We start from the raw sequence: 72,089 nt of genomic DNA, 5'->3' as shown, positions 1-72,089 counted from the left end.
CAAGGGAATCCTGAGTTTCATGAAGTCGATCTAAAATTTGATTTGCGAGTTGCTGCCCAATATCAGCAAAGAAGTTATTGCAATAGTTTAAGGATTCTAATGGATTTTCTTTTATTTCACCCAGGTTTTGTGCATTATTTTTGGAGGACTGAGAGTATGCTATTTCTTTGATTGTATTCCATAATTTGTTAGGGTTGTTTTTGTGACGTTCAATTTCATTTTGTTCATGTTGCCTTTTAAGTTTGCGAAGAAGATCCTGATAGAAATTTCGATAGCGCTTGTACACGAGCTGTTTTACAGGGTCATTAGGATTTTTCCGAGCATCCATGTGTAGTTTATCTCTATGAATAGAACATTTTATTAAGCCCGGGGTCATCCAGGGCTTTAAGGTATGCTTTGAGCGACTGATTTGAATGACACGCGAGTGAATGCCAATAGACTCGGAAATTATAGACATGAAAACCCTGGCAGCTTCATTTGGACAAGTTACATTTAAAACGTCAGACCAGGTGGCTTTTTGTAGGTCCTCATTTACGGCTCCATAATCAATACGCACTCGAGACCGAACCGTCGGACTAGACTGGACAGGTCTTCTTGAATTAATTCCTAGAATCAATAAATCATGATCTGTTACTGCGGAGGAGCACACCACAGATTCACAAGCTTCCTTTAGCGTAGTAAAGAAGTGATCCAGACATGATAGATCTTTACGTGTAGGTTTGTCTATAGCTGTTCTATAGCCAAGTTCCGACATCATATTTAGGTATTCTGAACCAATGTCCATTTTTAAAATGTCTATGTTTATATCCCCTGTAATAATATTGCAAGGACTCTTAGTCATACTCCCAACAACAGATTCTAAAGAATTAATAAAGTTAGTAGTGTCACTAAACGACGGCGAACGATAAATACCCAATAGGGTCAAACAATTTGGAATATGAACCTGTACACACATTGCATCCTGTAGATCGGGTTCACTAACAATAGGACTCCAGCAGTTTTTAACATATGCTATATAACATCACGCTGCAACTATAAGGAGTTAAGAAATAATGAATTAAGTGAAAATTATTCATCCTTGACGGCTTCAATGATGCTCAAAATAACTATTCCACGCGGACGAAGTCGCGGGCACAGCTAGTATGAAATATGATGAGAAAAAGAAAGTTATAGCAGTATCTCCTAATTTCCATTAAGCAATCAATTATTTCTAAGCGTTATCAAAACTTTCAGTTATTACAGCATGTTCTTTTGTTAGGTACACTAACTAAGTTTCTCCCATGAATTAGTTATTACATAATTTAAATTTCGATCGAGATTAAATTGTGAAGCTGTGAGTAATTAAAATTGATGAAATAATAAAGCGTTAAATAATTCCATCCGGCTTTATACTTGCTACCGTGTCACGAATTTACTCAGAAAGAATTACTTAGGTTACTAGTTTTATTTTATTCAATTCCACGTTGTTCGTTCGAAATGTCGTGTAAAGCGACTAAGGGATAGATAAAGATTCTAAACTTTGAATTCGTCTTTGATTAGATTGGCTAGCAACCTCACATTATTTAAATCAAAATTCTATCATTACTTCAGTCCTTCAGTACAGTCAGAGCCTTTCAGTCTTTGCAAGACTGTTGGCTCTGTATGCCCCGCAAGGGATATAGTTAGATATGAATAAAACGCCAAGAAGCAAAGAAATTCAAATTTTGAAAATTTGAATAAAGAAGAAAATAGACTGATAGGCCACGTCCAGCTATTAGGCTTAACGATCGAATTGAGATTCAAATAGTGACAGGTGGCTAGCCCATCGCCTAAAAGGAGAATCCCAACTTAATAAGCCTATCCCTTAGTCGCCTTTTACGACATCCATGGAAAAGAGTTGCCAGGTGCCAGGAACCACACGGCACACTGGTGTAAAATTAATATTTTAACTAACATATTCTTCAACTAAAAATTAAAGTAAGTAAGTACTACCCAACGTAATCGATTACTAACAGCTATCTATCTCCCATCCGATTGTCCGCGGAACTAAATCATTTCCGTACGCGTTCGACCGTTAAAATGCGAGAAAGTGTACACTTTTTCTAAGTTTATAAAAGATGTTGTTGATCCCGCCATCTTGATTTGACAAGCGATCGGCACATTGGCGACATTGATCGGTTTGTGAAATGGATAGCCGCATTTTGGTGAGTTTTTAACTGTAGTTACCAACATATACATATATGTATGTACGTAACTTTATTTATCTTTTAGGCGATTTACATAATTTTATTGTAATTTAATTCTTTTTTCATTAATCATCGTGTTTATTGAAGTTGCGTTAAAGGACATCCTTAAATAATAAATAATTCATAAATAATACACCTATTAATGAATTTAACGAAATTACAATGCGCGGTCTTATTTTCTTTTCTTCGTTGTGGCAATCAAAATATGCCACTAAAGCCGTGTGGTTCCCGGTGCCAATAGAAAAAAGAATAGGACCGCTTCATCCCTTTTCCAAGGATGTCGTAAGAGGCGACTAAGGGATAAGCAGATAAATTTGAGATTCCAGCAGTCTTGAAAGACTGATAGGCCACGTTCAGCTGCAAGGCTATATATATATATATATATATATATATATATATATATATATATATATATATATATATACATTTATATATAGTGGCAAGTTGTGTAGCCCATCGCCAAAAAGAAGAATCCCGTGTTTATAAGCCTAAACCTTAGTCGCTTTTTGCAACATCCATGGGAAAAAAATAATAAATAAATATACGAAATAAATTACACTGATTGAGTAAGCCTCGAAGAAAGTTCAACGATACTATATTCAAATAAATAAACATCCAAGACCCAGGCCAATCAGAAAAAGTTCTTTTCTCATCATGCCCTGGCCGGGATTCGAACCCGGGACCTCCGGTGACACAGACAAGCGTACTACCGCTGCGCCACAGAGGCCGTCAAAAGAAATAGATGGAGTGGTCGTATTCTTTTTTTTTTTTGGTGCCGGGAACAACACGGGACACACCTTATGTTATCTCTATTTATTTCCAGTTAATATTCGCATGCGTCATAGCAGCTGGTTCATCATGGTCCATTCCACTCTATCCTGGAGTAAGACCTATCAGGGTTACGAGGTACGCGCCGGCACCGCCACATTACAGGATTCCAGGTAAGATATATTTATTGTATTTATTCAGGAAGATAAGATTAAAATAATTATGGTTCACTCCAACAGCTCTTTATAGCGTGGCAGCGAAATATCGATATTTCAAATTAATGTTAATTAATGAGGACATCCCCAAGTCGTTCTAATTTCAAATCACGGGTATACAGGTTTTAATATACCTACGTTTATTAGGTATAGGTATCTAATTATTTCCTTTTTTATATTTTGTGTAGGTATTAAAATATTTATTTAGTTCTCTGTCAGACCAATTGGTTGACTGGTAGACAATGCTAATAGCATACATACATTATGGTCACGTCTATATCCCTTGCAGGGTAGACAGAGCCAGCAGTCTTGAAAAGACTGAATGGCCACGTTCAGCTTAATGATAGAATTGAGATTCAAATATTGACAGGGTGCTAGCCCAGAAAAAGATGCCAAGTTTGTAAGCCTATCCCTTAGTCGCCTTTTACGACATCCATGGGAAAGAGATGGATTGGTCCTATTCTATTTTGTACTGGTGCCGGGAATTGCACGGCACCAGCATTAAGTCTGTGGATTCCAGTTGCATCTATAATCTATAGCTATAGCATCTATGTGCCGTGTGGTTCCCGGCACTATTACAAAAAAGAATAGGACCACTCCATCTCTTTCCCATGGATGTCGTAAAAGGCGACTAAGGGATAGGCTTATAAGCTTAGGATTCCTCTTTTAGGCGATGGGCTTGCAACCTGTCACTATTTGAATCTCGGTTCTATCATTAAGCCAAATAGCTGAACGTGGCCATTCAGTCTTTTCAAGACTGTTGGCTCTGTCTACCCCGCAAGGGATATAGACGTGATCATATGTATGTATGTATGTATAGCATCTATAGTCCAATGTTCCCGTAACGCTGAAGACCGCAACAAATGGAGGCGCATCGCTGGGGCTCATTATCCAAAAAAGACGCATCGTCATAAAACCACGACCACTCTGTCAAGAGTGAACGACTGAGGAGGAGGATTCCAGTTGATTTTCAGTCATTAACAGATGCAGAAATTATAACCTCTTCAACAAATTTCAGTCCGCCCAGCGCCACCACAGAGCGAAGTACCCCAGTGGGAGCGCCCCAAACGCCAGTACCACGACCATGACGAGGACCCTGACCACCGGAGCAGCAGCGGCGTGACAGGCCCCGTCCACACCTTTGTGAAGACGGACAAGAACGCCAACTATAAGTGGGGCGTCAGACACCACGTGGGGAATAAATTCGCGTCGTAACGCCCAGGCAGTTATGGATTACTGCTACTTAATTTATTTAACTGTTGTTATTAATGTTATTGTCGTTTTAGTTCAGTAAATTTGTTAAGTGTTCGTTTTAATTTACATAATAAAAAAAAATTTACTCGTCGTTTGCGCAATGTTTGTTCGTAGCTCCACCGACATAAATCGTTAGTAACCCCACCATTTCTCTCTCCCGTTATTCTACATACATACATATTCACGTCTATTCCCTTGCGGGGTAGACAGAACCAACAATCTTCAATAGACTGATAGGTAACGGTCAGCTTTTTGGCTTGACGATAGAATTGAGATTCAAATAGTAACAGGTTGCTAGCCCATCGCCTAAAAAAGAATCCCAAATGTATCTTTATCCCTTAGTCGCCTTTTACGACATCCATGGGAAAAAGAAGGTTGTTTTAGTACGATTGTCGTACTAAAACAACCGAAATATTTTGCGGAGGATGCATCGTGGAACACGCAAAGAAGAGAGTGATTCTGTCTTCCCCGTAAGGGATAAATACGTGTAATGCTTAATTAGTAAGAAATAACACATTTAAATCGATACTTTAGAATTCGGAGAAAAGTCATCTTTTAATACTTACTATTAAAATTAAAAACCTCTATCAATGTCGGCTCTCGGGGTCCTTACTTTCTTTTGTTAATTAACTTTAAGGACTTCAAAGAACCGCCAAGATAGTAATCATGATGACACTGATTCTCTTGACATAACAGTTCAATTACATCTCATTATGCATCATGTAACAATTTTATTATTAACTCCAACAGAGGCGGATTTAGGCGGTAAAGATTATAATAAAGTTTTAAAGCTTTTTATCTTTTTTTTTATTTTAATTTAAATAGGCTGTCATTGTGTTATCTTGATAATTGTCAGTCACACTCGGATGTCGCTTGTCAGTCACACTCCGATGTCGCTTTTTGCAATTCAATTACATCTCATTTGAGTTTGGGTCGTGTAACTATTTTATTATTAACTCTAAAATTCTTAGTGTACCATAAGATCACATAAGTAATCTAAGTACACGCTAAATTTTAAACTAGCAGCAAAAGATTGGACCGCGCTTTGTCTGTCAGTCAGTCAATCAAAGGAAGAAGAGAGAAGAGTTTTTTTTATATATTAAGATGGGTGCAGCAAAAACTTCGCAACATGGAACTCATTCTTTATATATATAAAAGAGATTACAATTAAATCAAATTAAAACTAAAACTACTTGCCCAATAAATCAATAAATCAAATCAAATCAATACTACTTATAAAAAGAAAGAAAAGAGATGACTACAAAAAAATTATGAACATATAAATAATAAATTTTGAAAAAATACATAAGTTACATAATATGTATGTTTCTAACTTGACGGTAAATAACAATTCTTATATTATTCGATGAAGCATTTGAAAGTTATCTTTGTTTTTTTTATCATTTGAAGAAAAAAAAAGAATGAAACCTGACTCCCTCCCCCGTCCGCGGGGTGCGGTTACTTGCTCCACTGAACTCGCGCACATTCGACATTGCAACATATTGCAACCTTAGAATAAATATAGCATTTTTCTGTTTTAAGAGTTTGCACCAAAAATAAATGTCATTGTAACAACACTTTGTTTTTTAAATGAAAAAATATGAATGTGTTTACTGAAAGTAACTCAGTATCTTTGAGCTCAGTACAGATAAAAACCATCCTATCATTTGTGTTAGACCATAAAAATACTTGATGAAAATAGGTTCAGTTGTTTCGAACCTAAGTGCGAACCTGTGTTCTGACGGTGGGCAAAAACATCGTGAGGAAACCTGCACAATCAGGTAACTAACCATGATCTGATCCAATATGAGTTAGGATACCCTGCAATTGTTGCTTAGGTCAGACGGGAGTCGCTTCGTGTAAAACCTGACTCATTCAATCCAGGATCCATGGTCAAAGGCTTACCCGGGCTCTTCTCTAGAGTGGTAAGGATGTAACCGGAACTAAAGGCAAGCGGAAGGAGAGGTAGTTCCGAACTTGTAACTACAGAGTAAAAGAGTTGCTAGTAAGAGTAAATATCAAACAAAGACTTTGACGATTTATCAAAGTACCTACCTAGTTTACTTCTAACGGGACTATCAAGATTTATCGTCCTAAAGAAAAACGTCGTGATACAAGTTAGAAATCTACTACTATACCTGAACCTTGACCTGAGTCATTAAACTCCACATTGATCAATATTGTTGAGTACTTGCAAATCGATTTTTTTGCCTACAACCTTGATTAAATCAGAAGAATAATAATAACAAACCTTATTAAAAAAAGGTCCAGTCAACGAAAAAAAATATTAAGGCTTGCCAATAGTTCAATAAATTAGTTTCACTCTGATTTTTTGTGATTCAAATCAATAAATCACAATTCTATTTCATGAAATGGAAAACTACGCATATAAATAATCATGCATATCCCTTTCGAGGCGCCAAAGACAACAGTCTTGAAAAGACTGAAAGACAACGTTCAGCTGCATGGATATATGATGGAATTGAGATTCAAATAGTGACAGATTGCTAGCCCATCGCCTACAAGAGGATTCATAGTTTATAAGCCTATCGCCTTTTACGACATCCATGGAAAGTTAAGGCGTGATTCTTTTCTAAAGTGCCGGTAACCACACGGCACATGGATTTACACACACACACACACACATACACATATCACGGCTTAAACCTTTCAGTTAGAGTCATAAGGAAATATTTGTAATAGATATTAAATAGTTATGGTTTTACCTGGATTCGAATCAAACTATTTTATTTGATATCTAATTAAGTGTATAAATAGGTACTTGATTTTAGAGAAGAACTCATTTGTTTCATTACGAACGAATTATTACGCTGATTTTAGTGTCTTGTGAGACTAAAACGCGCTCTAGACAAAATACTTTCTCTGACAAATGCAACATACAAGCATATCATGTTCATACCACATTCTTACGCTGCACGAGATACAAGTAATGCACTTTTTCACCTTTACTTTTCAGAGCAGTGATAAGGGTCTTAGCACTTAGACCAAAATGATTGATTAATATTATAACTGCCTACATATTTATATTAGTTATGACGGTTGGACGGCCTCTGTGGCGCAGCGGTAGTAGGTACGCTTGTCTGTGACACCGGAGGTCCTGGGTTCGAATCCTGGCCAGGGCATGATGAGTAAAGAACTTTTGCTGATTGGCCTGGGTCTTGAATGTTTATCTATATATGTAAGTATTTTTTATAAAATTTAGTATCGTTGAGTTAGTATCTCGTAACACAAGTCTCGAACTTACTTCGAGGGTAACTCAATCTGTGTAATTTGTTCCGTATATATTTATTAACTATTTATATTATTCTGATATCTGCTACGGAAAACACCCTCGCTCTACACACTCCCTCACTCACTCAGTCAGTCAAATAAGCATTTTCACATAAATAGGGTTATTAAGCACTATGATTCAAGTTTCAGATTCTTTATATTGGATATGTAGCGACATCTTCAAACGTCACACGCCATCAACCAATCACAGCGAAGAAAGCGACGCTATATAAAGTATTTCACGAACTGGAGCATAAATACAACCAGCGAATATACCAAGCCTGGCGGAAGATCTTCCCTTTGTGGCGGTCGAGCCCGAATCATCGTTTGAAATACAGGTACCTAAGGTAACTTTCTTTGATGTCAAACAAAATTAATACTTAATTAAAGTTACTACCGAAGCGTATAAATGTAGGAAAAACTAAAAAGCTCTAAAAGCGGCTTAACAAACTAACTACCTACAGTCATTTTTTTACTTCTATTATACATACCTAAATATATCACCTGCTTTTATCTCTTAAGAAGACAGAGCTAGCCGTACATTGATCAAAATATGAAGTACCTTTATCCTGGCAAAAGGTCAGGTCAAGAGTACCCGAAACCGATGAGCTTGCATGAAAAGTGTTATAAATGTGGATGAAGCGAAGGAAGTATGCAGGGTCATGTAAGTGGAAAGATGTAGCCTCTGCCTACCAATCCGGGAAAAAGGCGTGATTTTATGTATTTTTGCATGTTTTCAGACCGAAGTTATAAGCATTTGTCTTTATTGTCTTTTGCAATGTAAATAAAAATAAACAAATATATACGGGATAAATTACACGAATTGAGTTAGCCTCGAAGTAAGTTCGAGACTTGTGTTACGAGATACTTAATCAACGATACTATATTTTATAATAAATACTTATACAGATAAACATCCAAGACCCAGGCCAATCAAAGAAAGTTTGTTTCTCATCATGCCCTGACCGGGATTCGAACCCAGGACCTTCAGTATCACAGACAAACGCTTCGCCACAGAGGCCGTCTACGTAATAAGTACTAAGTAAACCGTTAGTTAAGTAAACTCTATTATAATTCTCTGTATGAAAGCCTTTTATGAGCAGAGGATTAGCCTACTTATCGGTTTGAAGCTAAACCATGGATGAACTGAAAAATGTCACTGCCAAATCCAACTTTCTTATTATGCGGATTGCATGTGCATTCGTTAGGTTTCGCAAAACTGGAGCAACTGTGTTACAAATTAAAGTTTGTAACAGATGTATCACTTTATAAAATGTTTAACTGTTAATGCACAAAAAATATCTTATGTCGATTTTTTTTTACATTATAAGTACTATTAAGTTATCACTAAAAGTATAAAGTATAATACTTTAAAAAAATAGCTGACAGATATTTTTGCTCTGCTCATGTGCTCTTAAACAAAACAAAGTGAGCAACGCCTAGCGCGCGTTTTTCAAAGGCTATCAAAGTTAACTAACACGTTGTTAACTAACACGCATATATAATATCACATCCTTATGTATCCTTATATACCTTGCGGGATGAAAAACGAAGCTTTAGGTTTCATTTCTTAAAAATTAATAATACGTTGGATGTCAATAAAATTTTTGCCGGCATAGTGAAATTGCTATATTGGAATCACGGTTTTTGAATAACTCGAGCTTCGAGTTCGCAAAAATTTCAAGCCAACCTAATGCCTCGCAGCCTAATGTCATTTGTTCTTCGAGATAAACTCATCTTAATTGTGGCTTTTTGGCTTTTTATTTCGTGAATTACACTCCGTAAACGGACTGCGCGAGGCACGTAAATTGATGAAAGGAACACTAGGTATACATCTGTACTTTATTTAATTATTATTCTTTATGTGTACTGTTATGATACATATATTTATTTTTTTAATATATACGGGACAAATTACACAGATTGATTTAGCCTCGAAGTAAGTTCGAAACTTGTGTTACGAGATACTAACTCAACGATACTATATTTTATAATAAATACTTAGATAGGATAAACATCCAAGACCCAGACCAATCAGAGGATGTTCGTTTCTCATCATGCCCTGGCCGGGATTCGAACCCGGGACCTCCGGTGGCACAGACAAGCGTATTACCGCTGAGCCACAGAGGCCGTCAATTGTTTATTTAATTTAATTTATCTTACAAATATAATTACGAAATTGATGAAAGGAACACTAGGTACACATCTGTACTTTATTTAATTTAAATTTATCTTACAAATATAGTTATGAACACGTGGTCGGCTAGTGAATGACACAAGTGACCGGTTGTAACTCGGCCGCGCCTGGCAACGTGTCGATTGATATCATTCTGCGTTCTTAAATTACTTGGTCCCAAAAAAAAAAACGTTTGTATGAACGTTTATTTTAATTCTTCGACCCGATGGCCGTATGGTCTCCCGGCACCAATAAAAAAAAAATAGGACCACTCCATCTCTTTCCCATGGATGTCGTAAATGGCGACTAAGGGGAAGGATAATAAACTTGGGATTTTTCTTGTAGGCGATGGACCATAAGGCCAATTGCATCTAAAACCCAAGGCTCAGATGGAATTGAAAGTAACTATTTGAATTACAATTGCATCTTAAGCCAAACACCTGAATGTAGCCTTTTAGTCTTTTCAAGACTGTTGACTCTGCCTATCCCGTAAGGGATATAGACATGACTTTATGTATGCAAGTAAGATTTCAATGATATTCTTAAAGCGGGGTATCCATAAATTCTGTATAGAGACACAAAAACAAGTCAAATTGAAAGCAGAATCTAACTTGAAAATCGGTTAAGATAGCCCTATCAATTAAACATCCATGGCTACTAATTTCTCCACGTGAATAATGAAGACCCTATGAGGCAAGACCATTATTTTTGAGTTGATCACCCGAGATAAACTTTTGGACGAAATGCCTTTTATCTGATTGTAATCGGATAACTTATTAAATATGTTTTGAAATAATAAAAAGAAAACAAAGTAATGTTTTTAAGGGATTCTTTGTCCGTTTTGAAGAGCGTTATATTCTGTTCCTTGACGCTAGCCTGAGAAGGGTTAAGTACTTAGGTAGTTTTTATGTTGTAGCTTTTTGACAAACACTAATATATTTATGTAACGTGGCCTTTCAATACTGTTGGCTCTGTCTACTCCGCAAGGGATATATCTACACGTGATTATATGTATGTATGTATTGCCATTTTTGTACTTTCACTTTTGTTTAAAGAATAGAAATTTAAAGAATGGAATAATCATAAGAATCTTCCGATTCTTATGCTTTTCCTTTACTAGCTGAATACCTACCTGTACCACGGTTTAGGTATACCTAATTTTACTTCTAATTATACCGATTTCTATAGGAATACGCTGATGAGAAAAAGAGAAACAGAAGTATGAACTAGACTCAAGTTAATATTATTTAATCTGTCCGATATATTTTTGTATACATTCTTCATTTACAAAATTTTTCTCTATTTCAAGTTTTTGTATACATTCTTCATTCGTAAATGAATGAGGTCCAGTAAAATCCGAATTTTCATCGATTGAAATGTAATCAGTATTACTACATACCTCACATTACTTATATTTTAGTAAGTAAAATTTATGCTTTATCGCACATGTATATATTTTTCTGAATCTTTTAATCAAAATGAAATAAAAAAGTAAAAAAAGGTGAAACAAAAGTCTATTGAATTTTAAATCTCTTTCGTTACAAAGTCGGTTTGAAAAGAAAAAGAAATAAGTATGTCACGTAGTCTGAAGATTTTGAAACTTAGAATCTTTCAAAGATATAATTCTATTAGAAAAATAATTACTTAACTAATTTCAAGAACTAAAATGGTTCTTCGATTAGACGTGAAAAAAAAAAGATTTCTCTGGTTTTATTACGAGACAGACCTGTACCTGTATTTTGAGTAATGTTAATTACACAAAATATTTTGAAATATTGAATCGTAAAAATTCGGTTCACTAAATTTAACGAAAGACGTTAAAATATTTGTATTGCTAAATAGTCAAAAGGGCAATACGAAATCGCAATTACAGTTAGTTATAAAACTATAATAGTCAATATTAGTTATGATTTAATTACAGAAATACATATCAGATTTTTTATTTTGTAAACAGATAAGTATTTAGTATATTTTAAGACAAGAAAACCAAATCATTTACTTATTTTTCATACTTTTTAATGTTATCAAAAGTTTTCTCAAAAGTTATTAACCTGAAACTAAACTTTTTGAGGTTGTAGTAACGAAAAGGATTCTGCAATTTTTCCTCAAAATCAATAAAACATGTTAAGATAACTTGCCAAAATCTGTTAAATATTTTCAACAATCGATTTCCAGCCAGTCCTAATACTAATTCAAAATAAAGGTAACTACACACTCAGGCGCAGATTAACACACACCCACACATTCCCCGCCAACCACCAATCTAGAAGGGGTGCATCTATATATAGCGAGAGAGCACCACACGCACTGCATACGTAATACTGGACGCGAGTGTGTTGTGACCCTTATTTTGTTTTATTTTTTAATTGGTGTTACCATGTTGCGTCAATGTGTAATTTTGGCGGTCTTTGGCAGTGCACTGGCGGGTCCTGTAGCGAGGCCGCAGCATCAATACCAGGCTCAACAGCAGGTCAGTATTTTAATCTAGATTTTTCTTGTACTGAATAAGTGTAAGTAGATCTATTAAAAAAATTAAGAAACCTATTCATGAAATTGGGCACGGCACTTTTATTTTTTTACTTTATGTCAATAAAATCACATTTTTGAATCAATTATTATTATGATTTTTTTTAAATTGAACGATTGCCAAATATTTATCATTAAAAAAATTAAAGATTAGTACATTTAAACTCAATCCCATCTAAGTATGTATCAAATTTTACCTTAATCGGTTCAGTAGTTTCATAGTTTATTCATTACAAATATAGTACCTATGTATATGTTCTCTACATATTATTAGTATGGATAGATTTCAGTTAATCCTCTAAAAATAATAAAAAATAATGTTCTTTTAATAAGTTATATATGTATCTATCAATAATCTAATATTCCCAAGAAAATTACAGTGATGGGGCCTATAATACTATGATATTATAGTGAAATGTACTGTACGTGTAATTGGCGTGACTATGTAGGTAATCGTAATGTCTGATTACAAGTATTACATGCTAGCGTGTCTTGTTATTTATGATTACCGCGAAAACTCAACGTTTCAGCTTACCAACCATATTAATAAATAAGGATAATAACAATAGATTTCAATATAAAAGGATATTTCTTTATAGTGTGGTTCCCGGCACCAATACAAAAACGAATAGGACCAATCCATCTCTTTCCCATGGATGTCGTAAAAGGCGACTAAGGGATAGCCTTACAAACTTGGGATTCTTTTTAGGCGATTGGCTAGCAATCTGTCACCATTTGAATCTCAGTTCAATCATTAAGCCAAATAGCTGAACGTGGTGGCTATTCAGTCTTTTCAAGACTGTTGGATCTGTCTACCCCGCAAACGATATAGACGTGACCATATGTATGTATGTATTCTTTATAGGCGATGAGTTGGCAAACTTTCACTTTTAGAATCTCAATTCTACCTACGAATTACTTAAACTCACGATTTACACTGATAGGGAATCGGTTACAATATCCATATTTAGTTCTCGTAGGAATTTTCAGAAATTCAGCCAAATTCTATGGACTAGTCGGTTTGTGGCAATTATCGTAACGATCGTTCTTGTATTTTTCATAGTTTAAAACTAAATACAAAAAAAAACACTTAATTATATTAGTATGGACTTATATTTGTAATTAACATGTTTCCCTTAGAAAAGTCAGATACTTGCTACGATCAAAACTTTCGCCTACTTCCTCTAAACATTTTCATCATATATCTACTTTTGTATGTACAAGAATACAAATAATTTTCCTTTGTACAATAGTAAAGATTACAAATGTGAAATGAAATGATAGTCGGTTTAAGTAAAATGGACCTTTCTCCAAAAAAATAAGTGTTAACTAGCTTCTAAAGTAACTATAAAACTAATATTTATGCATGCTATGATGATGTGCTTATTCTAAGTAAACACATTGGAACCGGAACAATGAATTTAAAATGGCTCTTTTTGTTTGAAGAAAATGACTGAGGTATAATTATAATTTTTCCGGCACAAAAACAAACTGTAATTACATTCAAATACGCTGTTCTTTCGTGCGAATTATGGTCACTTTGTTACACATTAAGTAAATGACATTTCCTATTTCATATAAACAGTATGTAAGAAGTTATGTAAATTCAATTTTATTGTTTAATGTAAATAGATACATAGTGCCGTGTGGTTCCCGGCACCAATAGAAAAGAATAGGACCGCTCCATCTCTCAACCATGGATGTCGTAAAAGGCGACTGAGGGGTAGGCTTATAAACTTGGGATTCTTATTTTAGGCGATGGGCTAGCAACCTGTCACTATTTGAATCTCAATTCTATCTTAAAGCCAAATAGCTGAACGTGACCTATCAGTCTTTTCAAGACTGTTGGCTCTGTCTACCCCGCATGAGATATAGACGTGATTATATGTATGTATGTAGATACAAAATCAAGACGATTTTAAGCGATATCTCTTCCAGCAAATGTTACTTTTATTAACGGAGGCAATAAGCAAATCCACTTAAAATACACAAAATAATTTCGGCTTCTTCATCCTCCTGGCTTAAGTCCCGGTTGCATCCTCACCTCTCTGGAGAGGAGCCTGGGGTATGCCTTTGACCATGGATTCTAGATTGGGTGAGTCAGGTTTTTGCATGAAGCGACTGCCATCTGACCTCCGCAACCTTAGCAGGTAAACCTTACCCGTATTAGATCCATGGCTACACATTCAGTTGCATCTGTTTATATTCTTTTGTCTTTTTCTAAGTATTTTTCATTTTGGTGCAATAAAGTAGTTTTACATACGAGTACCTAGTGCCGTGTGGTTCCCGACACCAATAGAAAACAGAATAGGACCACTCCATCTCATTGCCAGTGGATGTCGTAAAAGGCGACTAAGGGATAGGCTTATCAACTTGCGGTTCTTCTTTTAGGCGATAGGCTAGCAACCTATTTTTGAATTTCTTCTATCACTAAGCCAAACAGCTGAACGTGGCCTATCAGTCTTTTTAAGACTGTTGGCTCTGTCTACCCTGCAAGGGATATAGACGTGAATATATGTATGTATGTATGTTTCATACCTAGAAAGTACACCAGGCCCTATTAGAGAGTAAACGCAAGAGCATCTTACTCCTCCCATGATACTACTCGTATAACCTGAAGGTTGGGTAGAGCTATGGGTGGTGGTGGGTATAACACCAGTCAGGACATTCATAAAATTTGACAATGCTTAAATTCTGTCTCTCGTTTTCTTATAGGTTAATCTTAGCAAAAGACACAACAAATACAAACTCCTTTGTGTTCTTTACAAAGTTTTATATTTCTTTACTAGCCGTGCCCGCGACTTCGCCCGCGTGGAATAGTTATTTTGGACATCATTGAAAAAACGGGGAAAATTATTAATTCTTGATCTCTCAAGGATTAATAATTTTTCCCGTTTTTTTTCACATTTTCCATTATTTCTTCGCTCCTCATAGTTGCAGCGTGATGTTATATAGCCTAAAGCCATCCTCGATAAATGGTCTATTCAACAAAAAAAAATTTCAATTTGAACCAGTGGTTCCTGATATTAGCGCGTTCAAACAAACAAACTCATCAGCTTTATAATATTAGTATAGATAATGTATTTTTAGCCTAATCTGTTGGGGGAAAATTGAACAATACCATAAGAATTATTTTGAACCTAATATTTTACGAATCTCACAATATCTAACATTAATTTGGGTATTGTATTACCTTTGCCTTATTCCATTACCTTTAGATACCCGAGGTCTATAGAAACAAATATATTTTTGCGAGCTGCCAGTATGAGATAAAATGATTCAAGGCAAAAGAACAATTACATAAGATATAATTCATCTGAACTACCGTTACAGACAATCGTGACTCCTCTGAATTGTTTATAGAATGTCAGAACATTCAGACTAGCTCACAAGGCTGTAGATATTATCTGAAATGTCAGGCCAGTGTATTTTGAACTACACAGGTTCTAATGTTACAATCCAGACTTTCTAGACTGATGTTATATCTAGAGAAAACAGATTTGGACATTGAAATAATAGGAACAGAATTTCTTAAAAAAATATTAAATTATTCGGTGCCGTGTGGTTCCCGGTACTTAGAAAAAAAAAGGATAGGACCACTCCATCTCGTGCACATGGGTGTCGTAAAAGGCGATTAAGGGAAAGGCTTATAAAGTTGAGAGACATCTTTTAGGCGATGGGCTAGCAACCTGTCACTGTTTGAATCTCAATTCGTATCATCAAGCCAAACAGCTGAACGTGGCACATCAGTCTATTGAAGACCGATGGCTCTGTCTACCCCGCAAGGGATATAGACGTGATTATATGTATGTAATCTAAATAGATATTTCCCATGGAAGTTGCAAGATGTGATTAAGTGACCACTACTCAGTTTCCGAGAAGTTCTTACGATGTAACTCACTTAATTTTACCAACAGATTTATAGACTAACAATTTTAAAAGGGACATTTTTGCCAACGCACGTATTTACGTACAGGTACCTATTATGGAACTTTTTAATAGCCTACATATTCGGATCATAATGCAACATCTTCAATTTCATAGCATACCTAACTGTGTTAACGACCATAAATTATTCGAATTAAATAGAAATAGACCGGAAAATTATCGCACAAAGATATTTGCATAATGTCTTATACACACGCTCCCAAAATGTGTGGTAAATCAGTCGCGACGCAACCTGTCTTCAGTTGTTTCACAATTAAGGCTGATTACACACTCACTTCTTTATACGCCCTCTGTGGCGTAGCGGTAATACGCTTGTCTGTGTCACCGGAGGTCCCGGATTCGAATCCCGGTCAAGGCATGATGAGAAACGAACTTTCTCTGATTGGTCTGGGTCTTGGATGTTTATAATATCTAAGTATTTATTATAAAATATAGTATCGTTGAGTTAGTATCTCGTAACACAAGTTTCGAACTTACTTCGAGGCTAACTCAATCTGTGTAATTTGTCCCGTATATATTTATATTCTTTATGGCATTATCTTCCAATAAGTTCACTTCAATATCATAAGACAGTAACGCAAAAGTAAACTACAATATCATTAATAGGATTGGAACATGCTAAAAACTTTATCCATGAACTTACAGTCGACAACATTGCACAATAATAATTTTAGTTATTATAGAGAAATCCGGGCAATACAGATATATTGATACAAAAATCCCTTTAGGAAGAATTGTATGAAATCCCCATGCCACATTATATCTAGCTAAAAAGTTCTTTCGAGTCGTAATATCTAAATCATTTAAATTTTTATAAAATCCATGCACAGATTTAAGTCATGTTCTGCATACTTTAATTTAGGTAAGCATTAAAATTTATGAGATCCAATTTTAACATACATACATATAATCAATCGTCTATAGGTGTATTGTGGGGTAGACAGTGCCAGAGGCTTTAAGATAGAATTGAGACTCAAATAGTGATAGGTTGTTAACCAATATTAACCTCGTGTAAAATAACTTTGCCTTCCAAACCAGAAATTTCCGTAGGTGTACACTTAGCCTTATTCGTTAATTTGAGCTGGTTACCTTAACTGGATCACTGATGTAACTTACAATGTGAGCTTGATTAGACACTGGCGGTACCGTAAGAACAAGCGACCCCATAGTGGGTAATTACTAATTACCTACTGTTTGCCGGTTGTTTAATTATAAGTTACGAGTATATATAATTAAAGACAGTATTGTAATGTTATGTTGAGGTTGAGAACCTCCGTCGAAATACCATACAGTGCGGATTAGTAGTTAAAGTATTCGATTTATTAAACGAAATGTAGTGTATATTCTTAAAGCAGAAATAAAGTAATGGTTAAGTTTACTTACCGAAAGATTACGAAGAATAATTGTGACATAAAATAAGAAGACAAAAAAGATTGTGTTTTAATAACCTGAACTGAAAACTGAAAATTTTAAAAATATAAGTGAAAATTTGACGTCATCTCATAACTGACGGTTTTGACACCCATAACTTTAACATCATATTTCTTCGACAGATTTATAACTGATTGCGGTATTATATAACGAAACAGACATTCGACGTAGTTTTAAATACAGAGTGGCATTTCTATTAATTTATATTTTTTCGATTTCTACGATAAATATGTAATTCAATTTGAAATTGTTTAGTTATTTTTCTAATGCCTGCCTTTCTACGTAATGCTGAATGCCTTTCTAAACGCGTTCAAGCTTAGTATTACCTGTACAGGCGAAACAAATGGATGGACTTATTTAGGTTTTTTAGTCCGTTCACTACAATACTGTATAAAATACTTTATGTAATTCAATTTTGCAACTGTAGATTCAAATTTGGTTGAAACTGTTAATGGTACGAATACTTTGGCTATAAAATAAAGACCTATGCAAGACTCGAATATTTAACAAAATTAATTACGATATAAAAAAATTTGAAAAAAAAACATACATTTTGTGAATAATTATTTAAGAAAAAATTGTATACTTACTGAACACCACGGCTGTGCTATGCTTACACGCATATTTCTCGATTCTAACTTTAATTAGTGATAGTATTTTTCAAAAAACCACATTTTGTGTGTCATTCACTTCCTCAGGCTACCCGAGAGACATATTTCAGTACTGACCAATTAAAGGTATCACATACATACATATCACGTCTATATCCCTTGCGGGGTAGACAGAGCCGACAGTCTTAACTGAATGACTTTCAGCTATTCGGCTTAATGATAGAATTGAGGATTAAAGATATTGTTTATCAGTAATTTCCATCACATAAGACCCATCATTCATCAACCCTATACTTTCTTCATCAGGTCGAGGGCATCCCACCGCATCTTCTACGACAATACATCGGGCAGCAGGCGCAGGCAGTACAGGCACCCACACAAGTCATTGCCAGGCCGGTCGCTGCGGCTCCCGCTCGTCTTGTAAGAATAGAATAGAATGGAATAGTAGTATACAGGGTGACATTTAAAACAACTGCATCCTTTTAAACATAGGCTTTACCCATGCTTCTGAGCCGTTTGAGCCTATTTTTATTAAAATAAAACGTCATCATTTTCACATTTAAAAAACCCTCAAAAACTACGTCACACGCTTAATTAAAGACCAATACTACAAAAAGAAATTAAAACTAAACATGTGAATTGACCTCTAAATCGTGCGAGTCGCTTTTCCGCCTGCCGGGGTGATATGACGTATTTAGGATCGTGGATTTGGATACTTTTATTTTTTTTCGAACTTTCTGATATGAACCGATATTTTTCTTTTAACGTTTTTCATAACTCATCTAAATATCCTTTAGATGAGTACAATTAACAGTTAAATTTATGCAGTTGAATTAAAAGTCAGCCTGTATAGTGCCGTGTGGTTCCCGGTTCCAAATCAAAAAAGAATAGGACCACTCCATCTCTTTCCCATGTCGATGTCGTAAAAGGCGGCTAAGGGATAGGCTTATAAAATTGCGATCCTTTTTTTAGGCGATGGGCTAGCAACCTGTCACTATTTGGATCTCAATTCCATCATTAAGCCGAGCAACTGAACGTGGCCATTCGGTAGTCTTTTCTGGACTATTGGCTCTGTCTACCCCGTAAGGGATATAAACGTGACTATATGTATGTATGTATGTATGTAGAATGAAATAGAATAGATTTATTTTCAAAATGGGACACAATGTATCACTTATTGACGTCACATCACTTAAATCTAATTATAACTAAGTACTATCGCTTCCAAAGCGCATGTGTAGAAGAAGCGGCGGAATAAACGCAACTGCAGCATTTTCACCGGACGTCAATTTACAAATATATATAGAATGTTAAATATAAATCGTGGACGAATGCATATTGTCTGCATTAAAAAATATGAATGAATTTAAAGCTATTTAAATAAATTACTGACTATATTTTTATTTCTAACTCATCATCTTCTTAATAACATATCTAGTAAATTAATTATCCAACAACTCTTGCAGCCCTACTCAGCACAGAGTGAGGACTACCAGCCGCAATACCAACAGCAGTACCAACAACCACAGCAGCAATACAGACCGCAATACCAGCCTCAGAGGCAGCAACCCGTCCAGGAGCCACAGGAAGATTATGACGTGAGTACGAACATACACACATACATACAACACTAATGTATACCATAGATAACGGGTGAATGCTCCGTCCAACGACTATAGCTGTCAGAGCCAGATTTTGACGTTTAGAGGATAAAGTTTAAAATATTAAAGGAATAGGCTTATAATTTTGGGATTATTCGTTTAAGCGACGGGCTAGTACACACATACATACATTAAATCACGCCTCTTTCCCGGAGCGGTAGGCAGAGACTACCTCTTTCCACTTGCCACGATCTCTGCATACTTCCTTCGCTTCATCCACATTCATAACTCTCTTCATGCAAGCTCGAGCTCTTCATGCAAAGATGTAGACTCTGCCTACCCCTACGGGAAAGAGGCGTGATTTTATGTATGTATTTATATACTAGCCCGTCGCCTAAAAGAAGAATCCCAAGTTATAAGCCTATTCCTTTAATAATTTTAAGCTTTATCCTCTAAACGTCAAAATCTAGCCCTGATTGCGATAGCCGTTGGACGGGGCATTCACCCGTTATCTATGGTATACATTAGTGTTGTAACCGTATGACTAATGTTAGTACCAGACAATCTAGCATTGACATTTTAGAAGGATTTGAACGTGGAAATTTGAATAACAATGACTAGAGACCGAAGCCGATGTATTCAATTAGATCTTGTGTAATCTAAACCTAAATGTGAACTTTCTGACGGTTTCAGCGGTTTGTTTTTTTTATCCTGTTGTACTTAGTCGTGGGAAGGAAATGGTATGAGGGAATGTTCTACTAATTATAAGATGGCTGGAACTTTGGAAATTAATATTTGAAGCACACACTGTTAATTAGTTTGTTTAGTTTTAGACAAAGGATAAAATGCTAATGCATTGTCTACCAGTGCGCCTTCCAAATAAGTATAATAATGTGTAACTCTCATTTGTAACAATGGAAAGCGAATGGAATTTTTCAACTAGCCAATCAACACACACACAATCACGTCTCATCATATCCCTTGCGGGGTAGACAGAGCCAACAGTCTTAAAGACTGATAGGCCACGTTCAGCTGTTTGGCTTAATGAAAGAATTGAGATTCAAATAGTGACAGGTTGCTAGCCTGTCGCCTAAAAGAAGAATCCCAAGTTTATAAGCCTATCCCTTAGTCGCCTTTTACGACATCGATGGAGTGGTCCTATACTTTTTTCTAATGGTGCCGGGAACCACAAGCCAATCAACTTTGGTCGAAAATACATTTTTTGTATGTAGTAAGTATAATCTATGAAAGTACATATGTTTGAAACACGATAATTTTCGAATCGTTGGTCTGATTTCGATGTCAATAAGACATCAAAATTTGTTACGCCGTTTATGAGACATGCACAATTTTGTAAAAAATCAAAGAGTACGCGAGTTCTAAGTTCATGGAGAACGACTATTTACTTACTAAAAGTCCACTTTATAACACCGCAGGTTTATAAACGCAATATGTTACTTATTCGCTAGAGAAAGTACTAACATTTACCGTTATATGGAACGTGCTAGACTTGTAACTTGCAAACTGGTATCGAGGTTTATTACGGCGGTAGTCTTATATTTTCCTATAGGGTTCAGGCATAGCTGTGAAACTTATATGTATACCTAATCGCATGGGTGCAAAATTGTTGTATGAACAGTTGTTTTGATACATACATATTATCACGTCTTTATCCTTTATTGGGTAGACAAAGCCGAAAGACTCAAAAAGACTGAAAGGTCACGTTCAGCTAAACAGCGTATTAATGGAAATGAGATTTAATTAGCGTCAGATTGCTAGCCCATCGCCTACAAGTGGAATCCCAATATTTAAGCCTATCGCTTAGTCGTTACGATGCCGTGTGGTTACCGGCACCATTACAAAAAAAGAACAGGACCACTCCATCTCTTTCCCATGGATGTCGTAAAAGGCGACTAAGGGATAGGCTTATAAACTTGGAATTCTTTTTTTAGGCGACGGGCTAGCATCCTGTCAATATTTGAATCTCAATTCTATCATTAGCCAAATAGCTGAACATGGCCATTCAGTCTTTTCAAGACTATCCTTAAGCCAAATAGCTCATTGTGGCCTAAGTATAAGTCTTTTCAAGACGGTCGGCTCTGTCTACCCCGCAAGGGATATAGACGTAATTATGTGTATATATATATGTATGTTGCATATTTTTATAGAGCAGTGGATCGCGTAATACGGATGGAACAAAAGTCTTGCAACTTTCACTCGAAACTTGTTGTATGTCTGTATATTATCATGTTACGTTTGTAGGGCATGTTGCGTTTTTTAAGGCCTTGCATTATTGTTCTAGATATTGTATGTTGCGTTCTAAATATGGCAGAAACTTGATGTATGTTTTACAGTTTATATTGTCGCAATTATGCCCTCAAATTAATTTATTGACTTCGGTCAATAAAGGGATGTTTTCGACATGTATAAACATCACTCAGTTAGCACATAGATATATAGATACATACGTACTTAACGCCTATTGGGGAAGACAGAAATAAAGATTCGAAAAGAATTGAAAATTACGTTCAGCGTAAAGGTTTAATGATGTGATTGTGATTCAAATACATAGTACTCGCAAAAGGTTGTTAGCCCATCTCCTGAAAAAGAATAATCCCAATTTCATAAGCCTATCACTCAGTCACCTTTTACGACATCAATAGGAAAGATATTAAGTAGTTCTATTCTAAAGTGCCGAGAACCACACGGTACTAGATTATAATTATGAGTAAACTTACAGCATTGTATGGCATATTTCATTACATTTTGTTATCTTATTTCCCCAGCCTCATCCATCTTACCAGTTCGGTTTCGACGTGAACGATGACCAGTACACCAACTACCAGAACCGCAAGGAACAAAGGGATGGTGACGTCATCAAAGGATCCTACTCAGTGGTCGACAGTGACGGCTTCGTCAGAACTGTCACATACACCGCCGACCCTAAGGAGGGGTTCAAGGCTGAGGTATACTTACTTACATACATAAGCTGTCCTGTAAAATGTTGTTTTGCATTTTGTGGGTAAGAAAAATAGATGTTGGCGGATTCTCAGACCTATTCAATATGCTCACATTTATTTAATTCCTTATTTCAATATCCCCCTTCCCTCCTATCCCTTCTTAATTCAATATTTGAGGTAAATATTGAATTAAGAAAGGGGATTGACAATATGAAGGGGTCAGTCCATTGTCGATTACAAGTTTCACGGTTAGAATATACATGATACCTACTCTCTAATACTCTTCTTAGTGTTTTTCCAATGGCATTCTCGATTGTCTGTCTACATACAACTTCGGCCCGCCTTAACCGGTCACCCCAGGTTGGGTTAGTCGGTTAATTCGGTACGACTTCCGTGACCATGGTTTTCTTCAGTCTGGCTTGTTCCAACTTATCTTGGGTATAAAATATTTTATTAAAATGCACATTCCAGGTATCGCGACAACCCACCGACATTGTAGTGAAAATTCCGACGCCTAAGCCCCAATTGCTGCAGCACCAGCAGCCCCAGCAGCATCAGGTCGCCCACGTGCCCAGGCCGCAGCCACAACCCCAACACCAGCAACAGGCACCACCTCAGTATTACCGTTACGAACAGTAAAACAACAAAGTACCTACTAAGTAGTCGTGGTACAATGCGAAGTCTATCTATGCCTAAAATAAATAAGTCTATGGTTCTGCCTGGTTAGAAAAAAATGAGGTCGTTAATTATTCGAAATTTAAAAGTTGTGGAAAATACTTTGTTTCTGAAGTTGGTAATTAAAAAAAATTGATTTGTTATTTAAAGAAAACCGTAGCGACCTCATGAGGCAATTCTCTGAATATGGCAGAATCTTGTTGTACTATGACAATTTAAATAATAAAAAAATGCCATTTAAATTTGGAATATGGGAGGTCAAAATTGTAAATTTCACATTTTTTATAGAACTTTTAAAAAGATTTTTATGTTTAAGTAGATTAAAAAAATTAATTCTTTTCATTTCGGTTATGTACCTATAATATCACGAATAATAATATCAATTGCTAAAGGTTAGCACCAATCTATAGCAAAATTCCAACTAAAGATCTCCTCCTATTGAATAGAGATAAATAGACACCTATGTTTAAAAGTATTTTGTGAACTTCGTCATTTATTATAATATCATTTACATCATAGACTGTTTAAGTTTAGTCTGTGGTCATCATATTTTAATTCGTTCCTAAACATTATCTATAGGTTTATCTAGCTTATGAATACGAAATGTAAGTAAATATTTTGACGATGTTTAACCAGGTTTCTGAAATATTACAACAGAAATGATTTTTTTTTGACGAAATGAGAAAAATAAATAGGTAGGCAGATAATACGAATATAAGTGAATTTATGTAATATAGTTGTTATTTTTACGGTTATAAAAATGTGATTGTAAATAGATAAATGAAAAGATTTTGATACTTTATACAATAAAAAACAAAACTGAATTTGGTTTTATTTATTGTTGAAAATAATAACTAATATTAAGTTTAAATTTTATTTGTCTTTAATACATTCGATGTTTTAAAATAATTAAAAAAAAATCATTAAAAAAATACAATAAATAATTTTTTGAAAAATTCTTTCATAACACAAGTATTTGATTCGTTAAAATCTTGTAAATAAATACAACAGCTCGTGTAAGAATAAATATCTAATAAAATAAATTAACAAAAAAATTCAGTCTATAACGTTAAAAACCACAAAATGGCCGACAAATTCGTATGAATAAACCAATTTTCCGGCGATTTTACAGAAACCGAAAATAAAAAATATTTGGACCCTTAGATTTAGACCAATAGATTCCTTTACCATTTATATATAGTTTTTCTTGCTTTTTTGCCCATAAATACTGATTTTTAATACGTATTTATATTAATACATTCATCACTTTTCTAGTACATATATAAGTACCATCTTAATATATTTTGAGCTTGCATGGCCAGAATATTTTTTTAATAAGTATTAAAAATAAATGGCCAAACACTTCGTTACATTTTTAACATCTAGATAGTTCTATTAAAATTAAAAATAAATGCATTACGTTTTGTATACAAAACATTTCGATCGTTTTGAAAATTCGACTAAATCACATGCTGTCTTATTCACAAAAATAAATCTCATCTATTGATTCCATAGTTTTAGTAATTATTTCAACATTTATAATTTTTTTCATTTATTTTTTTAATTAAAGTTATTCTTTATTAATAAAACCAGCCATAATTAGCTGTTTTATAATAATTATTTATCATCATACGCACCTACGTCTATATCACTTGCGGTGTAGGCAGAGCCACCAGTCTTGAAGACACTGATAGCTGTTTCAGTCAGTTGTTGGGCTTTATGATAGAATTGCACTAACTACTAACGCACTGAGATATTAATAGAGACATTTAAAAAATTACGAGTCCCAATTATTCAAACAAGAACTGTCATTATCTTAATACCATAGACAAAAAAAATTAAAAAACTGACACTTGGAATGCAAATAATTAGATAATATTTTTTTTTTGAACACGACAGCGAATGCGACCTCTGAATAGGATATACAATAAACAATTTTCCTAACACATTACCTAGCCTATGGCATGGGGTCTGGTCGGCAGACGCATCCTGACTCCACGAGAACGTAGTCCTGCCCTGTGAGGGTCACGGGCCCTAGAGGGAGAACCAGGAAGAGATAAGGCACGTACGTTTGGGTACACGACCCACGGACTAAAGAGCATTCGCTTGATCTGAAAGGTAAAAAAAAAATACATAATAGAATATAAGATTTAAAATTTAAAAAAATAAATTTGCCAAGTTCGAGTCGGAATCGGGAAACGAAGGTTTCGGACTTTCGGACGGATCACTTTTGTTACTTTATAAATGCACTAGAAACCCGCCCCTGCTTCGCACGATAATATTTATCGATAGTACTTATTAATGAGAAAACACTAAGCACATTTCAAACAGGAATAAACCGTCCACAACTTTACGAGATTCGCGCATAAAGACAAAGAAAAAAAATACTTTTTAATAAGTAGTAATAGTGATGTTTTAAGAATAAAAAAGACATCTAGGTAACTGGATGTGTAGCCTTGATTGATCCAATACGGGATAGATTCTCCTGCAAAGGTTGCGGAGGTCAGATGGGAATCGCTTCGTAATAAATGTTACTTACTCGCAAACTTCAAAGACGACCTGCTGTAACAAATCAGGAAACTTCTGGACTATCGTGACAGGCTGTCCAGACGTTAGAGACACCCCGTACATAGGCGCCGTGGTGTTGTACCGGGTTCTACATAGCCTGGACCCGCTGCAGGAGTTCGTTGAAGCTGATAGGCCTGGGAGTGTCGAGGCACGACCTGTAAATAATTTTTAATTTATTAATACATTTTAGAAGAATAACAATGTTTCTAAATTACAACTTAATTGTGTCCTAATTAACAGCTATACTTACCATACATAGTTTCGTTAATAATTATTACCTATTAAGAGGAAAATTTAATTTTTATTTATAACTAATTAGCTCTGAAACAAGAATCGGCTTTAATGAAATCTGACCTAAATAGACAAGGCCTGCATTAGTCTAATCTTCGTCTTGACTTTAGTCGTCTTTGCATCCTCATCACTCTGAAGAAGAGCCAGGGGTATGCCTTTGACCATGGATCCTGGATTGGGTGAGTCAGGTTTTTACACGAAGCGACTACCATCTTATCTCCGTAACCTTTGCAGGTAAACCTAACCCGTATTGGATCATGGTAACACATCCAGATGATCAACGGCGCAGTATCAGATCATTAACATACATTCACCATTACTCATAAAAATTAAAATTAAAATAAAAAAAAAAAAATTAAATTTAAAAATTAACTCACCTGTTCTATTGCCACTTTGAGCCCTGGCCTTTGCTTCGGAATACCCTTCATGGGCGTCCAGTAATGCTCTCCTCATCAGCGTCGGGTCCAGGGTCTTCATGCCGCGACCCTGCCGCACGCTAGAACCCCAAGGACCGGTCTTCAGGGCTCGATTTACTAGATGTCTGGAAAATGATAATAAATACAGCTGTTAATTAAATAAATTTTATTAAAACAAAACCGCCTCAAATCTATATCCACCTTTTTTGAAGTCTTCTTCTAAGAGAAACAAACACTTTCCTGAAAACCGCATCAAAATCGGTTCAGCGAAACGCGAGACAATTGCGGACAAACATACATATCCATGACATGCAGGTCCAACTGAGAACCACCTACTTATTTGAAAGCGGTTAAAAAGCAACACACTTAAGTATAATCACACATTTCTTTCCGATTTTTCATCATAATGTAACATACATAATATAACACGTCTTTATCACTGACGGGGTAGATAGAACCTAAAGTCTCGAAAAGACTATACACCCACGCTGAGCTGGATAGCTTACTGATGGAATTTAATTAATGACCATCATCATTAATAAAATTCCATCAGTATTATGATGGAATCGAATTACAGTTCAGCCCCGTATTATGGCACGGTCGAGGCCGTTTTTATCGCGCGAAAACTATCGCTGTTTTTATTTTCACGTGAAACGGGACAGCGATAGTTTGTCGCGCGATGAAAACGGCGTCGCACGTGCCTTACTACGGGGGCAGATTACATAGCAACAGGTTGCTTCTTCATATCACTAAAAAGAGAATTCAACGTCTATAAGCCTTTTTCTTTGTAAATCGTATCCGACTATATACCAAGTAGGTAATCCTAGTCTCCACTGTTTAGTTTAGACACGATACACTTACTCATTATTCAATAAACACTTAAGTCTTTATCCCTTACAGGGAACAGAGAGAGAACAAGTCTCGATAAGACTGAAATGCCTCATGTTGGAATTAATATTTACATAGGTAGTACCGTGTGGTTCCCGGCACCAATAGATACAAAAAAGAATACGACCACTCCATCTCTTTCCCATGGATGTCGTAAAAGGCGACTAAGGGATAGACTTACAAACTTAGGATTCTGGGCTAGTAACCTATCACTATTTGAATCTCAATTCTATCATTAAGCCAAATAGTTGAACGTGGCCATTCAGATTTTTCAAGCTGGCTTGGCTCTGTCTACCAAGCAAGGGATATAGACGTGACCATATGTATGTATGTATGTAGGTAGTGCATTATGGCACTAGGAAACTTTTGTTAGCCTTTCCCTTTCCCTTTTGCAATATGCATAGAAAAAGAAGTAGTAAAGAAGTACCTAATAATTTTACTTCGCTACTTTACTACTCGCTAAGTCACCTTTTACGATATTCATGGGACAGAGAAATGCCGGTTCTTACTCCCATAGCATTTTATTGAAACACACTTTTATACCATAGGTTTAGTTCTAAGCATAAAGTTGAAACGGCAAAAAGTAGTTAAGTACTTATTTCGAAATAATTTGCCTTGGCTTTGATTCTCTGTATCCGGCGCAGATTATCACGATATTTCACAATAATTATGATTGTAACATTGTGTGAAAACAAAATTGCTTGGATGCCATCAATAAATGCCTGCGGTTTGGTGGGAAAATTCACATGAAATGATCATCAAAGGAAATGGGTTGCAATGAGTGAGTCTTGAATGAATACAGATAACGGTACATGATTGGTTATTATGTTGCTATTGGTAAGTAGCTAAAAGGCTAAAGAGGATTTGGAATAATGTGAGATTAAAACATGTACATGAATTTGTAAAAAGACAAAAAATAATTTATTATATTAACTGCGAATGTGATGTCGTTTCGTTACTAATAATTCTGACAACATTATTTTTATTCCAACCAGGCCCAAATTAAGTTGAGGAACCACAATATTAAAAATTCTTTGGGAACCACTGGGCACTGAACTGACGGCTGATAGTGACAGATAGAACGGAACAGAGATTTCTACGTCTGTCCAGAGTAAGAGGAAGAACTTAACGGGATGGGACATTTTGCTACTTCATCCGATTACCGATTCGATTATTCATCCGATAGTTAGTGATTGATTACCGAAATGTACGATCGTCCTTTGATTGTTAAATACTTATTAATTCTTTATTATAAAAGAAACGTACATAAAAAGTACTCTTTGTTTAAAAATAAACACTAAAATTCCTTTAGGCTTAGCGTAGTTGTGTTATGTTAGAAAATTATTTATTGGATATATTCAATTATTAATTAATTTTTTTCTGAAAATCCCTAAGGGCGCTAGGAAAAAACAAATTTTGATATTATATTTTGTTATATACTATCTGTATACTTTTTTCTAAATATTGACGGGCAGAGAATGCTATTAGGATTAATCCTCATTCACTTCAGGGCCCAATAAAAGTTTTATACAAATATTGTTTCAAAATTTTTTTTCAATAACTTGAATGTCAGATAGTGATTCCACTTAAATTATGGGTCGAAAGTGAAATAAATAATGAAATAAAAGTATTAGTCATTAGAAAAATAATAGTTCTCACGAGAATCACGATGACCCCAAATAGAGCTACGCCGGGAAAATAGTTACATTGTATGGTAAACTATTCGTGATAATGACACTGAATAGGAACACGGGCGTTACTTTGACACGACAAAGTACGAAAAGGAACAACCAAAGTTGGTTAACGTGTAATAAAAATTATTTCCCGTAAATATTGTAAAAGGAAAAAGCTTATAAAACGGGAAACTGTTTGTGGTTTCTGGCATTTTAGAATAAAATCACTCCATATTTTTATGATGACGTAAAAAGCGTCTAAGGGATAAATTTAGAGACTTGGGAGCGACCTGTCACGATTTAAATCTCAATTCCATCTTCCATCATAAAGCCTTACAGCTGAGCATGGCCTGTCAGACTTTCAAGCAAGCTGGCTCTGTCTACCCGGTAAGGGATATAGACGTGACTATATGAATGTATGTATTTTACTTTTGGTGTTGGGCTAGCAACCTCTTAAATTTAATCTTGCAAATTCAATTCCGTCGGCGTCGTGTGTCAATATGCTCTCTGACTTTCCAGTGTGTGATTTAAAGTGTGTGAAATCTTCGTGTCAATGATGATGAGGAAAAAAAAGATTCCACTTCCACTTCATCTCTTTTAAAAGACGACTAAGGGAATGGCTTATAAACTTGTTATTCTGCTTAAAGGCGATGTGCTAGCATCCTGTCACTATTTAAATCTTAATTCTATCATTATGCCGTGAATATGGCCTGTCAGTCTTTCAAGACTGCTGGCTCTGTCTCACCCGCAAGGGTATTAGACATGATTATATGAATGAACGAATAAGAAAACATACTGATTGCAAAAATATATTATTTTCTATACTTCTTATAGTGCTCACCTCAGTTTTGAGGGTTATTTAATCATTAAAGTGAAAACTAAAAGCAGTTTTGACAGTTTGGCTCTGAATTCGAATCCCGGCCAGAACTTTATGATTGTTAAATACCTAGGATAAGGAGTTCCATCGGGGCCTGGACAGTCTGTGCCTTGAAGCGCGTCGCCCCAAGCATATTTCAGCCGCGGACCGCAATCTGCAACGCAGCATGCTATCCATACCTGAAATTTATATAAATAATACAACATTATTTAAAAATGTAGGTGAGCGGACCTCAGCAGCAGACCAAAGCACTATGGTAGATGGTGAAACTATGAATGCACAAATGGGAGAGAGAGATTATAAAAATGTAATTCGTAAATTAAATTTATATCTTATTTAACAAATGAACACTTTCATTTATTTCCGGCAAATACAGCATAATATAGTGTTAAGTTGTTAGTTATTCAAAGCACTATGGTAGATGGTGAAACTATGAATGCACAAATGGGAAAGAGAGAGACTATAAAAATGTAACTCGTAAATTATTATTATTTCTTAAATAACAAATGAACACTTTCATTTATTTCCAGCCAAAATAGCATAATAGAGTGTTAAGTTGTTAGTTGATCTAAATGAAAAAAATATTGAATATTTGTTTCATCTTCATAGATATAAAAACTTGACATATTAACAGGGGGAGCTACATATATATGTTAAAGTCTATATAGAATTAAATTCTTATTATAATAATTAATTAAGTAGGTACCAAAACAAGGAAGGCTGTTTTTTCTTGTGGAATTCTATCTAAGTGAGGTATATAGATAATGATTCCACATCCAAGGTGTACTCAAAATGAACGTCAAAAGATAAATGTCACATAGGTAATACGATTTAATAAAACTTTACGGCTGGACATACGCGTTTTTATTATAATCAATAAATTAAGTACTATTCTTTTATTTCATTAAATTTACGATGGCGCATGACTAGCGACGCAGGCGGTATGTGTGCCGTGGCCGAATGACACAGTTCTCGTAATCACTAACTCGGCCCATCTTTGACAACAAGAACCCGTCCTGTTTGGTGTCCAAATAATAATATTATCTGTTCACTAAACTTGAATAGATCTTTCATACAACGTGATTTTTGTAGAATACTATTAAAAAAATACGCGTCGCCTTCATGTTGAATAGAATTTAAAAATAGTAAAATATTGATAAAGGTTTGTACTTATTTTCTTTTTATTTTATTTAATATTTATTTATATTATTATAAGTGTCACGTTATCCCTTAAAAAATAAAATTTAAAAAGTCATAAAGTGACAGTAGGTTCAATTTATCATTGAATACAAGCACCTTCATAGATTTTATGATTTATTAAAAGGTCATTTGAAATAAAATAAAAAAATAAGTACTCAAAAATTGTGAGATAAGATAACTCACACTTTTTTTAAGTATTATGTTTTCTTATTATCTACTTAATGGAAAGACGACATTATTACATTCATGATACACTCATATCCTTAACTTATATGACCGGAAGCAATAGGGCAAGCAACACTATAGATGTGTTGCGAATTGATATGACCCTCAAGAAGAAAGTGCCTGTTGATTTCTGGGTCATTGTATGTATATATGCCATTGAACTGACTCAGTTCAGTGTCAGGTGTATGTTGACTTGTTAGTAAGTGTAGTGAACAAAGTAATTTTATTGTCAATAAATATTTAAGGGTACTAGTTAGTTACTAACTAGCAAGTTTTCTTTTAGTAAATGTGTTATAACATCTGAAGTTTCCAAAAAGTTGAATTTTGTTTTATTTGATAAAAAAAATACCTCAATTCTTTGAAAATATAAGATTCTAGAGATACCTCTCTCTCTTTCTCTCAAATTAAGACTAAATGTTACTCAATATTAATTAACATAAGTTAATAATTTCGTTTCCGTATTTGTATCCTGCCTATGCAATAGTTATTGCACTCTTAACCACTAGGGACATTTCGTTTATTATTATGACTACTATTGAGAGTCTCTGTGGACACAAGTAATAAATACAAAAGTGAAATTTACATAAAGAAAAAGCAGCGAAAGTGCTTAGCGGACTCTTGAGACTATTGTATGAGGAGCACGTTCTTGAACGACATTTACTTGATTTCCGCGTAGATCTTTAATCGATAATTATTCAAAGTAGCATGTAGCGAAAGCTTAAATTACTTAATTTTACTTGTTTCACTATTTCCCTGTCTCTGACTCATTGGTAAGCTACATATCCACTTACTTCAACTTTCTAGACATTTTAAACATCATTCGATGGCTAGGTACAGTAAAAAAATTATATGTGCAAGCATATTAAAAGTTTTAAACTTCAATTATGCAAATACTTTTAAACATACCATAGCTTATATAGTAATAAACATTACATACATACACACATGAAAATCATATTTATTTGTTATTAAAACAACAGTTACAAACCGGTTTTTATTTATTGGTTCACGTAGTTTCCGTCTAAGTGCGAAATGATGATGGCATTCCAATTCAGTATTTTATTATTTCTAGATATCTATTTTTAAAATAATGATAATAGCAACAATTCTTGACCAAGTTCATTATCGTTATATTTTTTGAAATCTTATTCTACTTCGTATCGTTTGTTTCTATTTAATTCGTCCTGTTAATTGACATCTCTCTAAACACTTCTCACACTAGTTTTGAACTCCTTTACAAATAATTGTTTTTTGATGTCCTATTTCTTCTATCGATTTCAAGGCCCTATAAAATGTAACAGTGGATTCGGTTAGTCCGTGCCACTTCCTCAAAGGTATGTCGCGTGAATATGGAGCAAGTTGGCGGTCAGCAACCTTAAACTAATGACACGTTAATGCGTTTAGAGCGAATGGGTGCCGGACTGCCGGCACTAACAGTAAAGTGGAAGATAAACTTCACCCACTGTTTCATGCCTTTTTTACCTATCTGTTTCAACGGTCTACTCGTTCTGAATGCATAGGCAATGAGTCAGTCAAGCATGCATTAAAAACTAAGAATAACGTGCGGGTTATAAAGGATATTTACTATTAATTCTTAGTTGAGGAATAAAGAAACAAAGTGACAAGGTACTTTATAAGAGTAACTAATCGCTAATATACATTAAGGTAGGTACCTACTTAACATTGAAAAGTTAATTCAATTACAGTATTTATTTTGGGATAAAGTAGGGATAATTTAGGTATTAACTTAAACCAACTTCATTTCAAAATAGGTACATTGAAGGAAGAAAAAAAGTTAGTTTGGGATAAAAAAAATACAACAATTATGTATACCTATAATGTCTACCTACTTACAATTAGTAAAATATGATGCGGTGCTTATTATTCGGTAATTATATTTAAAATAATTATATTAATATTATTGAGTTATTATAACAAAAAAGTCACTAAATAGGTACATAATTATGTAGGTACAAAGCTGGCTTATTTTTAGCTCAATTCAAAAATAATAGTACGATATAATTATCTGAATGTAGGTAACTATCTACTTGAACTCTTATAAAATAGGTTCCTAATTTTATTTCTAAAAGACAAAGACTAAAATTTATACTTAAATTCTGAGTTTGTAGTAGTTTAATTTTTTCTACTGTAATAAATATATACTTTTGTATCACACTTTTATTTCATGGTATTTCTGAATCAAACTGATATAAGTAAAATAACTTTTATGAAGCTGGTACATTATATTCCTACCTATATAATTTTGACCAATAGGTAGGTATAAAGAATAAAAATTCCTTGTATACATTTAACTGTTTACCCGTAATATTAAGTTGTATGCTGCAAATAAAATCACCATAACTTACCAAGCAAATGTATAATGACAAACTCCATGGAAGCATTTTGTATGAACTGTTTAAAACTGATATAAACAAAACTTATTTTGTGGCACAGATTTATATGCGAAATTTCGACCGAACGTGAAGATGACACATTCGCGTGAATGGAAGGGCGTGCGGTCGACGCACTGCCCGCGCAGACAACAAGTGGTGTTCATTATAACGGGAGTTGAGCCGGGAGTCCTCACTGCGGGCGCCTACTTACCTCTCCACAATCACGAATTCATGCACGACATTCTTTAGGCACTTATTTAAATTTGGCGCCATCTACCGGGCCAATGAGAAGATGCTATCTTTCTCATGTCTCCGTTAAAATTACCGATTTTTGGTTTACCGATTACGAGTTTCATCACTATCACAAAAACAAATATGGCCGCATGGAAATTTGACAGCGGCCTCTAACCTGAAAGTTTTGAAACGATTAAACAAAATAAAAACATGGTGTTAGTGTAAAAATTGTAGTGAATTTTCTCATATGAAGTTTTAAATTTTGTTACATAATAAATAGTTACGCATAATTTAACTCAAATCAAGACTATACCCGTCTACAATCAAAAAAATAAGCGACGTCGTAAAATAAAGAAAACCATCTACTTTCAAGCTCTTTTCGGGGTTCGTATATTTATTTACTATAATTTACTTCAATTTCTGGTTTTCAATTGTAATTAAAACATGGAATAATGTAAAATCACCACAGTTTTTTGTAGCGTACGAATTATTCAATCAGCTGTTTGTCAATATATGTCTGTCTCGCTCGCACTAAGGTAAATTTATACAGCTGTCCTTATCATGGAGTTTCATATTTGGGCATTCTATTTTGGTACATTACCATCATGATGCGTTACAAATATCCTAATTTTGTGTTCTGTAAGGAATACGCAAGAGTGGCAGGAGGTAACTGATACTTTAAATAATTGTTACTTCATAATAACAGCCCATATTTTACACTCTGTACTGCAGTGTCACATACAAAATGGCAAAGGTATTTGCTCACATGTTTTTGCAACATTTCGCCCACATATTCCACAGTATGTAGTGTAGATCTCTTTAAGTCGTATTAACTTCGAGATACAATAGGTTAGGTTTCAATATCATGGATATAATTTGTTTGAATGACTGCACGGAATTGTTATGATTTTGTTTATTTTGAATATTATTCCATACTGTTTGGTGATCTCTGGTCTATTAATTTGTACTAATTTAACATCTTTTTGAATAACTTGTTTTTTGTAGTATATACAATACATATTGTCAAATAATGGACAATTTATTTTGTTAACAACAATTTCATAATGGACTAACAAGACTAAAACAGAACAAAGAGCCAAAGGAAATTTATGATTCTATAAACTCAATGCATATGAGACTATCATGGAGCTGATAGTAAAAAGAAAAAGACTTATTTAAAGGATTTATTTACATAGGTGACATTATTTATATATGGAGATTTTAAATATTTTTTAATTATATGTTTCAGTCACAATGACCAACAAGCAGGCATGTCAAATTATACTTTTGACGGAGTTACCATGGATGCCACTAAAAGGAAGCCGGACGACAACAACGCTCGGTACAAATGCGAATATGAGGGGTGTGACAGGACGTACAGTACTGTGGGAAATTTACGGACACACATGAAGACACATAAAGGTGAATAAATATATTGTACAAGTTCGCATGAAAAGATTGATGAATGTGGATGAAGCAATGGAGTATGAAACAAGTGGAAGGATATAATCTCATCTCTGCCTTTGTAGAGTGGTGTGACTCTGTTTTTATTGCGCGAAAAAACTATTTCTATCCCTTTCAGTTTCATGTCAAAATAAAAAGCAAACATCTTACATTCCCATTACTCTAACATTACACTCTATTTTTAATAGGAAGGTTCAAATTTTGTCTTCTTACTCCTGGCTTTAGTCCCGGTTGCATCTTCATCTCTTGACCATCCTGGATTGGGTGCGTCAAATTTTTTAACACAAAGGGACTCTGGCCTACGCAACCTTTGCAGGTAAACCTAACCCATATTGGTTCCATGGTTACTCATCCGTTGCTTGAATGTGCAGGTTTCCTCACAATGTTTTCCCTCACCGTAAAAGCATCGGTTAGTATTCAAACTAAACTTTGAAAATAGTCATTATATACATGGCTGAATTGAGATTTGAACCTGTGCCTTTCTATGGCATCACACATTTTAACCTTACCAATTCGACCACTGATGCTCATTATATGTTGTTTATTAAAATTTTGTCTTTGTTATTCTCTACAATGTGTTCCATTTCAGGTGAATACAGATTCAAATGCAACATACAGACTTGTAACAAGGCCTTTCTCACATCGTACAGCCTGAAGATCCACCTCCGTGCTCACACCAAAGCGAAACCCTTTGTGTGTACTATTGGCAACTGCAAGAAAGCTTTTAATACATTATACAGGTTAGTTTCATATCATTTCTACATATACTTCTACATTTGTCGTAAAAGACGACTAAGGGATATATATATAGATAGAGGGCTTGTATACTTTGGATTCCTCTTTTAAACGGTGGGCTAGCAACCTGTCACTATTTGAATCTCAATTCTATCATTAAGCCAAACAGCTGAACATAGTCTATCAGTCTTTTCAAGACTGTTGGTTCTGTCTCCCCCCACAAGGGATATAGACGTGACCATATGTATGTATGTAAGTTTTTGTGTCACTGCTCGCGTCTGTAACGTCGGGTAAACAAACTTTGAAACATTTCATTATTCTACGTTATATATTTACAGATTTCTAACAGAGTCCCGTCTCGTGACTGTAAAAGTTAGTGAGATATCTGGAACAACGCCAAATACTAATTTATATTTTTCCAAACGATAATGTCACTCAAATTCGTTTGTTTTGTTACAACGTGGTTGAGTAGAATAAGACCACTCTATACAATTGTATGGAAAAACTAACATATTGTAGATTCCGAAACGGCTATCATAAATTTTCTGACGTTAGGTCTGACCTCCCTGGATGGGAGATTCATAGAGATTAAGGTGGACGTGAGGAATGTTTCTGAAAGACTTAAAAAAAAAACTTCCGTATGATTTTACATATGTGTCTATGGCGATTAAGTCTCAAGTTTAGAATAGAATAGGATTTATTTTCAAATTTAAATACAAGGTATCACTTATTGAAATCACATCAATTAAATCTAATTATACTCTTAACTACTACCGCTTCCAAAGGAAAAGCTTTCTGTATTAACACTTCTCATTTATAGTCGGGGGTAAATTTCTTTTTGTTAATTATAGTGGCAGTTTTTGGCCACCACCAGGGATCACCTGTTGCTATGATATGACATTTTATTGTATAGCTAAAATAATGTGGATGTGTTTGGCAAGCTCTGTCGCGATAACTGTTGTATAATTATAGCGATCCCTTTGATGAATGTGCATGAGTACAAAAATAGCAGTAACCAAGTGTCGTGCTGCAGTGTAGTTTGTTCCGCCGCTTCTTCTACACATATTCTTTGGAAGCGGTAGTAGTTATAGTTAGATTTAAATGATGTGACGTCAATAAGTGATACGTAGTATCAAATTTTGAAAATAAATCTATTCTATTCTTTAGTGATAGAATTAAATCCAATTAGTGGCAGGTTTCAAGTCCATCGCCCCAAAGGTGGATGGGACAATTATTAGCAAAAACATATTCATATGTTTCAAAAACAACATAAATTTGATACGTAGGTAGATTTGATCAAATCGGAGATGTTCTAGCAAGAGGTATGCTCAAGAGTACCCAAAACCGACGAGCTTGCATGAAGAGAGTAACGAATGTGGATGAAGCGAAAGAAGTATGCAGAGTGGAAAGATGTGGTCTCCGCCTACCCCTCCGGGAAAGAGACGTAATTTATATGTATGTATGTAGATAATAAATAGAAAATAACATTAAATATTAAACGCAAATAAAATAATATAATTTTTCCAGATTGCGAGCCCATCAAAGACTGCACAGTGGCGACACCTTTAACTGCAAAGCGGAGGGGTGCGCCAAATTCTTTACCACGCTTAGCGATCTAAAGAAACACATCCGAACTCACACTCAGGAGAGACCTTATAAGTAAGTCTTTGTTTATTGTTCGAGACAGCCGACGGCAATATGTACAAAGTGAGAACAATCAATCGACAGTCTACAGTCAGAGAGTCCCAAACTTATTTTGTCTACTGCCCACTTTGAGAATAAATATTTTTTTAGCGCCCCCAATTTTTCACCTATTTAAAAACCACTATGACTTCAAATTAGTTTAATTAATTATTATTAATTATTCTGGGTCTCTTACCGCCCCCCTTGAGACGTGCAGCGCCCACAAGGGGGCGTTATCGCCCACTTTGGGAAAGACTGGTCTACAGCCAGCAAGAGTAAAGAAAGAAGAAACAGCAAGGAAACAGTGTGACTGATAGTGTTTTGGGGAATTGTTGTGCCCGCCCGATAACGCCGCTATCTCGCCGGGGCTTGCTACAAATAGTCAACACTCTCTTGTTTCATTTGTACAACCTATTCTGTTTCTTGTCCTGTTGCGATCCTGCGACTCCCCACGATTCCACTGGCCTAGGTACAGAAGAACTGGTGGTGAAAGCGTAATCAGCACAATATAGCGAAGGTGTGCGTCTACAGTCCCGAACATTTATTAACATAAAATAGATTAGTACCATTAAATAACATACATACATATATTCAAGTTTATATATTCCTTGCGGGGGACATACATACATATAGTCACGTCTATATCCTTAGACAGAGCCTTGAAAATACTGATAGGCCACGTTCAGCTATTCCCGGTCCCGGATTCATTTCCGGTCAGGACAAGGTGGAATATTAATTATTTCAACATTTTAGTTTAGTAGTTTAGTTTAACCCGCGGTTCTGCTCGCGTAAAACGAAATATCCTGTACCTATGGCCGAACACATTTCACTCTTTTATCTTAGACCATACTAATAATAAAGAGAAAAGATTTGTTTTTTTGTATTGCAGAGAGATCACATCGAAGTGGCAAAGGAACACCACAGTATGTTTGTAAAGAATTAACTCAAAATTTTCTGAACCGATTTGACGAAATTTGGTTCACATAGATATAAAATAGACCTTTAGGAATAACACATTTTTTTTTCAGTAAATTCTCACGGGAGCGAAGCCCTGCGCGAAATGTAGTGAAAAATAAGGTGTGTCGACGGAGACTTATTGGAATATCCTTTATCATTTGGCACTTTTAATAGCAATATCTATTCCACTCGCCACGATCACTTCACACTTCTTTTGCATCATTCACATTCATCAATAGGTACTCTAATTAATTTCCAGATGCAGAACAGATGGTTGCGGAAAATCGTTCACCGCGTCGCATCATTTGAAAGCACATGCGCGCACGCACTCCGCATCGAGGCTTTTGGCGCCAACAATTACGATCGGTCAAAAACAGGTCATTATTTTTTTTTATATTCTAGAATAGCGAGGGAAATATTACGCCTCTTCTCCTGTGGGGTAGGCAGAGACTATCTTTCCGCTTACCACGATCACAGCATACTTTTTTTTTGCTATAGATACTATTATATGTTGGTCTATATCCCTTGCGGGGTATACAGAGCCAAAAGTCTAAAAAGGACTGAAACGCCACGTATGTATGGCTTTAGATGGAATTGACATTCAAATAGTGACAGGTTGCTTTAAGAGGAATCCCAAGTTTATAAGTTTATAGACCTGACTATATGTATTTTTTTTTGAATATTTGTTTTGTCTCCAGATAAATTCCGTCAATGCAGATATCGCCAAAGTCAACGAGTCCATTGTAAGTCTTCCTGAACAGCCCACGCCACCTAAAGTTGGCCACGAGTGGACCAACTGGGATGGTCTGCTAGAATCCTTCGGGAGAATCACTACAGAATCAAACTCCACTGATGGCAGCCTAGAAGATATAACTAGAGTTAATATAACTAATAACGTTGACATAACAGAATTATTATTTGATAACACTACTAACAACACTAAACCAGTAGAAACTAACACTTTACCAGTAGAGTACGATTTGACTACATTCGACAATATAGCACCATTCAAAGTTGATGATAAGAAAAATACAGATACTTGGGAGAATATTTGTAATTTTGAACCTAATTTAGATGTAAATGATAAAATTAAACCTAAAGCTATGCAACTAGCGTTAGCCAACGAAATAGAAGTGCAAGCGCCGTGGGTTGATGTAAGCGCTTTGGCGGCATCTATATCAGAAACTCCAGTTAGTATAAAAGAGAAAATACCAGAGAGCATATTCACTCTTGCCACTTTCGTTCCTACTCATATGCAGAGTTACATAGATTTAACTCAAGAAATTGCTCCAACCGCAAACCTTATGTCACAAAATTCCTTCGATTTAGACGGCACGGCAAATTTAATTGATTCAGAAGTAAAAATATTCGATGATACAGAATTGGTTCAAAATTTAGATGCAAATATTGATTTCTTGAAAGATGACGAAAGATCTCTAAATACCCCTCCGCCGAGTAAAGTGCAACAGAATATTGAAATTAATCCATCCAATTCTGTGCTATTCAATACAGATTTAGCGTTAGAAGATACTTTATTGTTTGACAATGAACCTCCTTCCGACATGTATGTTGTTAGAACTGAGAATATATTTGGTAAGGAAATAGCTAAGCGCAATGCTCTAGAACAGTTAGCGGCCGATGCGGGAATATGCTCTTGTTCAGATTGTAAATGCGACCCGTCTGATGGGGAATGTAGAAACTGTGCGACTGAAGCACAGGGATGCGCAGATGATCAATGTTCGTGTGTTGATTGCAAGTGTAACCATGCTGAAATGAAATGTGCGGTCGGGTGCGGCAGGGCCACTGATACAAACCACAACACGTTTTTGCATTATCATAGACGGCATAATAATTCAAATTTAGAAGATTTAGGTGTTTTCACGCTTCACGAGTGCGATGAACACAAACCCACAATACCTGAAGGGTCTAGTACAGAAATTTTGAACACTTTGAAATGTTCTTGCAAAGGTGAGACGTCGAACGAAAGCAACGTCGATTCGAGCGTCAAAGAAAATTGTTGTGGTAAAAACGATTCGAAATCTTGTTGCGTGACTATCTGCTTCAAAAAACTGGACGCATTCAAACAATTTTTGACGGATAATAATCTAGTCGATGCCTTAAAAATGCATAACTTTAATTTGGCTACTAGCTTATAACGCAAGTCTTGAATAGATGTTTTTTTGTTGTACTTAAAATTGGGAATAGCACAGAAAAAAAAACAATGTGCAACAAACAACAAACAATTGCGTTATCTGAATAGGGTTGTATTAAAAAAACGAAAATTCCTTTGCGTTCCAGTTGTGGCAATTTTGTGTTAAGGCTTAGTAATAGTTGCTTCATAAACCTGCATTTAATTTGTACAAAGCATTGTTCCTGCATTATTTTGTTCGCTTTTAGAAATAGGAAATTAAGTGTTGATTTTACATATATGTATTGCAAGTTTACAGGGTGTCACAGAGAGGAGAAATATTTTTTATATGAACTATGTATGAAACACGAAAAAAATAAAACAAATACAATGGTAGTTTATATGAAAATTTAAGAATGTGTGGTGACTCACACGTGTTTTTGGTAAATAACAAGAAATTATAAACTGCCTCAGAAAATGGTCTTAAAAAAGATATCAAACTAAAACTAAGAAATAATACAACATTGTTAATTATATTTGCCTAGATTTAAATCTAGCAACATCGAAACATTGCATACCTAAATTTATTATAAATTAAAAATCAAAGGCCTTTTTAAAGTTTTGGTAAGCATAATGGATCAATTATCATCTAAGTAAAAATATGTCAGTATTTTTATGATACGCCAAAGTTTGTGCAATATTATTATCATAATCATAATTTAATATTTATCAAATTTATCTCTTGATCATGTTGATTGTTTAGTTTTTATTGTTTTTTTTTGTAGAATTATTATTTATCAAGGATTTCATTTGATTTTGTTGTAAATACAAAAAATATAAAAATGCGTTTAAATATATACATATTTAATTCATTGGTAAATCATCTTTTTTTAAATGTAAGTTGTTTTTTTTTACATTTATACAATTATGTTGACTGTCATTTAAATACATTTCTTAGAATCCTTATTTCAAATACAAATTCATTTTCTGAATATTCAATGTGAGTATTAAGCACTTGTTAATTAGGTACTTCATCTCATTTCGTGACCACCTTTTGATTGACTTGTGGAGTCACACAGAAAGTGCCATACTTAGTTGTGTCGAAATTTCGATATTTTCGTAATATTGGTGCTATTTTGTATACAGTTGATAAACTATTTAAGTGATATTTGTGCCTTAAATGTTGTTATGTACTTATTGAATTGTACAAGCGTTGAATAATGTTATACGAGATATCTATACGATAAGCTTAGAGTATTTACTTTAAAAGTAATGACAATAATTGATTTAGCCCTGTCGATCCGTGCAGGTCTTTTGTATAAGTTTTTTTTTTACAGGTGTTAACGATGTTGCCATGTTAAACGGTAACTTATATGGCAACACTTACACGTATCGATTGTCATTGTCGCTCGATCGATTGTCTTGCCATTTCTTCGGATCTGTTAAATATTGGAAAATTAAAAAAAAAAATATCTTAAAAAACTGTTAACGTTATTTATTAAGTTTTTTTTTCAATCTTGTCACTGATGTAGGTACTTATGGTGTAACATACTTTTTCGGATCGCACAAGGTATTGTTCTTTATTTTCGAACTAGGTCCGTAAAAATAAAGGATGGATTCAAAGATAATAGGCGCTGCCTTATATTCGTATCCGCCATACAAATAACTTGAAAAATAGAGTGACAGTGAGTACAATTTTTTTTTGTTATATTTATTTCCTAACTATATCTGGCCGCTTCATTATCTTTCACCGAATCCATCCTTACATCTTGTATGGACCCTAAATGGATATAAACTTAAAATTTTGCTGTAAGTTTCTAGTCCACGTAACAAATAAAAAGCTTTATGAATTTTGATATTGTTTTATTTCACGAATAAAAATGCAAGTTTACATAGAATCACTATGCTATGGGTACTATTTCTATTTAATGATCAATGGGGAATGTTTCCAAACTTTATTCGACAAAGCAACTTTGTAGTAATTATCTATACATTCAAGCCGCCATACCACGTTCTACCTAAGAAATAAAAATATTCGAAATAAATACTTCACATAATTTTTCAATACAGTCTCACATAAAAAAAAACAATTGAAGTAATTTCATGTTCGTGTTTATACTATTCACGAAGCTTAACAACGCATATGTTTTCTCTCTTTCTATCCGAAATTATAGGAAACAAGACCAGACTTGCGTGTTGTATTATAATTATTATGTTTATATTGTCTTGTTCTTATCGAAAATGTGTTGTTTTACTCGCAAGTAATTACGTGTAATGTATTTTTCGAAATTAAGAGTAGGTACATTGAATAATCAACATTTCTTATGAGAGAAAATATTGATTTCACTAATTTTTTTTTTTAATATTCCGAAATAGAATATTAACTAAAAAAAAAAGAACAAATATATAAAAAAGTATGTAGTTTTATCTTATTCAAAATATATACTTAACCTATCTTATAAACTAAGTATTTTTTTTATTTACACTTATACCGACCGAGGCGTAATTGTACGTCATCTGCGGAGGGTTACGTTCTGCTTATTTTCGTCATCGTTTTTCAAGTTATTAATCTAGTACTTATAATATTACATTTTAATATTATTTACTCAAATAATTTAAGTCATATTATATTGTCGTTAGTTGTCTATATTCAAAATTTTATCAGTTTTATTTTTACTATTGCGAATGTTAGGCAATTTGAGTTTACTTTTGAAATATACGAGTAGGTCCTTTTAACAAAAGCGAATTTCCTTCTTCATGTGATTAACTTGTGTATACATACAACTAACGACTTATACTCTTATAAATTACATAAGTATAACAGATTTTTTTTTTTACTTTTTTCTTTCTTATTGTAAATCTAGTTTATATCCATATAGAAAGAGTATTAGAATAATAAATTAAACATGTGGTTTTACAAAAAATCTATTTTAAACTATAATTTTGTAGTGGTAATAAACCGAAAACTAATTCGAAACGCTATAATCACAAAATTATCTGTTTTTAACGATCGGTTCAGTTCAGCTCAAGGTCAAATAATATTATATATACATATATGAATTCGCCGATAGGTTATAAAATAATCGAAAATTAACATTGAAATTCCTTAAACTAACTTAACTACCTTACTTTAACTTATACCGTCTGAGGCGCACTAAAGCGACATCTACAAACGGTTACTTGTTCTTCCTTTTCAATCGGAGTCCGTCTTACATTAATGTACACTACATAACTATGTATATGTATAATATCTTAATCTAACTTATACCGTCCGAGGCGTTCCACACGGCATCTACGGCGGTTAGGTTTATGTTAGCTGTTTTCCTCACATTTAATTTGAATTAAATTCTAAAAGTTTGCATAATGTCATTATTTGCGGAATTCATGTATGGTCCAATGAAAAAAATAAAATACTAGGATGAATAAGAAAAATTGCGGCACAAAATTATTAATACTTATACTTTGACCAAAGTCGTATTTAAAGCAACTTTTAAAGAATCTTTAATTATTTCTTTTTTAAGTCAAAAATAATAAAGTTAAACATTATATAGTTTATTAAAAACCAGTACTAAGATGTCAATATAAATAATACATATACGTACATATGTGTCAAATATAATTTATCCTATGTCAGTAATCGTTTTGAGCAGAATATTTAAATATTTAGTCTGAATGGACAACAATTACCAACATTATGCAATTTACACAAGTCTTAATTCTACCAGTATCTTAAATTCTTATAAGTAATTTTTTAAAATATAAGAAAAAAACTTATTTTTTCGAATAAATAAATTAAAACATATTTCGTTTGCTTAGATGATCTTTATGAGTTCCCATGTAATTTTTATACTTTTTAATGTCTGTGATATTTCAGTACGTTTTAACTGTTAAGTTGTTTCACTTGGTTTTTCAGATGTAGGAATCCAAGCTTCTAAATGCTGTAAGTACCACTTGTTATCCATTAATAGATGTTCATTAAAATTTTTCGAATACAAAATTATATTTAAAAAATATCTCTATACTGCATTCCTGTTAAAGATAGTGGTTTTGGTTTTGCACAATATCTCGACAGTGTACCGGCAAGACAGTCAATCCAAGTAAATTTTTTTTACCAAAATAGAAACGTTATTTAGCGGGTTCCTTATACATATTCATTCAAAAAATTAAAACTGGTCCGTGAAACTGGACTGGAATTTTTTATGATTTCAAACTTATCTCATCCCTAAAAATATTATAATAATGCTATGTGTTAAAAAAATAAAAGATGGAATAACAGCCGGACAAAAACTGTTCGACAAAATTATGATAAAATATATACTTACCTAAATAAATTAAAAAAATATTTTATAATAATTTTAAAGACTTAAAATTATAAGAAATTTCAAATGACGGAAAATTAAACAGATTCTATCATTAGTTACTACACCTACAATAATATTTAGATAGTATCTTAATATTAAGGTACGTACAATGTAAGTAAGAGTACCTAACAAAATATATTGTAATTATTTTACTATATAACAGTAAAACGTGAAAATTCATAATAAATTAAAATTTATATAAATAATCATATTATATAAACAATATAAATAAAATAACAAAAAAAAACACAAAGGAAAAATGGTTGAGCTTGTGGTGGCTAAACAAATCTATATTTAAATATATTTACTTAGATTGTACACACCTCAAGTCTTATACTAACTTATACCGCCCGAGGAGTATTTTTATACTGCATCTGCGCACGGTTAGGTTTTTGTTCCACATTCTAAGTGTTTCTTATCCATCTAACTTAGTATTTAACATGTAACTCTAATACTTACACTATATTTTTAAATACTAACTTATACCGCCCGAGGAGCATATTTATACTTCATCTGCGGACGGTTAGGTTATTGATCCATTTTTTAAATAGTGTTTTCTTACATATATATACATGATTATAACTATTATCTTAACCCGCCCTTGGCTATACAAAAGTACTGCATCTGAGGGCGGTTGCTATTGTTTACCGATCTGCCCCAATTTTGTATAATACATGAAACACTAACTAATACACGTATACAATGCCAGTATAAATGAAACACAAATATTTAAATAGTGGTATTGGTACCACATTCTGAAAAACTTTCCTACTAAACATATAGCGAAACATGAAAAAAAATTCAATAAAATAAATATTTTTCATCTTTCGTTTTGTAAAAAAAAGGGAAAACTTTTCAGTATTCGTGACCTACTTTACTTTTAAAATATTTATACTTTATTTATACGGACCTTATATACGAGTATATACTTTTTTTTTACTTTACCTTATATATATAATTGTACCTATTTTTAAATTATCCAAATTTATACACACTATTTTTTTATTTCTATTTTTCACGCAATCCAATGGCCTTAAAAAGAATGAATGATTCGAATTATATCTGATTAACTTGCAGCAGTATTGCTACTGAAGTGACGATAAATGTAAAAAAGTGCATCAAATTAATTGTCATGTCTGGTTGCTACTATCAGTTGGAAAAATTGCAACACGCAGACGTCGAACGAAAGCAACGTCGATTCGAGCGTCAAAGAAAATTGTTGTGGTAAAAACGATTCGAAATCTTGTTGCGTGACTATCTGCTTCAAAAAACTGGACGCATTCAAACAATTTTTGACGGATAATAATCTAGTCGATGCCTTAAAAATGCATAACTTTAATTTGGCTACTAGCTTATAACGCAAGTCTTGAATAGATGTTTTTTTGTTGTACTTAAAATTGGGAATAGCACAGAAAAAAAAACAATGTGCAACAAACAACAAACAATTGCGTTATCTGAATAGGGTTGTATTAAAAAAACGAAAATTCCTTTGCGTTCCAGTTGTGGCAATTTTGTGTTAAGGCTTAGTAATAGTTGCTTCATAAACCTGCATTTAATTTGTACAAAGCATTGTTCCTGCATTATTTTGTTCGCTTTTAGAAATAGGAAATTAAGTGTTGATTTTACATATATGTATTGCAAGTTTACAGGGTGTCACAGAGAGGAGAAATATTTTTTATATGAACTATGTATGAAACACGAAAAAAATAAAACAAATACAATGGTAGTTTATATGAAAATTTAAGAATGTGTGGTGACTCACACGTGTTTTTGGTAAATAACAAGAAATTATAAACTGCCTCAGAAAATGGTCTTAAAAAAGATATCAAACTAAAACTAAGAAATAATACAACATTGTTAATTATATTTGCCTAGATTTAAATCTAGCAACATCGAAACATTGCATACCTAAATTTATTATAAATTAAAAATCAAAGGCCTTTTTAAAGTTTTGGTAAGCATAATGGATCAATTATCATCTAAGTAAAAATATGTCAGTATTTTTATGATACGCCAAAGTTTGTGCAATATTATTATCATAATCATAATTTAATATTTATCAAATTTATCTCTTGATCATGTTGATTGTTTAGTTTTTATTGTTTTTTTTTGTAGAATTATTATTTATCAAGGATTTCATTTGATTTTGTTGTAAATACAAAAAATATAAAAATGCGTTTAAATATATACATATTTAATTCATTGGTAAATCATCTTTTTTTAAATGTAAGTTGTTTTTTTTTACATTTATACAATTATGTTGACTGTCATTTAAATACATTTCTTAGAATCCTTATTTCAAATACAAATTCATTTTCTGAATATTCAATGTGAGTATTAAGCACTTGTTAATTAGGTACTTCATCTCATTTCGTGACCACCTTTTGATTGACTTGTGGAGTCACACAGAAAGTGCCATACTTAGTTGTGTCGAAATTTCGATATTTTCGTAATATTGGTGCTATTTTGTATACAGTTGATAAACTATTTAAGTGATATTTGTGCCTTAAATGTTGTTATGTACTTATTGAATTGTACAAGCGTTGAATAATGTTATACGAGATATCTATACGATAAGCTTAGAGTATTTACTTTAAAAGTAATGACAATAATTGATTTAGCCCTGTCGATCCGTGCAGGTCTTTTGTATAAGTTTTTTTTTTACAGGTGTTAACGATGTTGCCATGTTAAACGGTAACTTATATGGCAACACTTACACGTATCGATTGTCATTGTCGCTCGATCGATTGTCTTGCCATTTCTTCGGATCTGTTAAATATTGGAAAATTAAAAAAAAAAATATCTTAAAAAACTGTTAACGTTATTTATTAAGTTTTTTTTTCAATCTTGTCACTGATGTAGGTACTTATGGTGTAACATACTTTTTCGGATCGCACAAGGTATTGTTCTTTATTTTCGAACTAGGTCCGTAAAAATAAAGGATGGATTCAAAGATAATAGGCGCTGCCTTATATTCGTATCCGCCATACAAATAACTTGAAAAATAGAGTGACAGTGAGTACAATTTTTTTTTGTTATATTTATTTCCTAACTATATCTGGCCGCTTCATTATCTTTCACCGAATCCATCCTTACATCTTGTATGGACCCTAAATGGATATAAACTTAAAATTTTGCTGTAAGTTTCTAGTCCACGTAACAAATAAAAAGCTTTATGAATTTTGATATTGTTTTATTTCACGAATAAAAATGCAAGTTTACATAGAATCACTATGCTATGGGTACTATTTCTATTTAATGATCAATGGGGAATGTTTCCAAACTTTATTCGACAAAGCAACTTTGTAGTAATTATCTATACATTCAAGCCGCCATACCACGTTCTACCTAAGAAATAAAAATATTCGAAATAAATACTTCACATAATTTTTCAATACAGTCTCACATAAAAAAAAACAATTGAAGTAATTTCATGTTCGTGTTTATACTATTCACGAAGCTTAACAACGCATATGTTTTCTCTCTTTCTATCCGAAATTATAGGAAACAAGACCAGACTTGCGTGTTGTATTATAATTATTATGTTTATATTGTCTTGTTCTTATCGAAAATGTGTTGTTTTACTCGCAAGTAATTACGTGTAATGTATTTTTCGAAATTAAGAGTAGGTACATTGAATAATCAACATTTCTTATGAGAGAAAATATTGATTTCACTAATTTTTTTTTTTAATATTCCGAAATAGAATATTAACTAAAAAAAAAAGAACAAATATATAAAAAAGTATGTAGTTTTATCTTATTCAAAATATATACTTAACCTATCTTATAAACTAAGTATTTTTTTTATTTACACTTATACCGACCGAGGCGTAATTGTACGTCATCTGCGGAGGGTTACGTTCTGCTTATTTTCGTCATCGTTTTTCAAGTTATTAATCTAGTACTTATAATATTACATTTTAATATTATTTACTCAAATAATTTAAGTCATATTATATTGTCGTTAGTTGTCTATATTCAAAATTTTATCAGTTTTATTTTTACTATTGCGAATGTTAGGCAATTTGAGTTTACTTTTGAAATATACGAGTAGGTCCTTTTAACAAAAGCGAATTTCCTTCTTCATGTGATTAACTTGTGTATACATACAACTAACGACTTATACTCTTATAAATTACATAAGTATAACAGATTTTTTTTTTTACTTTTTTCTTTCTTATTGTAAATCTAGTTTATATCCATATAGAAAGAGTATTAGAATAATAAATTAAACATGTGGTTTTACAAAAAATCTATTTTAAACTATAATTTTGTAGTGGTAATAAACCGAAAACTAATTCGAAACGCTATAATCACAAAATTATCTGTTTTTAACGATCGGTTCAGTTCAGCTCAAGGTCAAATAATATTATATATACATATATGAATTCGCCGATAGGTTATAAAATAATCGAAAATTAACATTGAAATTCCTTAAACTAACTTAACTACCTTACTTTAACTTATACCGTCTGAGGCGCACTAAAGCGACATCTACAAACGGTTACTTGTTCTTCCTTTTCAATCGGAGTCCGTCTTACATTAATGTACACTACATAACTATGTATATGTATAATATCTTAATCTAACTTATACCGTCCGAGGCGTTCCACACGGCATCTACGGCGGTTAGGTTTATGTTAGCTGTTTTCCTCACATTTAATTTGAATTAAATTCTAAAAGTTTGCATAATGTCATTATTTGCGGAATTCATGTATGGTCCAATGAAAAAAATAAAATACTAGGATGAATAAGAAAAATTGCGGCACAAAATTATTAATACTTATACTTTGACCAAAGTCGTATTTAAAGCAACTTTTAAAGAATCTTTAATTATTTCTTTTTTAAGTCAAAAATAATAAAGTTAAACATTATATAGTTTATTAAAAACCAGTACTAAGATGTCAATATAAATAATACATATACGTACATATGTGTCAAATATAATTTATCCTATGTCAGTAATCGTTTTGAGCAGAATATTTAAATATTTAGTCTGAATGGACAACAATTACCAACATTATGCAATTTACACAAGTCTTAATTCTACCAGTATCTTAAATTCTTATAAGTAATTTTTTAAAATATAAGAAAAAAACTTATTTTTTCGAATAAATAAATTAAAACATATTTCGTTTGCTTAGATGATCTTTATGAGTTCCCATGTAATTTTTATACTTTTTAATGTCTGTGATATTTCAGTACGTTTTAACTGTTAAGTTGTTTCACTTGGTTTTTCAGATGTAGGAATCCAAGCTTCTAAATGCTGTAAGTACCACTTGTTATCCATTAATAGATGTTCATTAAAATTTTTCGAATACAAAATTATATTTAAAAAATATCTCTATACTGCATTCCTGTTAAAGATAGTGGTTTTGGTTTTGCACAATATCTCGACAGTGTACCGGCAAGACAGTCAATCCAAGTAAATTTTTTTTACCAAAATAGAAACGTTATTTAGCGGGTTCCTTATACATATTCATTCAAAAAATTAAAACTGGTCCGTGAAACTGGACTGGAATTTTTTATGATTTCAAACTTATCTCATCCCTAAAAATATTATAATAATGCTATGTGTTAAAAAAATAAAAGATGGAATAACAGCCGGACAAAAACTGTTCGACAAAATTATGATAAAATATATACTTACCTAAATAAATTAAAAAAATATTTTATAATAATTTTAAAGACTTAAAATTATAAGAAATTTCAAATGACGGAAAATTAAACAGATTCTATCATTAGTTACTACACCTACAATAATATTTAGATAGTATCTTAATATTAAGGTACGTACAATGTAAGTAAGAGTACCTAACAAAATATATTGTAATTATTTTACTATATAACAGTAAAACGTGAAAATTCATAATAAATTAAAATTTATATAAATAATCATATTATATAAACAATATAAATAAAATAACAAAAAAAAACACAAAGGAAAAATGGTTGAGCTTGTGGTGGCTAAACAAATCTATATTTAAATATATTTACTTAGATTGTACACACCTCAAGTCTTATACTAACTTATACCGCCCGAGGAGTATTTTTATACTGCATCTGCGCACGGTTAGGTTTTTGTTCCACATTCTAAGTGTTTCTTATCCATCTAACTTAGTATTTAACATGTAACTCTAATACTTACACTATATTTTTAAATACTAACTTATACCGCCCGAGGAGCATATTTATACTTCATCTGCGGACGGTTAGGTTATTGATCCATTTTTTAAATAGTGTTTTCTTACATATATATACATGATTATAACTATTATCTTAACCCGCCCTTGGCTATACAAAAGTACTGCATCTGAGGGCGGTTGCTATTGTTTACCGATCTGCCCCAATTTTGTATAATACATGAAACACTAACTAATACACGTATACAATGCCAGTATAAATGAAACACAAATATTTAAATAGTGGTATTGGTACCACATTCTGAAAAACTTTCCTACTAAACATATAGCGAAACATGAAAAAAAATTCAATAAAATAAATATTTTTCATCTTTCGTTTTGTAAAAAAAAGGGAAAACTTTTCAGTATTCGTGACCTACTTTACTTTTAAAATATTTATACTTTATTTATACGGACCTTATATACGAGTATATACTTTTTTTTTACTTTACCTTATATATATAATTGTACCTATTTTTAAATTATCCAAATTTATACACACTATTTTTTTATTTCTATTTTTCACGCAATCCAATGGCCTTAAAAAGAATGAATGATTCGAATTATATCTGATTAACTTGCAGCAGTATTGCTACTGAAGTGACGATAAATGTAAAAAAGTGCATCAAATTAATTGTCATGTCTGGTTGCTACTATCAGTTGGAAAAATTGCAGCACTTACATTTTTTTCAGAGGGTCTTAAGTCATTGAGATGATAGAGTCTTAAGTCATTGAGATGATACTGTTCCAGTGGTACCGACTATGAGAATGACTTTTACACCTTTATTCGTTACGTTATATGTCACTTCTAGCCACCCTGTGCGGATTATTAAGTTCCACTGCATCCTCTTTCGTATTTATTTTTTGCTTGATAAGTAAGATTTTAATTTTGAATATAAGTATAGTACATATGGTTTAGTTTACTTTCAATTGAATTAATGTTAAACAAAATTTTTGATAGATTTTAAATTCATTAAAATAAAATAAAAAATTGTACTAAGCACTTGTACATTTTTATAGAATTATAATACGCTCATAACGTATCTCAAAATGTTAAGAGAGATAGATTTAAATGATATAATGCATCTAATATTATAAAGAGATAAGATTTGTTTTTACCCGACTGAAAGGTAGGGTAATTCGCAATTACCTCATAAACTGAACCTTTTTTTTATTTATTTGGGACAGAGACAGATAAAAACTAGGTTTTTTGTTCTGGAAATTCCCACGGGAACGAGAAAAATTTGGTAGTTACGCCGATGGAACTGCGGTTAACAGCTAGTTATACATAAAGAGGATGCTAGTGTATCTATAATAATTGTATACACTCAATACTGTCGACAATGGGTCGTAATAACGCTTCCAGATTATATTTTCCTACGACCGGTAATTTCTTCTGTGCCTAAGTAATTCTTCTATTATTAGTCAATCAGTGACATTTTTATATGCGTAATTAATGATTGTCAAATTGTTCAAATGATACCATTAGAATTTCATGAAATTTTGAAAAAGTAAAAAAAAATTTTTTTAACTTTCTTATTAGAAACTTGTACCTAAATATTAAGACATACTTTTACGGCCAAGTGATCTTTGCAAACATTCACTTCTATATTTTCGACCCATTGCTCGAGCAATATCTACTTTCAAAGACTATCCTTAATTTTTTTTTAAATAATATAACATTTTTAAAATATTTTAACTTATTATACTAAGCACTTATGAGTAATAGTTGTATCATCAATTGAAATAAATATATTTGCATGCTTAAAAGTTTCGGGTAACGTAGAATAGAAACGTCTTCCCCTGTGGATGTCGTAGGGGGCGACGTAACTACGGAAGCGTTTTAGTGTTTATTATTAAACAAGGTTTTTTTATCCTTAAACATGATAGAAGATACGAAAAACTTATAAGCACTTACAAAAAACGGAAATATTGAAAACCAATATTTTTCGGTCAAATGTTAATCTGATGATAATAATTATTACTTTTACGTTACATAACCGTACCTTATACATGGAATTGTTTTAATTCGTTCGCATAAAAAAGGGCATAGCACAATAAATTTATTTATCTTGATGATTGGTGGAGATAAATTGCAGATAATGACGCCCTGATGACAATAACTGATGCAATAGAATTAAAATAACAGAAATAAATTAAGGTTATTATAGATTAAAACATGAATGAGATTGTATCCAACTGTTATATGTTCTTTATAGTTTATTACTATTCCATATTATATATTTTATTTCAATTGAAGACAACATCTTATCTTTTTTTACAATTAAATATTACTTGCTTTATGGGAACCATTTTGTCCGATCATTTAACTAAACTAGTGTAGTTACCTAATTCTTGATTTAATTTTATTTCCTTACATTTAGGTTCTCTGAAAAATATGTACAAAATCAAACAATGAAGACTATACTACAGAAAAATAATATTTTGATATCAATATAATTATGTTTAAAAATTTTATTATGCTTAATTATTTTCTCTCTAATTAATATTTACAAACTCACCTATAAGCTATATTTTCAAATAGTTTCGCTTTAATTTTCAAAGGATACATTCGACTTTTACGAATAGATAAATCACATATTTCAAATCCAGTGTATCATTTGTAATTTAAACTAACCACTGAACGCTTACAAGGGAGCTTTAAAGCAAGTGACTGAAATACAATACTTAATAGTAATATTTCTTAATAGTAATATTTATAAACTATTTTAATATTACAGATCTACAGCATAAATAATTTTATTTGAGGTCTTCTTGGCTAGAGTAGTCGTGATAATCTTCAATAATAAACGTAAAAAAATATGTGAAAATAAAAATTATGAATTTGTTCTTTTGTTTTTTTTTTTTTAATATTTTGTACTCAGAAAAAAAATAGGTAAAATAAGATTTTGTTTGATAATGAACCTTATAGAAATTTAGTTAATTCTTAATTCTACAAGTTGTTTATTGTCTATACAATAATAGTCTAGACCTAAAAAATTAAGCTAAGTAGAAAAATTGATGAAAAAAAACACAAATTAAAAAAAATATATCCTATACCATACTCGATCGTACCCAGTTACTACAAAGTTGCTTAGTTTAACTAGGAATGATTGTATACGTTATTACATATAATAATATCGGAAAAACCTAGACATGTAGTATATATGGATTATGCTATTAATTTAAACAAAAGACCATTTTGTTACTGTTTAAAATAATTTGGTGTAGTTATACAGTTGAATATATTCCCATGAGAATTTAGAGAAATCCATTTTATGCGGTATCATTCAGATTTTTAAATAAATTACCGATTTTTAGCATATCAAATTTGACAAGTATTGAAAACAAAGATTCACAATCAACGTTTTATTTTAAACCTTTCCTTGATCTATATACAGAACAAAATAGCCTTTTGCAGCCACAAACAATCAATCTAACATCATGAAATACATTGTATAACTACTATTTATTTTGATTATCCATATGCATATCGTGATAAACATTTAATGACTATTACATTGAAAAGATATTAATTAAAACATCAAATTCTATAATGCCATCCCCAAAACAGATATTTAGTACACAGCTGAGTGGGTTTTCAGTATTACTGAGACTGTTGGCTATATCTACCCCTTATACATTTCAAATTAGTATTCAGTATCTCTGGAGAGAAGCCCGGGATATGCCTTCGACCATGGATCCTGGATTGGGTGAGTCAATAAGGGAGAATCGAACCTATTCCCTTAATAGGTAAATAAATAAATATATACTGGACAGATTACACAGTTTGAGTAAGTCTTGAAGTAAGTTTGAAACTTGTGTCATGAGATAGTTCTTCAACAATACTATATTTTATAATAAATTATTATAAAGATTTACATCCAAGACGCAGGCCAATCAGAGCAAGGGCGTTTCTCATAATGTCCTGGCTGGGATTCGAACCCGGGAACTTCTATGTCACAGACAAGCCCACTACCGCTGCGCCACTGAAAAAAGGTACTAAATATCTGTTTTGTACTCATCATCAGTTTTCATTGACTCTTATCGGATAAGGAGTTGTGGAGTTTTTTTATCGTATACACGTCCATCAAATGATTATTCGTCCCTATTATCCGCCATTCCATATCGTATAATATCTATGATTGCCACTTATGAGTAAAATTACTACAATATCTATTATACCATTGAATTATAATAAAATTACATGATTCATAAACATTATAAAATTAACAGGTACAGTTAAAAATAAAAAAGTATTGTCATGTTAAAAAAATATTTCTTAGGGCTTCGGGTAAATTTGGATATCCAAAGCTAACAATATAAATCTAAATTTATTTAGGTACAGTCTCAAATGTGGCCACTCTATGACCGGGAATAAATTGAACAGAAAATTTACACCCAACTGTACTTGATTTATTTTAAATCATAAAATAAGCAATCTAAATAAATTTAATGATTAAAATTGCTTGGCATACTTCAGGTTTTGCTATACTTTTCTGGGTTCCTATTGTACTCATTTGTTTGAAGTAGATGAACCAGACGTGTACATTTTAATTTGACTTAATTTTCATCCATAAGAACTTCATTTATAACCCTTTTGTCAAGATGAAGAATTCAGATTTCATTCTTCTTGTTTTTCCAGATTCTCTTGTTTCCAGCATTTTAAACAGATAATAAAAGAACAAAAAAAAAAAACAAAACAGATTTTTTTTTTACTTGTTCTTCATTGTCTTATACAATGAAATAATAAGCAGAAGAAACTGCTGAACTAGGCCAGAACTGACACATTCTACAAATGGTAAGCCATAGAATCATATTCAACAGTAGCCTTCTTGTCTTCATAAAGTTGTATCTGGTATACCCATTTGTGTATTTTTTTAATTTGAATCTTTCTTCTATTTGGTTTCCTTTCACCCTAAGGTTGACTAGAAGTGATTGCTTGAGATATCTGCTGATAAGACTTCCTTTGTACCATTTAGTTTGTTCTGTAATGATTGTAATCTCTTGGCGCAGCGAGTTTTCTATCTTCCAAGACAATAAGACCAAAAAAAAGTAACAGGAAATTTTATACGTACAGTTGGGAGTTCAAATAATTAGTGATCACTCATCGAAAAACGGTTCGAGATCCACCACGTGCGATGGTAGTCGTGAGAGATCACCGCAGGGACCTCCATCTCAGCTAACGCCTCTTCTTTTTATCATGGCGTCGGGCAAGAACTCGAGGCATTGAGGGGCGATGCCCGGGCGAAGATTGTTCTGAACTGCATTCATCACTGTCTGTATATGCCTGAAATGATTAAGTACATATAAACATTTGAGATCAATTGCCTCATATCTTTGTAGTCAGATATAATTCTTTATTTAATTACTAGACCTGATAAGTGGTCCCTTACATCCCCTCTTTGTGTAAATACATCTGTGACTTTGTGATCGAATGACCCAAATAGTGAAACTAGATTCCTCTTAATTATTATTAGAGAACTTAGAAGATAATTGATATAAATTAGTGATGGTTGAGTAAAAACCACTGTATGTTTTATGGAACAAAGAGTACCTATTTGTTTCTGAAATTCTAGATCAGTAATATCTTGGTATTATCGAAAATTCTTGCTATATTACATTCTAGTGAGGCAAGATCGCAATCAAAGTTAATGCCAGGACCTCCTCCTAGTTGGTAGGAGGTGACTTTGTCAGTCAAGAACAATGAACTATGGAAACTAAATTTCTATTTGCTTACCTTTTCGTAAGGATGGGACTCGCTTTGTTCGTCAGTTAGGGTAACACAAGCCAGAAGACACACCAGTTGGAAAGCAGCTCCGATATACAGCCCGTACCGAATCACAGTGCTCATCAAATCCTCTGCGTAGATTTCGCTGGGTATCATCGCGAATCAATATTGCAACCGGCTAAAAATAGTTTCGAGTATGCGCACTGCCGGTGTGCCTGGAGACCTAATTGATTTACCTGCCCGGCCCGTCGACGGATGCAAATGGTTATATGATTTATAACGACATGATATTTTACATCGTTATAAGCAGCAACACATTTTGTTTGATTCAGTGCTTTTTAACTTGTAAAATGACGATTACGGAGACGATAATAATAAAATCTCAATTCATTAAAGATTCTTCATAACAAATAAACAAATAAATAGTGTTGTCCTTGCCGCTCGTCAGATCCGATTTTGAGATCAGTCAATATCGATATAAAAAAATATAATAGAATTATTTCGATCTATAGTATCGAAAGTAATCGCTAACAAGGTAACAATATTTTCAGTAAAATTTATAGTATGGAATCTATGTCATACATGTATTGTGCTCAAACCATACCTACTTAAAGTAATAATATTTTTCATGTTTTGCCATAAAATATATTCTCGAACGTTTGACTACTTTTTTCTCTTTTTATTTCTGCGGCTAACCCAAAGGCTAACCCAAGGGGTTAGAACAAAAAAGAATTTAAGACATAGCCTTGTCAAGTCAACGTTCGTGAATAGCTCGAATAAATGGATATGAAAATGAATAATTCAACTGCCTACCTAAACTCTTTATAAACCAGTAAGACTCCATCTGTTACTAAAATTGAAAACCATAATATGTTGCGTGCTATAAAGACTTGCGATTTCCATTCAGTGGTCAGAGCGCTATGAAGTTCACACATGAGCTACTAGATGGCGTTTAAAATAATTTAAAACAAAACAACAGGTTCGTGAGTTTTGTGTCTATTCAGGACTTTGCATTTTATTTCAATATTTTTTAGATCCATTTGTGTACTTGCGACATTTTGTTAATTTAGGTAAATGTATGAATTTTATTTCAAAACTGTATTCAGCTAGACCTGAGACACCAACTAGTTAGATTACTTGTTATCCTACTAAAGCATCAATATTTCTTTCACCATGTCTAGCTTATCTTTTAATTGATTAGTTAGCTTGTGATTGGAGTTTGGAACAAAGGTAGGTAATGTAATTGATGCAAGAATACATTTCGAGATAAGTAGATGAACGTACTAAAATATAGCCAGATGATTTGTCATTAAATAATACCTACATATTTTAAAATGCGTTTACAACTTACGAGTGAGTACTCCACTAAATACTTATACATATGGTATCTAAAAGACTAAAAGTATCAATTTATAAATTAAAAATAATCTAGACCAAAAACTAGGAAGGGGTTGCTTGACTAAGGGTGCACTAAGAGAGGATTTCCCCGGGATTCCCCTTTCATAATTGCAAACAATGAGAAATCTGTACTTTCAGACTTGCATGATTATGAAAAAGACGAAAACACATTATTTTACCTTCTTTTATACACAGATATACTAACTAAGGCATGTTTCCTGTCACTCATCATAAATGCGAATCTAGCAAGTGGAAGAAAGAGACATAAGAAAGTCACATTTGAAAGTGAAGAGCCGACGACTCCATTAACCCAATCTGAGACCGAAGAGGTCCAAGATTGGGCTCCAGATGCTGAATCTGTGCAAGTCATCGAAACCGAAACTGAAACGGAGTTACCGAAATATATCGACTTTCGAGGGGTTGTCAGGTCAAGTTTAGCAATGGTAAGTATTCTACCTCCCCTGTGTCAGTCCCGGTTGCATCCTCAACCCTTTTCAGCAGAGACTGTACTTACTTTTGCTGGCGTCATTTCTGGAGACTGGATACTGGGGTTTCTCGTTGAATGATCATCATCATCACATCCTAGATTGGGTACTTAATTCAGTTTTTTACACGAAGCTACTAGGCATCTAAGGTCCGCCGATGACCACGATCCTAAATTGGGTAAGTCAACATTTTACACGAAGCCACTCCCGTCTGACGTCCGCAACTTCAGCAGCGTACCTTACCTGTAGTGGATCATGGTTACACATCTTTCTTGAATGTGCTGATTTCCTCACGATGTCCCTAATCGTAAAAGCATCGGTCAACAATCAAACTTTAAAAAAGAGTGATCATGGTCGCGGAAGAGAGGCCTATAAATGCTATTTCTTGTAGTCTTCACTTAACTTTGATCCAGATTTCAAGAAGACCATACAGACCTACCCTAGGATGTGTTTGTGTTTTTTTTTATTTCAGCACATGGCATTAGCCGACCCAAACAAGAATTCCGTTTGCTCACCAATATCGGCTCTCCTTCCCCTTGGTAAACTGGTTCTTGGCGCGTCAGGAGAAGCTGAGACGGAATTGCTGAACGCAATAGGACACACGCGTGAAGAGGTAAAATTATTTTTTAAGCAAATTACCTATTTGACCTTGGTAAATCCATCCATACTAAACTAATATCATAAATGCGAAAGTGAGTTTGTTTGTTACCATTTCACGTTTAATTCACTGGACATACATATACGCAGAAGGAGATAGGGTACTTTTAATCATGGAGAAACTTGTTCCTGTATTCTTTTATAGATGGCGCTTAATTCGCGCAGGTGAAGCTGCGGGAAATTAAAAGTTACTTAATAGTTTATCTTCGTCCTGGCTTTAGTCCAGGTTGCATCCTTATCACTCTAGTAAGGGGCCCGGGGTGAGCCATTGACCATGGATCCTGGATTGGGTGAGTCAGGTTTTTACACAAAGTGACTCCCATCTTACTTGGATCACATCTGTATTGGATCCACATCCAGTTGCTTGAATGTGTAGGTTTCCTCACGATGTTTTCACTTATCGTAAGAGGGTTAGTTAATAGTTATCACCACTGTAATCACTACTTTTTGTAATATTTAACTTATGTGTAAAATAACAAATATAAAAAAAAACGAAACAAAAATTTTAAAAATTCTCTTTTTAGTATAAAGATGAAATGGTGATAAAATTTATTTTTCAACAGCTGAAGCCTGCGTTGGGTAAACTCATTGATTGTCTCATATACCTTCCCGGGGTCACACTCAAAGTGGCTAGCAAGATCTATGCGTCACAACATATTCTGTTAAATCCGAAATTTACAAAAGAATCCAAGAAAATATTCCATTCAACAATTGAGAATGTAGATTTTGCAAATCGTATGGACACCATTAAAAATATTAATAACTGGGTAAGCGCTACACTGATTATTAATTAATAAACAGACTGTTGGAGGGGGAAGGCCTAAACGAACGTACCTCGGATCAAATCGGAGACGTTCTAGCAAAAGGTATGGTCAATAGTACCCGAAACCGACGAGCTTGCATGTAGAGAGTTATGAATGTGGATGAAGCGAAAGAAGTGTGCAGGAATCGTGGCAAGTGGAAAAACTATCGCTGTCTCGTTTCACGTCATAATAACAAGGGGGAACAGCGATAGTTTTTCGGAGGCAGGCTTGGTCCGCTCCTGCCGTTTCTAAAAATTGATGATAAGTTCTAATTAAAGAATTTTTAAAATCAAGATTTTGGATAGTTATAACTTAAGTAAATTTTGATGCACTTGAGGTTTTTACAGGTAAAACGGTTAACAAATGGAATGATACCAAATCTTCTATCACCGACGGACATATCGAGGGAATCCTCTGTTATATTAGTAAACGCCGTGTATTTTCAAGTAAGTGTATCAAATGTTTTAAGGATTTTATAAAGTATTTACTACGTACAATAATAATTTTAAGTACTTAATACAATTTTAACTTGCCTTGCAAACTTCACGATGTTTTCATAAAAAGATTACTATGCATGACAAAAGTCACTGGTACATTGTTGCAGTAGGAATCATATCTGTGGTATTGAAGCTTAAACTGTGGAATTAACGCAGACAACCTTAACCGCTCTCGGCTTAACCGGCTTGATAAGTCCGGGTTAAAACTTTCTACTTTAAACTTCGGCAATATTCGATGGCGCAAAATAGCTGAACCTACCGCTGAATCAAACAGAATAAAAACTCAATAAAATAAAGACTTTATTACAAGTACATTAAACATCAAATCCAAAAACAAAATGTCTTTTACTATCTTGCTCTTAAAAGAAGTACATTAGTGGACAGTTCAGTTCGAGGGTTCAAAAACCGCGCTCTGATTGGTTCAAATATTTTCACGCCATTAAATTTTTTTTCTTTTGCGGAGGTGTAAGTTTTATATATAAATCTTTGATTTTTTTCTAGGGAAATTGGAAAAAACCTTTTCAATCAGCGGGCGTTTCAGAGTTCTTTTCTCCAATGGGAGCTCGCAGGGTCCCAATGATCACAGATACTGACAGATATAATTATATTAATGACGACTCTTTAAGTGCGGAGGCGAGTAGATATTTAACGAATCTCTTTTTCATCTGAGCAGTTTCTCATGTTTCTCAATAAAATAATTCTTAACATTTGAAAATACACCTGTTTAGAAAATCAAATCAAGCTGGGATACAACGATTGGATTATTTTAAAGTCTGTATAACGGACTCATTCTTCTGAATTTTTTCATGGATCCTTCTAGTATAGGAAGCTAGGGTCCAATGTAACACAGATGAACTTAGACAACAACAACTGTTGTTGTACTTGGTTAAAAAAGCTTATTCCCTTAATTGCCTTTTACGACTTAGTTAAATGTTGCTCCATCACGTGATTGTCCTATATTAAGTCCCAAATAACCTAGATTAATGTATGGGAGTGAAAGTTGGGTATGGCAAAAGAAGCATGAAAGCAGAATAAATGCAGTGGAAATGAGAGCGTTAAGGAGTATGATGGGTGTGAAATTGAGTGACAGGATAAGGAACAGCGTGATAAGGGAATGTTGTGATGTGAAAGAAGATGTAGTTACAGGAATAGAAAAGGGTATGTTAAGATGGTTCGGTCATGTGGAGAGGATGAATGAAAGCAGGTTGACTAAGCAGATATACAAGGAGAGTGTGGAGGGAAAGGTCGGAGTGGGAAGACCTAGACGAACGTATCTTGATCAAATTAAGGACGTCCTGGTAAAGGGTCAGGTCAAAAGTACCCGAAACCGCCGAGCTTGTATGAAGAGAGTTATGAATGTGGACGAAGCGAAAGAAGTATGCAGAGATCGTGGCAAGTGGAAAGAGGTAGTCTCTGCCTACCCCTCCGGGAAAGAGGCGTGATGTTATGTATGTATGTATGTATGTATAACCTAGACAAGTGGCCACCACAATTTCTGTTACCGACATAACGAGGCAGACCTTTAAACTATTTTTTTTAGATTCTGGAGCTGCCGTATGCAAACGATAACGCATCATTCGTTATAGTTCTACCAAATGACAGGAACGGACTACCAATGTTACTTACAGCCCTGAAATTGGCGCCAAAACTGTTAAACAAACCCATGAAGAAGATGACCCAGCGTACCGTTAAAGTTGTCATTCCGAAGTTTAAAGTGTCGTCGAAATTGGATTTGAAGCATCTGTATAAAAAGGTAAATACATCCCTCCTGCAAATCATGGCTCTAACATACATACATATAATCACGTCTATATCTCTTGCGGGGTAGACAGAACCAGCAGTCTTAAAAGACTGACAGGCCACGTTCAGTTTTTAGGCTTAATGATAGAATTGAAATTCAAATAGAGACAGGTTGCCAGCCCATCGCCTATAAGAAGAATCCCAAATTTATAAGCCTGTCCCTTAGTCGCCTTTTACGACATACATGGGAAAGAGATGGAGTGGTCCTATTCTTTTTTATATTAGTGCTGGGAACCACACGTCTCTAACCTTCCTCTTTATAGATTGCACTCTTTCATTCTCGTTTCCCCATTATGTTCATTTCATGTATCAAAATTTAACTCATACCGCGAATAAAGAATTTTGGCATTTACTCTCAAATTTCTCTTCTACACTTTCATAGGAACATACAAAAATTTCAGCCTCACGTGATTATATGTACTTAATAGTTTCAGCTGCATTCCGTCCGTTAACGTAAGAGTTTATTAAATGACGTATTGACTGATCATTCTAGATTGGTGTAAACAAGATATTCCATCAACGACACAGTGAATTGGACAACATAGTGGAAGGTTCATCTGTCCACGTATCTGCTGCTATTCAACAAGCCGTGATAGAAGTTACTGAGTCTGGGACGAAAGCGGCCGCTGGCAGTGGTGAGGATTTGAAATTAACCTTGCAAGTGACGGGTGATCTAACGGAGTTAAATATATAGCTTACATACATACATACATACCATCACGCCTGATTAATTAAATTAATTGACGTCCGATAAATATAAAAATAAAAACCGACGTTAAAAATTCAAATTTTCTCTCTATTATTACTAACTTTTAGCTTGCTGGCATGAAGAGAGTCATGAATGTGGATGAAGCGAAAGATGTGTGCAGAGATCAAGGCAAGTTTTAGTAGTCTGTGTCCTACCCCAAACCCCAAAAAAATAATTAAAATATAGATAAATGTAGCCTATGTTTGGAAAATTATAATGTTAGTAAAAGCATAACAGGTTAACGCTTAGATAGAATACAAAGTAAAGATAACAATATTAGTGGAAAGAGGTAGTCTCTGCCTACCCCTCCGGGAAAGAGGCGTGATTTTATGTATGTATAACAATATTATATTTTTCAGCGTCAATGGTGATGCTGTCTTCTATGCCGGTAGTCGAAATATTATTCAAAGCCAACCGTCCGTTTATTTTCTTTGTTCTCGCAAATTCTCAACAAATCTTCGTCGGTGTTTACAACAGTTAATAAAGAAATATATTATATTTATGTCTTTTTTTATTTAATGATATCCATCAAATAAAGCAGAAAGCAGAAAAGTCTGCAGTGTAGTTTGTCCCGCCGCTTATTCAACATTTGCCCTTTGGAAGCGATTTAAATATATGGTGTCGTGTGGTTTCTAGCACTTCAGAATATAATACATACATACATACATATGGTCACGTCCATATCCCTTGCGGGGTAGACAGAGCCTTGAAAAGACTGAATGGCCACGTTCAGCTATTTGGCTTAGTAATAGAATTGAGATTCAAATAGCGACAGGTTGCTGGCCCATCGCCTAAAAAAAGAATCCCAAGTTTGTAAGCATATCCCTTAGTCGCCTTTTACGACATCCATGGGAAAGAGATGGAGTGGTCCTATTCTTTTTTGGTATTGGTGCCGGGAACCACACGACACGGTCAGAATATAATCTGTGTATATATATATTTCCCATGGATGTCGTATAAGGCGGCTAAGGGGTAGGTTTATGAACTTGGGATTCCTCTTGGAGGCCTGTGGTAGTTCCGGTTATTTGTTTGTGCCCAGGCGCACCCTTTAACACTATGCTTTTGGCCACCTAGCATGGCAAACGCGATGTTGTTATTATCGCACGAAAAACTATCGCTGTTTCGCTTTTTATCATGACTAGAGCAGGACAGCGATAGTTTTTACGGTACGTAGGCTGGGGTGGTTTTATCTGCTTACGCAAATTTTTTCCCATTTCTCTATTACCTCTGCAACCAGAGGAATGAGATCTAAATCAGATTGGACCATAGATACTTTCAGTTAAAAAAAGTACTCTATGATGGACATAATAACAAAAATAATTGCTGTCTTAAATGTATGATCAAAACCGTGAAATCAATTTTGGATTTAATCGTTACAATCTTGAAGACAAATTATGACTCGTAAATTAATTCCACTGAACATACATGATGACGAATCATCAAATCATGACTTAAGTGTCAGTAAAAAATATATTTTTTTAATTCCACTTTTAATCGAAAAGAAATTAAACGAATATTACAATGTCACCTATTTGTAAGTATTTGTTATTAACCGCCTTCCATAAAAAGTGGTTCTCAGTTTGACCTGTGTGCATTTGTCCGCGATGCTCGGTTCCGCTGAAGCGATTTTGGTGCGGTTTTCACGAGTGTTTATTACCGAGAAGGTTTTAAAACATTTACCGACTTCAAAAAAGAAGGATAACGATTGAAGGCAGTTGTCTTTTTACAAACGTTATTTTAACATTTACGAGGGGTGTTATATTATAAGTTTTACCATGCAGCATCAATAGTTGTATTCTGGCTTCTTCCAAAAGGTCCTTGATTCAATCCCCTGTCAGTCAAGTCATGATGGAAAAAGATTTTTTTCAGATTGGCCTGGGTCTAGAATATTAATATATTTAAGTATTTATTGAAACATATAGTATAGTTGCGCTACAACCGGTAGCTACTATTTTGGGTTAGCTTAATTTGTGTAATTTGTATACGTATATTACCCAATACGCACCGTGTGTCGGTATATTAAATCTTAACTCCAAAATTATTGCCTGTCATCGTAACGCGTTAGTTTTTTCTTAAACCGATCAATTTATGTTTACAGCAATACTTGTCCAGGTTATTCTTTTGTGGTTCATCTTATCAGCAGAGTCAGATGTGAATTTATTTGAATCAGTTAGCATTAATAGTGGCGAAGGTGATTCCACGGGTATTGAAAAATTAAGTTACACCTATTACAGTGGGAAACCTCAGCTCGATCTAACTGGGAGGTTGAGACAAACTATGGTCTATGTATGCTTTTATATTTCTTATTTTCATATTATTATATCGTATACATATCATGTCTATATCGCTTGCGAGGCAGACTGAGCCAACAGTCTTGAAAAGACTGAAAGGCCACGTTCAGCTGTTTAGCTTTATGATAGAATTGAGATTCAAATAGTGACAGGTTGCTAGTTCATCGCCTAAAAGAAGAATCTCTAGTTCATTAGCCTTTCCCTTGATAGACTTTTACAATCTGCACGGGTAGAGGTTATGTACCAGCACGCAAGCTTGCATGAGATGAATGTGCGCCTGTTCCCTTAGCCGCGCTTTACGTCTTTCACGTGAATAAGATGAAGTGGTCCTATTCGAAAAGTGCCGGAAACCACATGACAATTGTTTTATAATGAAAACCGCGTTGGTTTTTAAATGAAATAAATAAAATTTGCTTGTTACATACATAATACACTACTTATCTATACTAATATTATACAGCTGAAGAGTTTGTTTGTTTGTTTGAACGCGCTAATCTCAGAAACTACTGGTTCGAATTGAAAAATTATTTTTGCGTTGAATAGACCATTTATCGATGAAGGGCTATAGGATATACCTATAACATGCTGCAACTATAAGGAGTAAAGAAATAAAGGAAAATGTGAAAAAAACGGGAAAAATTATCCATCCTTCTTCAATGACTTCAATGAAGCCCGAAATAACTATTCCACGTGGACGAACTCGCGGGCACAGCTAGTTTATTATATTATTTTTATTTAATAAACAATCGAGACCTCTATCTGCCTGGTTTTACAAAGGCGTGATTGTAACTAAAAAAAAAAATCTATCTCTATGCTTTTAGCACATGGCTTTGACAGACACACGTAGAAGCGCTATTTGTTCTCCCATATCAGCTCTCCTACCCCTGGGTAAGTTGGCAATGGGATCCAGTAGTAGGCAGTTCACCGAATTGAAGAATGCCATAGGACACGGCAGATATTCGGTAATTCCTCAATATTTTTAGGTCAATTTAATTTATACAAGAAGTATATGTTTTTCTTACATATAATTCATACATTTACGTCTTTATCCCTTGTGGCGTAGACGCCACGTTCAGCTGTTTGGCTTAAAATACCCGTGACCTAAAAGTAGAATCCCAAGCTTATAAGCCTATCCCTTAGTTGCATTTAACGACATCCATGTGAACGAGATAGAGTGGTCCTATACTTTTTTATTGGTGCCGGGAATCACACGGCACTCAGGTATCTATTAGTAACGCAATTTTTTTTAATAATTATTTTATTTCTTAACAGGTAACATCAAAGTTCAAGTCTCTTATGAGTCGCTTACAAAGTATATCTGGTAAAGTCCAACTAATTGTTGCAAGTAGACTGTTCGTTCCAAAATCAGGTCAATTGAGGTCAGAATTTCATAACCGGGTCATGAGCGTGTTCAAGTCAAGCTGTGAAAGAGTGGACTTCGGGGAACCACAAAGAACAGCTGCTAGCATTAATAATTGGGTAAGTCTTCTATTTCCATCCGTAACGAGGTAGACAGAGCCAACAGTCTTTTGAAAATACTTTGACTACGATCAGTTGTACGGCTTAATGATAGAATTGGGATTTAAATAGTGTCAGGTTGCTAGCCTATCGCTTAAAAGAAGAACGCAAATTTTATAAGCCTATACCTTAGTCGTCTTTTATGAAATCCATGAGAAAGAGATGGAGTGGTCCTATTAGTAAATTGATATCAATGTACTTGATGTAGCACACCTTCAGTTACCTACATTCTCGCATTATACCCAAGGTGAACTGGTAAACTTAATTATACTTTTCGTATAAAAACAATACGAAAATCAATAAAATTAGTATAAAAAATATATTTATATACTTGGGTTTCTTCATTAAGGCGATGTGCTGGCAACCTGTCACAATGTGAATCTCAATTCTATCATTAAACCAAACAGCTGAACGTGGCCTTTCAGTGTTTCGAAGTCTGTTCGCTCTGACTACCCCGCAAGGGATATAGACGTGATTATATGTTATGTCAAGTATAAAAAGCAATTGCATTGTGTGTTATAGGTAAAATTGCAGACAAAGGGATTGATAAAGAAAATCATAACGCCATCAGAAATAAGCTCAAAATCATCTCTTATTATAACTAATGCCATATATTTTAATGTAAGTATGATTATAAATTACCTTTATTGGCACTGCCGTATAGTTCCCGGCACTTAATATAAAAAAGAATAGGACCTATCCATATCTTTCCCATAGACGTCGTATAAGGCGGCTATGGGTAAGGCTTATAAACTTGGAATTCTTCTTTTAGGCGATGGGCGAGCAACCTGTCACTATTTGAATCTCAATTCTATGATTAAGCCTAACAGCTGAACGTGACCTGTCAGTCTTTCAAGACTGCTGGTTTTGTCTACCCCGCAAGGGATATAGACGTGATTATATGTATATATGTTATTGACATTGTTTTCTGCTGTCTGTCTCCGGCGAAGAGGCGCTACTCAAAAAGATTATATAGACTAGATTAGGTATCAACAATTATAAGTTAAGGATAAACAAGTGCTTAAAATGTCTGACAATTTTGAGAGCAAAAAAAAAAAAGTTTACTCGCCTATTCGATTTTTGATCTCAAATCCTTTTGGAATTCCATGTGACGTTTTGTTATATAATGAGAATTATTTTAAAGAACTTTTTGAATGGAAGAAGCGCTTGATTTTTTAAAGTATATGCTAGCCGGTAAACTTCAAACTTTGAGTGCCAATAACGTTAAAAAGTGTTCGTGGCAACTAGACAGATGTAGTCTCTGCCTACCCCATCGAGAAAGGTGTGATTTATGTAAGTATCTATGTTAAAGATATGCGTTACTTTTTTATCAAACTTTGGTGCGGACTCACTTTCAAACTGCACTGCTTTTGACCTGCTGTTTGAGTGCTTTAGAGATTTAAAGATTTTCATTTTAACAGGGTCGTTGGAAACATCGTTTCACTTCGGTCAAATATGATACTTTTTATGGTGCAACCAGCATGCAAAGTATCCAAATGATGACTATAGAAAGAGGTTATCAATATGCTAGAAGCAGCAGGTTGCGGGCTGAGGTAAGTATTATACCGCCTTTATCGTGTGATGCTACCTGCCAGAACCTAGTCACAGATAATGAATAATATTGACGATTTAATTAATTTGTTTACTTATTTATGTACACAGAAAATGATACATCGAGAATGATAAACACAAGATACAAAATGACATATGTAGGTTCTGCTTATTTCAAAAGAAATCTCTTCCAGCAGACCCGAGATAGGAGACATGATGGAAAGGGTGACAGGCGTGTACTCCACTCACACAACTATTTATAGACATACATAAACAAATACATAAATAAAATATTACAAAATATATTATTTCAATACTAATATTATAAAGCTCAAGAGTTTGTTTGTTTGAACGCGCTAATCTCAGAACTCGAACTTTTATGGTTTTCGATGGATGAACGGCGTTAAGGATAGTATAAGTAGAAAGAGAGTGACCAGTTGAGATGGCAAGTGACAGAAGTAATTGGAAAAAACTCTAACATACTGTGCCGACCCCACGTAGAAAGTGGGAAAAGGTAACGACAAAAAAAGAATTTAATGTAACTATATAATTGTTTTTTTTTAATAGATAGTACAAATACCGTATGCAGGGAACGAAGTATCATTTATCGCTGTGTTGCCATACGAAAAAGATGGATTGGGACATTTAATGCGTCAATTGTTGCAATCGCCGAAAGAGTTGAACAATGCTCTAGCGAAATTGAGCTTAGCTTATATGAGACTGTCTCTCCCTAAGTTCAAAATCCAGTCAAACTTGGATTTGGGTGCAATTTATTTCAAGGTAATTTTGTTTTACACTTAACACATATAGTCACGTCTATATTCCTTGCGGGATAGATAGTGCCAACAGTCTTAAAGAGACTGATAGGCCACGTTCAGCTGTTTGGCTTTATGATAGAATTGAGATGTGATGAGAAATAAAAAAATTAAATCTTGCGAACAATAAAAATCATGAAATCGGGGCACCTTGGCCTAATACTACCAAATAATAAATATGAGCGCCTTGGAATTGTACCTAATACATGGACGACGAATCTTCTGACTGAAAAATTACGAAAATAATAATTCCATAGGTTGGAAGAAATCCTGATTCTATTGTGAAACGTGGTAACCACTCGGAAGAAAATAAATCTTGATTCTATTTTAAAACTCAGTAGCCACACGAGTGAAAAATACTTAATTTGTATTTTTAAACTTTTTAAAAGTATTTCTAGAGAATACAAAAAAGAATAGGACCACTCCATCTCTTTCCCGTGGATGTCGTAAAAGGCGATGGGCTAGCAACCTGTCACTATTTGAATCTCAATTCTATCATTAAGCGAAATAGCTGAACGTGGCCATTCAGTCTTTTCAAGACTGATAGCTCTGTCTACCCCGCAAGGGACATAGACGTGACCATATGTATGTATGTAACTATTACTTTTTCAGGTCGGTTTAAAAGAAATATTTAAAAATAACAATAAAATACTTACAAAGATACTGAAAGGTCGTAACGTGTTTGTGTCTAAGAGTGTTCAGGCCGCCGTTATAGAACTTAGTGAATACGGAACGGAGGCCGCTGGAGCAACTTGTAAGTATTCGTTTGTTTGTACGTATTTAACGTCAAAACCACTGATTAATTTCATTAACATAGGTTGATTGGTTGTAGTGGTTTCGACTTTATAATGCATAGATATAGTGTGGAGTCAGGAGGGATCATGGTTTTTTTTCGCTTAGGCGCGGGCGAATGCTAGTTAGCCCATATCTATATAAAAATTAAATATAAACTGAGATTGTATGCAGAGATCGTGGCAAGTGGAAAGAGGTAGTCTCTGCCTACCCCTCCGGGAAAGAGTCGTGATTTTATGTATGTATGTATAAAAGATATATTAAAAAACAAGTTTCATGGTCAATCAATCGGTAGTTTTTGCTTATACATATACTATACAGATATGTATATACAAAAGACGGACAAATATTTTTAATACTATCAATGTACAGAAACTTGTTTACATATTTATTATAAGTGAAGATTTATTAAATCAAATTTATTTAAATTATTTTTCACATCATATTATTTTAATTAAAAACAAACATTTATATCATAAATAATTATTATTGATTTAAGTCTAGGGAATTTAAATTAAAACTAAAATTTCTTTTAAAAAAGAAAAAAAAAGATTATAAATTTATTTAATGGATTTATTTCTACAGTTGTTGAAATCCAGAAAATATCAGCGCCACAATTCATTGACGTGAATTTTAATCGACCATTCCTCTTCTACATATTGGCTGGGAGCGATCCGCTGTTCGGCGGTATTTTTACGAATAGTTAAGTGGAATTAATTTAAAATAAATATTGATTTAAACTACTATAAGTGTGATTGATTTAATATCAGACTCATTATAATAATAATACGAGTATACCCAGTGTTTGATGATGGTGTAGTGGTTAACTGGAAACTTTAAAGGAAATATTTATTATTGATAATAATATAAAAGAAATAGAATAATGTATTATATGAAGTAAAATTCCTAAACTACAAACTAAAAAAAATATTATATAAGTTTAATATATCTCTCTTTTCCCGTTTTATTTTAATTATTTTTTTTTCTATTTCTTGTCAATAAGACATATTGTAGCATAATTTTATATTATATTCTGTCTATAAAA

The 72,089-nt window shown here is 33.7% G+C and overlaps 7 protein-coding genes across 8 annotated transcripts; 5 read left to right on the top strand and 2 right to left on the bottom strand.

Annotated features, from left to right (window-relative positions):
• Nucleotides 1–2,165: 2,165 nt before the first annotated feature.
• LOC132901920 (uncharacterized) lies at nucleotides 2,166–4,423 on the top strand. Its single transcript, XM_060945143.1, has 3 exons — nucleotides 2,166–2,183; nucleotides 3,049–3,166; nucleotides 4,227–4,423. Exons 1-3 carry the CDS (start codon nucleotides 2,166–2,168, stop codon nucleotides 4,421–4,423), a joined length of 333 nt encoding a protein of 110 aa, XP_060801126.1.
• Nucleotides 4,424–12,306: 7,883 nt separating this feature from the next.
• Nucleotides 12,307–23,645, top strand: LOC106130197 (cuticle protein 18.6). Its single transcript, XM_013328976.2, has 6 exons — nucleotides 12,307–12,399; nucleotides 14,603–14,605; nucleotides 18,752–18,865; nucleotides 19,912–20,043; nucleotides 22,833–23,012; nucleotides 23,478–23,645. Exons 1-6 carry the CDS (start codon nucleotides 12,307–12,309, stop codon nucleotides 23,643–23,645), a joined length of 690 nt encoding a protein of 229 aa, XP_013184430.1.
• A 1,028-nt stretch (nucleotides 23,646–24,673) lies between these two features.
• On the bottom strand, nucleotides 24,674–34,600 carry LOC106130210 (uncharacterized). The gene is made up of 5 exons (XM_013329002.2): nucleotides 34,186–34,600; nucleotides 30,464–30,573; nucleotides 26,918–27,081; nucleotides 26,221–26,404; nucleotides 24,674–25,792 (listed from the first exon to the last, which is right to left on the bottom strand). The coding sequence occupies exons 1-5, from the start codon at nucleotides 34,219–34,221 to the stop codon at nucleotides 25,639–25,641; spliced, it is 648 nt and encodes a 215-aa protein (XP_013184456.2). The 5' UTR covers nucleotides 34,222–34,600; the 3' UTR covers nucleotides 24,674–25,638.
• LOC106130209 (uncharacterized) lies at nucleotides 34,583–43,267 on the top strand. Of its 2 annotated transcripts, none has more exons than XM_013329001.2 (6): nucleotides 34,583–34,830; nucleotides 35,696–35,868; nucleotides 36,500–36,650; nucleotides 38,173–38,304; nucleotides 39,545–39,662; nucleotides 39,984–43,267. In XM_013329001.2, exons 2-6 carry the CDS (start codon nucleotides 35,718–35,720, stop codon nucleotides 41,439–41,441), a joined length of 2,010 nt encoding a protein of 669 aa, XP_013184455.2. In that variant the 5' UTR covers nucleotides 34,583–34,830; nucleotides 35,696–35,717; the 3' UTR covers nucleotides 41,442–43,267. The 2 variants fall into 2 exon arrangements, with proteins under 2 accessions (XP_013184455.2, XP_060801281.1); XM_060945298.1 differs by lacking the exon at nucleotides 34,583–34,830 and adding an exon at nucleotides 35,088–35,200.
• An 11,665-nt stretch (nucleotides 43,268–54,932) lies between these two features.
• Nucleotides 54,933–58,196, bottom strand: LOC106130211 (protein anon-73B1). The gene is made up of 2 exons (XM_013329003.2): nucleotides 57,699–58,196; nucleotides 54,933–57,248 (listed from the first exon to the last, which is right to left on the bottom strand). Exons 1-2 carry the CDS (start codon nucleotides 57,843–57,845, stop codon nucleotides 57,141–57,143), a joined length of 255 nt encoding a protein of 84 aa, XP_013184457.1. The 5' UTR covers nucleotides 57,846–58,196; the 3' UTR covers nucleotides 54,933–57,140.
• Nucleotides 58,197–58,966: 770 nt separating this feature from the next.
• Nucleotides 58,967–64,558, top strand: LOC106130161 (antichymotrypsin-2). Its single transcript, XM_013328935.2, has 9 exons — nucleotides 58,967–59,042; nucleotides 59,283–59,530; nucleotides 60,045–60,185; nucleotides 60,793–60,996; nucleotides 61,380–61,478; nucleotides 62,031–62,162; nucleotides 63,070–63,282; nucleotides 63,823–63,964; nucleotides 64,437–64,558. Exons 1-9 carry the CDS (start codon nucleotides 59,024–59,026, stop codon nucleotides 64,556–64,558), a joined length of 1,320 nt encoding a protein of 439 aa, XP_013184389.2. The 5' UTR covers nucleotides 58,967–59,023.
• Nucleotides 64,559–67,192: 2,634 nt separating this feature from the next.
• Nucleotides 67,193–71,751, top strand: LOC106130162 (antichymotrypsin-2). The gene is made up of 6 exons (XM_060945142.1): nucleotides 67,193–67,330; nucleotides 67,641–67,847; nucleotides 69,308–69,439; nucleotides 70,005–70,217; nucleotides 70,865–71,006; nucleotides 71,630–71,751. Exons 1-6 carry the CDS (start codon nucleotides 67,193–67,195, stop codon nucleotides 71,749–71,751), a joined length of 954 nt encoding a protein of 317 aa, XP_060801125.1.
• The last annotated feature ends 338 nt before the right edge of the window (nucleotides 71,752–72,089 follow it).

This window comes from Amyelois transitella, chromosome 7 (genome assembly GCF_032362555.1).
Source record: "Amyelois transitella isolate CPQ chromosome 7, ilAmyTran1.1, whole genome shotgun sequence".
Taxonomy (NCBI): domain Eukaryota; kingdom Metazoa; phylum Arthropoda; class Insecta; order Lepidoptera; family Pyralidae; genus Amyelois; species Amyelois transitella.
This window is presented reverse-complemented; position numbering and strand designations above follow the sequence as displayed.

What these genes read in the sequence shown, in the direction of transcription:
- LOC106130211 (XM_013329003.2), bottom strand. Translation starts at nt 57,845, where the DNA reads ATGATACCCAGCGAAATCTACGCAGAGGATTTGATGAGCACTGTGATT. An exon ending in AGTCCCATCCTTACGAAAAG is followed by an intron (nt 57,249 to 57,698) that starts GTAAGCAAATAG and finishes TAATCATTTCAG; the next exon opens with GCATATACAGACAGTGATGA.
- LOC106130197 (XM_013328976.2), top strand. Translation starts at nt 12,307, where the DNA reads ATGTTGCGTCAATGTGTAATTTTGGCGGTCTTTGGCAGTGCACTGGCG. An exon ending in AGCCACAGGAAGATTATGAC is followed by an intron (nt 20,044 to 22,832) that starts GTGAGTACGAAC and finishes TTATTTCCCCAG; the next exon opens with CCTCATCCATCTTACCAGTT. An exon ending in AGGAGGGGTTCAAGGCTGAG is followed by an intron (nt 23,013 to 23,477) that starts GTATACTTACTT and finishes TGCACATTCCAG; the next exon opens with GTATCGCGACAACCCACCGA.
- LOC132901920 (XM_060945143.1), top strand. An exon ending in GCCACATTACAGGATTCCAG is followed by an intron (nt 3,167 to 4,226) that starts GTAAGATATATT and finishes AACAAATTTCAG; the next exon opens with TCCGCCCAGCGCCACCACAG.
- LOC106130161 (XM_013328935.2), top strand. An exon ending in TAGGACACACGCGTGAAGAG is followed by an intron (nt 60,186 to 60,792) that starts GTAAAATTATTT and finishes ATTTTTCAACAG; the next exon opens with CTGAAGCCTGCGTTGGGTAA. An exon ending in GAAAGCGGCCGCTGGCAGTG is followed by an intron (nt 63,965 to 64,436) that starts GTGAGGATTTGA and finishes TATATTTTTCAG; the next exon opens with CGTCAATGGTGATGCTGTCT.
- LOC106130210 (XM_013329002.2), bottom strand. Translation starts at nt 34,221, where the DNA reads ATGCTTCCATGGAGTTTGTCATTATACATTTGCTTG. An exon ending in TGTCATTATACATTTGCTTG is followed by an intron (nt 30,574 to 34,185) that starts GTAAGTTATGGT and finishes TATAAATTTCAG; the next exon opens with GTATGGATAGCATGCTGCGT. An exon ending in TCAAAGTGGCAATAGAACAG is followed by an intron (nt 26,405 to 26,917) that starts GTGAGTTAATTT and finishes AATTATTTACAG; the next exon opens with GTCGTGCCTCGACACTCCCA.
- LOC106130162 (XM_060945142.1), top strand. Translation starts at nt 67,193, where the DNA reads ATGGCTTTGACAGACACACGTAGAAGCGCTATTTGTTCTCCCATATCA. An exon ending in TAGGACACGGCAGATATTCG is followed by an intron (nt 67,331 to 67,640) that starts GTAATTCCTCAA and finishes ATTTCTTAACAG; the next exon opens with GTAACATCAAAGTTCAAGTC. An exon ending in GCAGCAGGTTGCGGGCTGAG is followed by an intron (nt 69,440 to 70,004) that starts GTAAGTATTATA and finishes TTTTTTTAATAG; the next exon opens with ATAGTACAAATACCGTATGC.
- LOC106130209 (XM_013329001.2), top strand. Translation starts at nt 35,718, where the DNA reads ATGTCAAATTATACTTTTGACGGAGTTACCATGGATGCCACTAAAAGG. An exon ending in ACACATGAAGACACATAAAG is followed by an intron (nt 35,869 to 36,499) that starts GTGAATAAATAT and finishes GTTCCATTTCAG; the next exon opens with GTGAATACAGATTCAAATGC. An exon ending in ACTCAGGAGAGACCTTATAA is followed by an intron (nt 38,305 to 39,544) that starts GTAAGTCTTTGT and finishes ATTAATTTCCAG; the next exon opens with ATGCAGAACAGATGGTTGCG.